Source organism: Coregonus clupeaformis, chromosome 29 (genome assembly GCF_020615455.1).
Source record: "Coregonus clupeaformis isolate EN_2021a chromosome 29, ASM2061545v1, whole genome shotgun sequence".
NCBI lineage: Eukaryota > Metazoa > Chordata > Actinopteri > Salmoniformes > Salmonidae > Coregonus > Coregonus clupeaformis.
In genome coordinates, this window is record NC_059220.1 from 25,260,415 (window position 1) to 25,332,503 (window position 72,089).

Here is a 72,089-nt window from a genome sequence, read left to right on the forward strand (position 1 = left end):
GGCAATGACCCAAAACACACGGCCAAGGCAACAAAGGAGTGGCTCAAGAAGAAGCACATTAAGGTCCTGGAGTGGCCTAGCCAGTCTCCAGACCTTAATCCCATAGAAAATCTGTGGAGGGAGCTGAAGGTCGAACCTCCACGTCAGCCTCGAAACCTTAATGACTTGGAGAAGATCTGCAAAGAGGAGTGGAACAAAATCCCTCCTGAGATGTGTGCAAACCTGGTGGCCAACTACAAGAAACGTCTGATCTCTGTGATTGCCAACAAGGATTTTGCCACCAAGTACTAAGTAATGTTTTGCAGAGGGGTCAAATACTTATTTCCCACATTAAAATGCAAATCAATTTCTAAAATTTTTGACATGCGTTTTTCTGGATTTTGTTGTTATTCTGTCTCTCACTGTTCAAATAAACCTACCATTAAAATTATAGAGTGATCATGTCTTTGTCAGTGGGCAAACGTACAAAATCAGCAGGGGATCAAATACTTTTTTCCCTCACTGTATGTGCCCCCAAAAAATGCCATTACACATCACGTCTTGTTACTGTTGCCGAGCCAATCTAGGCCCTGATTGGTGAACCACTGATCCATTCATATATATTTTTCTGTTGGCAAGGAAAGGTTTTCACAAGGTTTCCAACTTACATATTTTACACACCTTGGGACAAAAATGTTCTATCTGCAAAAATATTTTTCTGAGATGATTGGCTTTAATAAAGTTCCGAACCCTCATTGGTTTTAATGGTGTCAGCAATTTGTATCTTATATTCTTTTGAACTTAACAACATGAATTGGGGTACTTAGAGTACTATATAGGTAGAGAACATTGAACAGAACAAGGCTATGTCAATAACTCAATTTTGACAAAAATACATAACCTTATAGTCCCAAGCTCTTGATATGCTTCTGAAAGTAATGTACGGGTTACTTGAAAAAGTAACTAATAATATTACAATATTTGAAGACAGTAACTCTTTATATTACTCCGTTACTCATACAAGTAATACATGTAATATATCACTGGTCCTGAGTGATTCTGTTGCAATTTGTCTATTTTTCCACATTACAGCTTAGAGATGGAACTCTGTATTGTTCTGGTATAACTGGCATCATCATTGCTTAAATGGCAAATGTGAGAAAGTACAGACATAAATACACACATTTCTGAGAATATGGCCACTGTCCTGGGTATGTTTCTATCAGAAGCAACACTACCACCTGGGCCATGTGTCGGCAATGAATTAGGAATGATACAGATAGAAAGGCAATGACGAGAGCTGATGTGATTCCTTATCAGAGACATGTTTGAGCACGATAGAGACATGTTTTATACACGATAGAGAGATGCTCAGCTACCTTTCAATTAGAAACTAATTTCAATTGTATAAGATAGAAGTGTTGTAACTGTTGCCAAATAATGACATTAACATACACTGAGTGAACAAATCATTAGGAACACCTCCCTAATATTGATTTGCACCCCCTTTTGCCCTAAGAGAACAGCCTCAATTCATCAGGGCATGGACTCTACAATGTGTCGAAAGCGTTCCACAGGGATGCTGGCCCAAGTTGACGCCAATGCTTCCCACAGTTGTGTCAAGTTGGCTGGATGTCCTTTGGATGGTGGACCATTCTTGATACACACGGGAAACTGTTGAGTGTGAACAACCCAGCAGCGTTGCAGTTCTTGGCACGAACCGGTGCGCCTGGCACCTACTACCATACCCCGTTCAAAGGCACTTCAATCTTTTGTCTTGCCCATTCACCCTCTGAATGGCACACATACACAATCCATGTCTCAATTGTCTCAAGGTTTAAAACTCCTTCTTTAACCCATCTCCTCCCCTTCATCTACACTGATTGAAGTGGATTTAACAAGTGACATCAATAAGGGATCATAGCTTTCACCTGGATTTACCTGGAAAGAGCAGGTGTTCCTAATGTTTTGTACCCTCAGTGTATTTGACCCCTGTGCACTTGACCTTTTTTGTGTTTTTACAGTCTGTTTGGTTTACTTGATGTTCTGACAGTCTCCAAGGTCCAAATAGGTTTTATTTTATTAATATCTTTACCTCTTACTGTACATACTCTACATACTGTAAATTCATTTTTGTTAGAGCTCTGTTGTAGTCCTCCACAGGAAAGTTCACTAGAAATCCTACTCTGACTGCATATGAAAGGGAAAGTGCCCTATGTCCACGGCTGTTTAGTTAAATGTGTGTAAAGAGTTTGCTGTCATCAAGCACATATGCCTTATGCATCAGAATTAATATTGACTTAGTTATTCTCAATCAAATGTTATCTGATCTAGGATTGACCTCATAAGAGCTATTTTTTTTTTTTTTTTTTTTAGTCATTTAGCAGACGCTCTTATCCAGAGCAACTTACAGGAGCAATAAGGATTAAGTGCCTTGCTCAAGGGCACATCGACAGATTTTTCACCTAGTTGGCTCGGGGATTATAACCAGCAACCTTTCGGTTACTGGCACAACGCTCTTAACCACTATGTGTACATACACACTTATACAGTGCAGGATACAATAGGCCTCCTGTAGCTCAGTTGGTAGAGCATGGCGCTTGCAACGCCAGGGTTGTGGGTTCGATTCCCACGGGGGGCCAGTCTGAAAAATTTATGCACTCACTAACTGTAAGTCGCTCTGGATAAGAGCGTCTGCTAAATGACTAAAATGTAAATGTAAAATGTCGTGAGCCTTTGTTAAATAATAGTATGCTTCAGCTCGAACCTCATCATGCATTAAGCCTAGCAAATACTATACACTGTTGACGAAATGTAACACGGCAGATTTTCACAGTCAATTAGAGTCCCTGTCCAATGGGCAGGCTTCATGCTGAGTTTGCTATCATTCAGGCTGTATGTTGGTGCTTACTCAGCCGCACATTAAGACAACAGGAGCTGTCTGACTCTCACCTGATAAATGCTCTCTATGGGACATCTCTGTGGGACGTCAGTGGAGAGGCAGAGGTGGGTTAGCTGCGACCCAGGGTGTTTGTGTAATGAGGCCTATATGAAACTGAGCGGTCTCTGATGAGGGGTGGGTGGAGGGAGCTAGGCTTCATGATGATTAATGGCTCCTCACAGGGCCTCTGTGACTGGAGGACTGATGCATTTGCCCCACTTTGGAGACCCTGGCCCAGAGTTCACTCATTGACAGGGTTGAAAGCTACGGTGTGTTATTCTTAGATTTTCCACCTTTCCCTCTAGGGCACTTTACCATGTCTCTACCCACCAAGCTACACCGCTGAGAACCACACATCCAAATAATTAACTGAGGGCAGGGTGCCAACTCTTGTACTTTGCTACACTTCAATCCAAACATGTTCATTGATGATGTTTTCTCACTAAATGCAACTATTTCTTATGTCTGGAGTTGCAATGTAAACCACACAGTGCTAATTCATCTTCATGCAGGCCCAACTTCCTCACACACCCCGGGTGATTTATTATCCCTAGTGATGAATGACATACAAAGATACTGTCATTGCAGAGCTAGCACATTGAACCCCTATCCCCTCCACCAGCCAGCCATGTAGTTCTCTTACCTAGGAGAAGCAGCTCTATGCACTTCCACTTCCTCTTTTCTGACCTCTCTAGCGGAGGTGGACTGTGTTATGTAAGGCTGGCCTGGGAGAGTTTTACCCAGGGAGAAAGCCATCTTTGCACTGATAGACTCTGTCTGCAATGCACTTACTGGGTTTTGCAACTGCAGGGGCTGCAAAGGAGGTGTTCTGGAAGTCTCCTGGGAAGTCATATAATTGCCTGTCCAAATAGTGTAGTACTTTTATCTTACAATAGGTAAGTCAATATTAGTTCCCTAACCAAGGGCCCTTATTACTTTTATTTACTGTTTTTCTTGTCATCTTTTTGCGTCAGGTCACTTTGACACCAGGACTTCGCTCTTCCCTAACATATACCCACCCAATCCCTATCAACATAATGCATCATTAGCATAATGTCACCTTTGTGGTGGAAGAATGCATTTAGCTCTGTCCAAATGTAGAAGTGTAATTTGGGAGTGTTTGTTAGAACAAACAAGCGTGCGCTGCAGGCAGAGCTGTGTGCTGCCGTCCAAACTTTGTATGATATGTTGGTGCTGATAAGGCTCTGAGAGAACAGCAGTGCCTACCCTCTCACGGTAATTACAAACACAGAGCAATGAGCCCATTATGTAATCCCAGCTGTCGCACATGCCCCGCTCCACTCAAACACACTTTCATCTGGTCAGGCTGGCTGGCCAGACCACGGCTAGTTCCACCCTGGTACATGCAGAACTGTACAACTGACATGGCATGGAACTAGTGTTTAGAGTCACCGTACTGCTTCAGTTCCTTCAATCATCACTATGTCGTGGTGAGTTGCTTCTATGAGTTCCCCATATACATTATACAGTAGTGAGAACATGAAGGCCCTACTGGATGAAGGGTTTCAGCTCCCCAACATTAAATTCTAATTTTAAAAAAGAATGAGGAACTATAAAGGCTTTACTAGGCCTTCATAACTTTAATATCTCCTCTAAAATGATCATTTGGAGCAAATGTGTTTCCATAGACACAGCACAGTACTTGTGGTAACAAGTGTTCATTGGTCAGCTCGTGTCACTCTCTCCCCTACCAACCATCACCCCCTCCCCCCACCGCCCCTTCGCCCTCACCCCATCCTCAGCCTTACCCCGAGCCTGGGAGCGGAATTCTGGGAACATTTTTCCATGTGAAATGCCGAAGTCCAGTGGAGGGGTGTGACGCCGCTGCATTGTTCGAGTAGCAAAAAGGGAACCGCTTGTGATGAGGCCAATTCCTGTTGGTCCCAAAAAAACAGGCACTTTCTCACACCGGCTTCCTTCCTCATTGGACAGCACAAAACAATCCCAGACTGGCCAGCCGAGCAGAGAGAGAGAAAGAGAGGTGGAGGGACAGAGAGCGAGGTGGGGAGATAGAGGTTTGCTATCAGTCTGGGCAGACAGTTTATCAGTAGCTGAAAACACACAAAGCGCCTCTGTAATCTCTTGCATCCACCTGATACTGACACCCAAAGGTAGAGGGGAATTAGCCCTTTATCAGTCAGCACAGACACCAACAAACACTGTGTATGCCATTTTAGTGGCGCAAGCAACCCTAGCGACCAGAAAGCAGCGGCAAGCTGTTCTTATCTCTACTGGTGGTAGGAAAACACACCACATGATGTCAATGCTCAGAGGATTGTATAGCTATCACAATTTGCCTTCCAGAAATCTCACCCCTTCACCTCCAACCATCTGGCCAATGCACTTTGCTTTTCATAGTAACCCAATGTTTTCAACATCATCCTGCTGTTTAGAAAGGTTTACATCAATGATAGAAAGATAGAAAAACAATTAGTGGATGCAGGTTATTGTTTGCCTGAGAACACTAGGAATTAGATTGTAATGTGCCCTTACACAGAGGAGGGTAGGCCTTCTCATGGAAATGCTGGTGAGAGAGTGACAGAGAGAGAGAGAGAGAGAGGTTGAACTGATTGATAGTGCAGGACTCAGGAAGCACCTGTCTGTGTGGCGGCCTGTGCGTTTAGCTGACCCTGCACACATCAGGTGGTTTCCTTGTTTACGTTAGCCCCCCCCCCCACCCCACTCTCAGTAGCCCAGTCCTCATTGGCCACCCTGGGCCACTCCTTTTTCCACCACATTCATTGATCTTAAGAGAGTTCTGCACTTCCCTGCTTCTCCTTTCCCACTGTACTGGCTGTAGGGAGAAAGGTTTAGAGAGAGAGTAGGAGAGGTCTTATTTGAACCCCATGCCCCTAGACCTCCTCTCCACATCCCTTGGCTCTCTTTCCACTGGCTAATGGATCTCTGCTCATCTCCCAAAGCCCTGCGCGACCTCTCGCCTCTGTCCTCAGAAGGTAAACACAATGGCCTTAAGTACGGCTTTTCCGCCTATAGTTGGGCTCAGTGAAAACAATTAATCAGACTGAATGATAGTCCTGATCTCTGTGTGCCTCCACTTGTCTGCTGTATTGCTCACCCTTACCCAGTTGCAGTGATTTAAACAGCGATGAGGCTTTGTGTCCCAAAATCTGAATGGTTTTGTGGCAGTAGCAATACCGTTGATGTCTATTTTCTCTCAATGAATATTAGCACCATTTATGGGAAATGTAATTGGATAGTATTTATAGAGCTGTTAGTCAGTGTTGTATTCCCTTTAGTGTACTTGATGATGGCAAATTGCTGATTGTTGTCTCTCATAGATTACAGGTGCCGCTGGTAATTGGAAAAAGGATCAAGGAAATCAGGAGCCAAAAATCATTACCTATGTAAAGCAACATCTGCAGATGTGACAGTGTGTGTATTTGTATAGTGAAGCTGCGTGCATATAAATGTGCATTGGGATTTGCATGTGTCTCTTTTTGTGTGTGCATGCATTTTCTCTGTGTGTGTGTGTTTATGTATGTGTGTGTGAGAGAGAGAGAGTGAGAGAGCGAGAGTGTGCTTGTTTGCGAGGGTCCTGCTCTGCCCTTCATGTCAAAGGAGATCTATTTATCCTGGCAGGGCCAGAGAGCCAGTGATGTCACGGGACCAGAGATGACGCTTGCTCGCAGAGCATGTCCAAAGTGGAAGGCCTGCATCCTCTGTACTGTACCTACTTTACCTTGCCTTATCACAACCCCATTTAGGCTGCACTAGCTTTGTCAAATCTAATGTCAGGCTGATAGACAGATTGTCCTTCTGATTGGTCTACACTACAGCTGCTCATATAGCCCCTGTGTAGCCAGTCCGGAACACAGCTGAGCATACTGTCACAAACAGACCCCTCTCTCGGTCCCCTCAGTGTGCACACTTCCCCTCCCCCGAACCCACCCCTCTCTCCCTCTTCCTCTATGTGGGGTGCTCCATGGCCTTTCAGAGGCCCTGCTTTCCTTACTATCTTGTTATCTCAGCAAGTGTTTCCTGAGAGCACCACTCTCTTCTGTGGGACATGGCGTGGAACTCGCGCTGTGTTACGTCCGAGGGGTGTTGTTCTCCCGCACTCTAAGCATTGTAAATGAGCTGGAAAGGATTTGTCAGACATGAGAATGGGGTTGAGGAGAGAGATAGAAAACAACATAGGTACAGAGCCCTGATGTACCCCTGCCGTTGAACCGTACCGCTCAGATATGGTAATGTTGCTCTCTAATTGCCGCAATTCAGGCCATTACGAAAAACATTATCCAGATCCCCCAAATATAGGCTAATTGGATGGAATTTTCTCATTTTATGCCTCCATGAGAACATTTGAAACCGTTACTTGTAGTGAATGCCATATGGTTGGTATTTTCTATATTGTTCATCCCCTGAGACACTGGCTGAAATTATGCCATGTTTCAACTGCTGTTCAGTCCACTAGCCCAGTCCAGGCAGCTGAAATACTGCATGGTAATCTAATGTTTATAATGGCACTTTGAATTAATGAATGAGAAGCATTTTTGACTGATTATTATTTCCCTCAAACATCTCACAGAACATTCCTTTCATGTATTTTGAATTTACACTTTTGATTGGTGACTGTTTATTTCTCACCTTTTCGACCATTGTCATGGCTTCATCCATTCAGTATGAAAATGTATGCACTCACTAACTGTAAGTCGCTCTGGATAAGAGCGTCTGCTAAATGACTAAAATGTAAATGTAATGTCATATGATGAATGAGTCCCATGTTTATTTAGCTTCAGTGAGGACCACTCCTCTGTTTATTCTGTCACTGATTCCTATTGACCATCAACATGACCTTCTTTAATGAGAGAATTCCTGAAACATCAGAGGATGTCCACGCACATCCTGGCCCTTAATCAGCGCATGCAGGGAGTCTCACCTTCGCTGTTAAGGTCACACAGGGGTCACACCATTTAGAGAGGGGCCGTACATCCTTCTGAGACACTACTCCCTATTCCTCCTAAAGAAACAGCAACACATGGCCTTGCCATATAGGGACCCAGGTTGAGTGTCCACGCCCCACATGTCCTCTCTGGACTGCTGCAGAACATTCTTCATGTTAAAAGTAGCTTGTGCCTTCCTCTGCTTTTCTGTCAGCCTCTTCTCTTCCCTGGGCTGTGTACGTCCACTGGGTTCCCAACGTGATCCCAGCCAGTGTTCCCATGGATGGGGCTGACCCCTGGGAGTCAGGGAGTGACACAGAGCTGAGCGTGACGAGAAAATAAAGGTCTCCAAACATCTATGAGACCTGACAGAGGAGCAAAAAGGAGAACATGCTATAAAGCATGCCAACAACATTAGCATGGCTCTGACATGGGAACCCTGACTCCCTCCCTCTATGACCTGGCCTGTACTCCCTGGACAGAGCTCACAGGTCACACAAGGGGCCCAGCTCAGGCCCATTATAGAGCTGAGCCAGCTGGATCCCTCTCTGCTGCTAGCTACCTCATGCCATGTAAAACAGGGCTGGGAATGGCCTAAGTTGAGCCCTAAACCTTGAGATTGGCTCTGATATATATGGACGTCTGTCAATACTCTGCCTCACTTTTGATTTGAGTTCAAATAAATAACGGTCGGAACAGACATTTTCTGTAATTGCTTTGATAAGGAAATGTTGCAGGGCCAGGGAAAAGGACGTTGGCCATTGTCGGGAGCATGAAATATGGCTCTGATTCAGTAAGAAAACGACTTCCCCCACCATAAAATGTCTGTATCCCCGCAACTGTAGAGGAAATCAAAAGTAAGTTCCTCTCCAATAAGAGATGGGATTGTTTCCTAGCATGGATTGTTTATGCAAAGCCAGGCATGTGTTTGCTTTAAATTATGTCACAATGTCTGTTTGGTTTATCGCAGCAATAGTATATGTCATTGAGAATGAGTGTGTATTTGTTTAGCCAAGCATCTCTTGGTTGATTTCCTGAGGAGCACAGCCAAACACAAGCAGACTCAGGGCAATTATAAACTGAGACACGTTGAAACAATACATCTATACATCTGACTGAATAAATTACAATAGCTCATTTTGACCTCAACCATTGTTGTTTTTCACAAAGATTTTGTCAAGCGGTTTGTTCTTCCTGCCTTTGTACAGCAGTATACATTCCCATTTGCCATAATAAACACCTGCGAGGGGTCAATGAGTCTCTCAGTTCCTGCACCTGTACCTCTTACCTATCTAAAATCCTTAGCTCAGGTCTCTTACTTTGTGGTAAACAGGGACTGTACAGATAGACTCAGTGTTGACCATGATGAAGAGTGGGGCAGTGTCCTACATTGGGATGGCAAGGCAGAGTAGAGCAGAATATGGCCACTACCCAAGAGCAGGCCCGGCTCCTACTGGCCAGTATTGTTCCCAAACGTCTGCTTATTGGAACCATGAGTGCACAGTTACCATGGCACCATATATTCTGGGAGGGGGAATGATGGCAGGAGGAAAATATTAAAGGGTTGTTGTTTTGTGTGTGATGTTGGAAGCTCTAGATGTTTTCTGGCTCCTTGTTCTGCAGGTGTGTCTAGGGGATGACAAACAGATTCAAATGAAAGGGGAGCATGAGCTTGGGTTGGTACATGCTGGACAGCCTGAGCGTGCGATGTGGACGGTTGTCTGTCTGCCTCAGATCTGGCCAACTAACAGAAACACTGCACATGCAAATGTGGATGGACAACAAAAGACAAGGCAATTAAGGGCGAGGAAATACTATTTTGATTGGTTTTTTCTTGGTTCTTTTTCAGAATAACAATTTAAAATCCAGGTTTTGATCATTTAGATTGAGAGCATCAGCCCATCTTAAATTATTTCTATTTGAAGATATTGGCAGTTTTAACTAAGTCTTTAGTTTGACCAGTGTCCAAAATATATGTACCGTGAGATTTTTTTTTTTTTAGAAATTCCACTGGTGGTATTTTTCTTCTTAAATGCAGCCATCTATCACTCTCAGGCAATGATTTCCCTTTGCTCTAAAATGGAGCTTGACTGCAATCTCATCAGCTCTAACTCATTTTTCCTATCACTGCCTATACATCTAAATTATGTGCTGTGGAACTGCATTATGTCTGCTCTCATTTCATTCCCCACCACAGCTCTCTCTCCCTCCATGGGGTGGCTTGTGAGGGGGAGATAAGCATCACCTTCATGTTCTGGTCGGTTCCTCTTTGTCCTGTGAAATAAGAGGAGAGAGGAGAGGAGGCTCTGTGCTGCTGTTAAACCTATTAGGGTACATACTGTGTACTACAGGAGAATGGGACCTTCACTAGACAACATGGCTCCTCAGCAGACAATAAGGCTGTCCTCTGACAGTGCATTGTGCCTGCTCAGACAATGTGGGTCTGCTGCTAGAAGGATCATGTAGGGTGGGAGCATACAGTCTATAGACTGGTGAGTAAAGTTGCTTACTGTAAATGCAAAAGTTCAGTTCACATTGTCAGCTTGGTTGATTTTCTAAAGCTATTTGGTATTTCAAATGTCATCATTAGTTGAATGACGAAGGTTTTCACATCATTATTTTCCCATAGTGCCGGTTATGATGTGTAACACAACTCTGTCAGATGACAAATCCCCTACCTTGACCAACAGGACCACATGACATGAAACACACTGACCAATCTCTGAGCGCCAGTGCTCCTGTGTTCACCATGACACAATCAATTCATCTGGACAGCCATGTCATTTCCCCCTGACCTACACCCCCCACCCTCCAGCCCATTCATAGAATCACAGGACTTTGTCACTGTCATGGAGCACAATGTCCTTTGTTCTCATTGGTGCCCCTGGCTGACAACCAGATACAAATGGACTACAATTTAAGATTTCTATTGAATTTTAATGGGAACAATTCTTTATTTCCATTTTATGGCAATTACAACATTACATCGGCATTGTAAATAGATACACATATCCTTAATTTGAGACAACCTGTGCTTGTGGGTGTGTGCGTGTGTGCATGCATGAGTGCATGTGTCCCTTCGTGTGTGTTCGTGCAGGAAAAGGCAAGGAAGAGCTAATTCTGTGTGATGTTATTATGTCATGGCCCACCCCTGCTGGGTCCCAGTTCCCTCTACCCCTGTGTTTCCACTGTGTTCCCCGTTTTCCCACAGTCCCATGTCACCCCATCTCAGAGGGGCCTGCCTCGCACTGTGCTTCCAACCTGATTTGAAGTAATACCTGGAAACCATTCGCCTTGCTATTTCCCTCTCTCCACCTCATAATAATGGGAAAGTGGTCTGGCCCTGCTGCGACTGGGAATAGAGGCAGAGAGCTTATGGGAAACTATGTGTCACAGACAACAAATGTCTCCTTTCAAGGCTCTATGTACACTACCGGTCAAACGTTTTAGAACACTTACTCATTCAAGGGCTTTTCTTTATTTGTACTATTTTCTACATTGTAGAATAATAGTGAAGACATCAAAACTATGATCCAATTAGTAAGTCGCTCTGGATAAGAGCGTCTGCTAAATGACGAAAATGTAAAAAATGTAAATGTAAATAACACAAAGTTTTAAACAAACCAAAATATATTTTAGATTTGAGATTCTTCAAATAGCCACCCTTTGCCTTGATGACAGCTTTGCACACTCTTGGCATACTCTCAACCAGCTTCACCTGGAATGCTGTTGGCTGCTTTTCCTTCACTCTGCGGTCCGACTCATTCCAAACCATCTCAATTTGGTTGAGGTCGGGGGATTGTGGAGGGCAGGTCATCTGATGCAGCACTCCATCACTCTCCTTCTTGGTAAAATAGCCCTTTCACAACCTGGAGGTGTGTTGGGTCATTGTCCTGTTGAAAAACAAATGATAGTCCCACTAAGCCCAAACCAGATGGGGTGGCATATCACTGCAGAATGCTGTGGTAGCCATGCAGGTTAAGTGTGCCTTGAATTCTAAATAAATCACAGACAGTGTCACCAGCAAAGCACCCCCACACCATAACACCTCCTCCTCCATGCTTTACGGTGGGAACTACACATACGGAGATCATCCGTTCACCCACATCGCGTCTCACAAAGACACAGCGGTTGGAACCAGAAATCTCAAATTTGGACTCCAGACCAAAGGGCAAATTTACACCGGTCTAATGTCCATTGCTCATGTTTCTTGGCCCAAGCAAGTCTCTTCTTCTTACTGGTGTCCTTTAGTAGTGGTTTCTTTGCAGCAATTCAACCATGGCCTGATTCACACAGTCTCCTCTGAACAGTTGATGTTGAGATGTGTCTGTTACTTGAACTCTGTGAAGCATTTATTTGGGCTGCAATTTCTGAGGGTGGTAACTCTAATGAACTCATTGTCTGCAGCAGAGGTAACTCTGGGTCTTCCATTCCTGTGGCGGTCCTCATGAGAGACAGTTTCATCATAGCGCTTGATGGTTTTTGCGACTGCACTTGAAGAAGTTCAAAGTTCTTGAAATGTTCCATATTGACTGACCTTCATGTCTTAAAGTAATGATGAACTGTCGTTTGTCTTTGCTTATTTGAGCTGTTCTTGCCATAATATGGACTTTTACCAAATAGGGCTATCTTCTGTATACTCCCCTACCTTGTCACAACACAACTAAGATGGAAATAAATTCCACAAATTCACTTTTAAGAAGGCACACCTGTTAATTGAAATGCATTCCAGGTTACTACCTCATGAAGCTGGCTGAGAGAATGCCAAGAGTGTGCAAAGCTGTCATCAAGGCAAAGGGTGGCTATTTTGAAGAATATAAAATATATTTTGATTTGTCTAACACTTTTTTGGTTACTACATGATTCCATATGTGTTATTTGTAAATGTAAATTTCATAGTTTGATGTCTTCACTATTATTCTACAATGCAGAAAATAGTAAAAATAAAGAAAAACCCTTGAATGAGTAGGTGTTCTAAAACTTTTGACCGGTAGTGTAGGTGAACACAGCTCACCCACACTCTCCAATGCAAGTTGCAACACAAGTTACAGTAAACTGATGAAATATGATGTGGGTGTTATCTGTATTTAAGTACTTTAATGGATTCCTGTTAATTTAGAGAGCATGAGAATGAGCTTGTTGATACAAGTCCACTCTTACAGATTGTCAGTGTCCTTGTACATCCTCTAGACTTCGCTGAAAAACACACCAGTTTAGAAAAGGGATAAAAACATACACACTGCTCAGCTAACAATTCTAGGGAGAGAGGACATTTTTGTAATGATAACAAAAGGTTCCTGTAATGTTTGGGTGTCCAGTTTCCCATTAGTTAGGGGAACATTCTATCTATGTTAGCAAAAACCTTCTGAGAACCTTTTTAGCATGTTTTGATGTTAAAGTTAGGAGAACCTTTAACCTTTATTTAACTAGGCAAATCAGTTAAGAGCACATTCTTATTTACAATGACGGCCTACCAAAAGGCAAAAGGCCTCCTGCGGGGACGGGGGCTAGGGGTTAAAAATAAAAATATAGGACAAAACACACATCACGACAAGAGAAACACCACACTTAATGTCAAGCAAAACGTATCTAGAATGTGGTTACAATTTTCTCAGAACAACATTAATGTTCTAGACGTGTTTTATGGGACGTTGTGAGAGCATTCATGTGTCCAGTTTTCTGAGGGTTAGGAGAATATTCCAACTTCACATCAAACATACACAGAACATGGTTGCCATGTTCTCAGAATGTAAAATATTTATGTTCTAGAAATGTTTCATGGGAATGTTGCAAGAACACCTCACACCATGTTACTGTTGCCAAGCCCATCAAGTCCCTGATTGGTGAACGACTGATCCGTTCACAGCTCTTTTTGTCTGTTGGCAAGGTTACAGTGCTTTTAACTTACATATTTGACACACTTTGACATACAGTACATGATTGCATGTTCATTTATACAGTCATTATTATTCAACATGTCTTCACCTGGGATTTGAACTCACAACATTTTACAGCATTCAGATCTTCCTGCTACGCTACCATGTCTGTGTCAGTTATCGGTTAATTTGACTATTCTCTCATCATTGATTTGATTGACTTATTTCAACAATTTAAATGTTTTTTTGTATAGTTGCCTAATGTTAGTGGGGCATAATAACCTGTTTTAATTATACTCCTGAATCACTATGATCAAAAAAGGTTTTTCTTGAGTGTCCTTTATGTTGTATTTTCTTATTTTTTTAAACTGCATTGTTGGGAAGGGCTCGTAAACAAGCATTTCACAGTAAAATCTACACCTGTTGTATTTGGCGCATGAGACATGATTGGATTTGATTTAACAGAGTTGAGATTTACTTCAAAGTGCATTCACCGTATTGCTTACACCTATCAAGTTGTTTCAGATCTACACAAGAGCTTAGGGAGGAGGGGTTAAGGTTTCTTCTGGACAGGGCGTAACTATACTGGCCCAATAAGCACATGCCCTAGAGATATCCCTTATTGGGTCAGTGGTTAGGGTATTCGTCATTGGTGTTGTTGGCCTGGGTTTGAGACCTGCTAGGGGAGTCGCCCTACTCTCACATTCTTAGCAATATACACTGAGTGTACAAAACATTAGGAACAGGGTATGGTAGTAGGTGCCATGCACACTGGTTTGAGTGTGTCAAGAACTGCAACACTGCTCGGTTTTTCATGCTCAACAGTTTCCCGTGTGTATCAAGAATGGTCCACCACCCAAAGGACATCCAACCAACTTAACACAACTGTGGGAAGCATTGGAGTTAACATGGCCCAGCATCCCTGCGGAACGCTTTCGACACCTTGTAGCCCCGACGAATTGAGGCTGTTCTGAGGACAAAAGGGGATGCAACTCAATATTAGTGTTCCTAATTTTACATTTTAGTCATTTAGCAGACGCGACTTACAGTTAGTGAGTGCATACATTTTTCATACTTTTTTCATACTGGCCCCCCGTGGGAATTGAACCCACAACCCTGGCATTGCAAGCACCATGCTCGACCAACTGAGCTACAGGAGGCCTAATATTTTGTACACTCAATATATATCTTCACAGCCTTACTGCCAATTAAACTTGGGGACAGAGACCTCTACTGTGCAGCACATGGAGGGAACGCACCTGTTTCGGTGTCACATAAACTGGTAGGTTTGAGTGTAACCTGCAGTCCAGTAAGCCTCAGGGGCCTGTGTTCTGTCAGAGTGTAAATCTGAGAAGCTGCCTGGGCTGATGTGATCTTAAAGTGGCACTCCAGTCTCCTTTTCACCTCATTTAACACCTGATTTATTTAACAAAAGGCACATCTCAATAGGTGATCCAGGTAAGTCATGACATAGTACAAGTAGGGGGGTGGGCCTTTCCTCTTTTGTTCTCTATTGTTCCTCAAGCAAGGAGAAGGCCGATGACATCACAGATTCCCATCAGACCAACCATACACTCTTAGAAAGAAAGGTGCTAAGTAGAAACATACATTTTGTTCTTCGATTTGTCCCTATAGGGGAAACCTTTTTGGTGCTAGGTAGGACTCTTTGCAGAGGGTTCTCCCTAGAACCCTCTAGGAAGGGTTCTACCAATGACCATTTGATTTACTTTTTTATTTTACCTTTATTTAACTAGGCAAGTCAGTTAAGAACAAATTCTTAAAAGTACTGCCATTAAACTAATTGAGGTTAACTGCTGGATTTAAATATTTTATATAAACAATATCAAAATGAAAACTCTACTCTGCAGAGGATTTGTATTTGCAGCATTGAATAGCTACATGTGCAGTTTCAGATGAAACATGGCAGTATATTGCAGTGGTGAGGACAAACAGCACTGGGTTCTCTAGTTGGGACAGCAGGTGACTTCTCTTCGTATAGGGCAACATGGTTAGATGCCTCAGAACCATTGGCAGAGCACATCAAAAGCTCCATTGAGTCGTTGGATTGGAGCATAGAGATCAAATGTGCTGTTAAGAAGTGTTAAACTGATGTGCCTTAAACAAGGGCAGGTTTTTGGACTAGAGGGGCCACCTGTTAACACTGTAGCTAATTTCCCATTGCACATGCCCAGTGTGTTGATACTACATTTACATTTTAGTCATTTAGCAGACGCTCTTATCCAGAGAGACTTACTGTTAGTGAGTGCATACATTATTATTGTTCATACCCCCGTGGTAATCGAACCCACAACCCATGCGCCATGCTCTACCAACTGAGCTACATCCCTGCCGGCCATTCCCTCCCCTACCCTGGACGATGCTGGGTCAATTGTGCGCCGCCACATGGGTCTCCCGGTCGCAGCCGGATACGATACTGTTGGAACAGTGAATAAAATAGGCACACATCAGACATGACACAGTACTGACACTGGCAAGGAGACAATTGAAGAAGGAGTTAAAATCAAGGGCTATATAATTTCTCAAAATATATTTCAGACACACCCCAATAATGTAAACGCCCTGTTTATTAATTAAGTGTATATCGGATTGTCTATCTATGACAGTATCTTGATTTAAACGACAAGCCTACATAAAAAACTGAAATATTGAGCAGCAAGGTATATTTGTTATTTGTCCTTTAACTGTGGCCGCCATTATTCTTTTTTAGCAGCTGCCTGTCATAATCTAACATTTAGAAAGTAATTTGAGTAGCATAGTCATTTGAGCCATGTCCCATGTCATTGTATTTGACATTGACCTGATGCCAAATACAGATTTACAGTTTTAAGAAATGTGGACACACAGCTGAAAGAAATCCAGTTATGAAAATGTGATGATCCCCCTTGACTTGACAGGTGTTGAAGGGTATCTTCATCTTCTAATATGTTTTGTAAATATATTAGCATTGATAGAGGCTTATAAAGACGTGTAACGTCAGTGTTGTGCTGGTACACTCACACATGACCGCTAAAAATCATATAAGAACTGGTGTCTGTGCCCAGTGGGAAGATGTTGATTTAGGTTGGATATTTGTAATGGGATGTCAAGGGAGTTTCATTAATTAATGATGAATTCTACTCATATAGACATGACACACTTCCCATTCTGACCTAAAGGCTATATAAGATAGCCTGGCCAAAGAAAACATTACATCAGGCAATTTAACATTAGTAGAAACTATTAGTAGCAGCAGCGCTTAAAGCTAAATCGAAATGCACTTTCGTATCTTCTGTTTACCAATGAAAATGTTATTTCTAAGGGTTTCAGATCCAAGCTAAAAGGCAGGAGAACAATCAGAGGGAGGGCAGCCTTACAAAACACTGCCACAAAGAAAAATGACGTGCAATAAAGGGCTGCTGCAGATGGAATTATGGACGGCCTATGTCTTGTTTCCAAAGCTGTGTTTACACAAGGCCTGCAATGAGAGAAGAGAATAGAGCCAGTTAGGTTATTGTTTGCATTGGCCGAGTGTAAATAAAACTAGGAGTAGAGGCTGAAATGTCATATTATTTCAGGCTATGTTTTGAATCTTAAAATGCAAAAAGAAATAAGGGCACAAAAAGAGTGATAAAATGGGATTGGGGTAAGAGGTGATGGGTAAATATTGAGAAAGTGTAAATACTGGAGATTCAGCTCCATATCTGATGCTGTCTGTTTTTGTTTGTCATACTTAGAAGATGTAGGTTACAAATCCAGGCAGCTTAACACGTACTGCTATACCTTTACAATGGATCGCGAAGGGATCACCGGTAACTCCAGTGTGACGAAGTGTGAATGAAGGAGTCATGCACAGGAGGTAAAATGCCGAAGTCCAGAGTTTATTCCGTTTACATAAATCAAACGCCCCAAGCATCAAACAAAACTATACAAGGGAAAACATCCACCTTGGCAATAACATAGTGAAATGTAGCTCAACCGAGCTACACGCTCTCACAACAAACAATCACTCACAAAGACAAGGGGAACAGAGGGAACACTTATACACATACTAATTAGGGGAATGAGCACCAAGTGTGTGTGATTGACAAGACATGACAAGTGGAGTGATGAGAATGGGATCGGCAGTAGCTAGTACTCCGGTGACGACGAATGCCGAAGCCTGCCCGAACCAGGAGGGGGGGCAGCCTCGGCGGAAGTCGTGACATCCAGAGGTATTAATTTACCACCTCTTCAATTATTCATGTATATAGATGTTTTGAAGTGTGTATGAGGGGCCTTGGGTAAGACTCGTTAGCACAGTACTGAAGCTCACCAGTTTCCTTCATTCAGTCAGAATCAACAGGCTTTTTACTGATTGCATCCAAATGCTATTAGTTAGAAAACAGGAACATAACGCTACAGTAGTCTGGCTGAGCTCAGGGACTATGACTCTGATCTCATGACATTCTGAGCATCACTACTAATGTACCTGTTGTGTTAACCTGTCCTCCACACCGACCAGTCTGAGGGACTCCAGCGATTCTCCACAGGACCAGTCCAGTGTGCCACGGTGAATGGTGGGAAAAGGGCTCCAGTGCAGTGGAGATGTGAGATGTGCGGGCCTACGCACATGGCTGTTCAGACTCAATAGTCCATTGTCCCTGTGCTCAACAGAATCGGCATCCACTAATAAGTCAAAGGTGGGGGGTTTAGAAGAGGTAATCTCTGCAGGAGTGTTCTGCCGTGAGACGCCATCTGGCAGGAATATCAAAATCCTGCAGGTTTCGGTCCTGCAGGATTCCTGCAGGAATTGTCATGGTCCTACAGGACTTGCCATATCCTGCACGAATACTAAAATCCTGCAGGTTTCGGTCCTGCAGGAATTGTCATGTTTGTGCAGGATTTTCAACATTTCTGCAGGACAAGTCATAGTCCTGCAGGTGTCTTGCAAGAGCATCAGGGACTTTTCCTGCAGGATTGTGTCTGGCAGGTTGAATTCCTGCAGGATTCCTGTAGGACTTTTTTGTAAGGGAAATCCTGCTGGACAAGGAGGTCTGCTCAATAAGTGATAAAGCCAACAATGCTGCTACCCAGCATGAGTCTATGTGTGATAAAACAGTATAGAGGGTTTCAGAGATTTGTTCAAGTCCAACATTTACTTCATTGGGTTCATTTTATTTTCCATCTCTGAACAATCATTTGATCTTAAAAAGGAAAGAGAGAAAGTTATTTAACAGCTTGCATGGATATTATAAGTTCAATAAACATAGCTGTTTAAGCTCCAGACTACCTACACTTCAATTTCCAGAATTGGCTGTCTTCCAGTGAAGATCATATAATGGAGTTATTGGATGGTTGAGCAGGTGGCTGTGGTATTTTACAGGACATTTATTTCATAGAAATAAACAAAACATGAACAGAGTAATTAACACTTAGTTTACATGAAACACACAACCACAATCAAATGCATCAACAAAAAAATGCATAAAGTAAAAAAAAAAATATATATATATATTGATTTAATGCACTAATAAAAGTGCATTTCTTGATAACCTCTGTTTCAAAAAGTATTTGAGAAAATTAGACTGTCAGTTTGCATTTGAGCAGTTCTTCACATCTCCGAAGAGCGGGTGCATTCAAAGATTTCTGATTTCATTATCTTACATCTGTGTGGTCATCTCCCACTTCGCCTTCACTATCTATGTGACATGAAAGGCAGATGTGTGGCCGGTGTTAATGTGAGGCACGCAACCAAAGAGGCACGAGGCATCTTTGGGGAGAAGGGCCCCATGACTCACCACCAATTAAAGGTAACGAGCACAAAATGTATGCACACGCAGGTAGAAAATGTGAAAGGGTAATCCATACAACGATTATCAGGAATGTATAGTGCAAAATAAGCCACACTAACTATATCAATGGTAAATAATAGTCATCCAATGTTAAAGGTGCAATCTGGGAGAGATTAATTAGAGCAGGGTAAAATAGACAGGATTTTGGTACAAATGTTATTATATTCATTTCGTAATTAGGCTACTGATAATAACATCAAATGAAGAGGGCATGAAAAATAATAGCTATTCATTCATAAAATAATAATTTACTTAAAATATAATTGGAATAAAGTGTTTAATCAAATGTGATCATTTCTGTTTGTTAGACAAATTCAAACTTGCTGTTAGGCTACACGTGCTGAAAAAAAAAACTTGAATTGAACCAAAAACATATCAACAGATGCCGAATTGTTGATAGTCAGAAGTCTGTCTCCTGCAAGAGACAATGGCAGGACTATTACAATTCAGCCCATTATCAGCCTCAAAACATCATCCTGTCACATTTCTGCAAAGAGTTAGGCTTCAACCTATTTATGCTTACAGTATGTCAATTGGTCATGCTCCCAGCAGGCTTTACATGCCAATGGGAAAAGATGAGCTTCAACCAATTGAGGTTTATGTCAATACATTGCATTCAATGAGAAAAGATGAGTGCCACAGGTTTGACACTTATGTCAATACATTTCAGTCAATGGGATAAGATGAGTGTCTTCCAATTTACGCTTATTTCAGTACATTGCAGGTAATGGGAAAATATTAGTGTCAAACTATTTATGCTTATGTCAATACATTACATTCAATGGGAAAAGATGAGTGTCACTGGGTTGATGCTTATGTCAATAAATTACAATCAATGGGAAAAGATAAGTGTTATAGTGCAGACACTATATACATAATCACATTGAATATGTATTGTACTTACCTGATTACTATTCGTGTGTGCATGGTTATTATTGGCATTGGCATTGACTGTGACCTTTCCCCTTTGATGATGTCATCACCCAGAGTCGGAACTGTACAATGCGACTCTATCACATGTTGAGTTGGCTGTATCGTTTTGCTGTATTTGTAGCGTTTCTACATGGCTGTACACCTTTTATTTCTTAGGTTGAAAGTAAAGGAAAGTAATATTGAAATGTGTGTGGGCATTCCTTGTCAAGTTACTACAATAAGTGTCACAGGAATGATGCTTATGTCAATACATTTAATTCAATGGGAAAATATGAGTTGTCATCCAATTGACGCTTACAGTTGAAGTCGGAAGTTTACATACACCTTAGCCAAATACATTTAAACTCAGTTTTTCACAATTCCTGACATTTATTCCTAGTAAAAAGTCCCTGTCTTAGAAGTCAGTTAGGATCACCACTTTATTTTAAGAATGTGAAATGTCAGAATAATAGTAGAGAGAATTATTTATTTCAGCTTTTATTTATTTCATCAAATTCCCAGTGGATCAGAAGTTTACACACACTCAATTAGTATTTGGTAGCATTGCCTTTAAATTGTTTAACTTGGGTCAAATGTTTCGGGAAGCCTTCCACAAGCTTCCCACAATAAGTTGGGTGAATTTTGGCCCATTCCTCCTGACAGAGCTGGTGTAACTGAGTGAGGTTTGTAGGTCTCCTTGCTCGCACACGCTTTTTCAGTTCTGCCCACAGATTTTCTATAGGATTGAGGTCAGGGCTTTGTGATGGCCACTCCAATACCTTGACTTTGTTGTCCTTAAGCCATTTTGCCACAACTTTGGAAGTATGCTTGGGGTCATTGTCCATTTGGAAGACCCATTTGCGATGTCTTGAGATTTTGCTTCAATATAACCACATAATTTTCCTTCCTCATGATGCCATCTATTTTGTGAAGTGCACCAGTCCCTCCTGCAGCAAAGCACCCCCACAGCATGATGCTGCCAACCCCATGCTTCACGGTTGGGATGGTGTTCTTCAGCTTGCAAGCATCCCCCTTTTTCCTCCAAACATAACGATGGTCATTATGGCCAAACAGTTATATTTTTGTTTCATCAGACCAGAGGACAATTCTACAAAAAGTACGATCTTTGTCCCCATGTGCAGTTGCAAACTGTAGTCTGGCTTTTTTATGGCGGTTTTGGAGCAGTGGCTTCTCCCTTGCTGAGCTGCCTTTCAGGTTATGTCGATATAGGACTCATTTTACTGTGGATATAGATACTTTTGTACCTGTTTCCTCCAGCATCTTCACAAGGTCCTTTGCTGTTGTTCTGGGATTAATTTGCACTTTTCGCACCAAAGTACGTTCATCTCTAGGAGACAGAACATGTCTCCTTCCTGAGCGGTATGATGGCTGCGTGGTCCCATGGTGTTTATACTTGCGTACTATTGTTTGTACAGATGAACATGGTACCTTCAGGCGTTTGGAAATTGCCCCCAAGGATGAACCAGACTTGTGGAGGTCTACCATTTTTATTCTGAGGTCTTGGCTGATTTCTTTTGATTTTCCCATGATGTCAAGCAAAGAGGCACTGAGTTTGAAGGTAGGCCTTGAAATACATCCACAGGTACACCTCCAATTGACTCAAATTATGTCAATTAGCCTATCAGAAGCTTCTAAAGCCATGACATCATTTTCTGGAATTTTCCAAGCTGTTTAAAGGCACAGTCAACTTAGTGTATGTAAACTTCTGACCCACTGGAATTGTGATACAGTGAATTATAAGTGAAATAATCTGTCTGTAAACAATTGTTGGAAAAAGTACTTGTGTCATGCACAAAGTAGATGTCCTAATCGACTTGCCAAAACTATAGTTTGTTAACAAGAAATTTGTGGAGTGGTTGAAAAACGAGTTTTAATGACTCCAACCTAAGCGTATGTAAACTTCCGACTTCAACTGTACGTCAATACATTGCAGTCAATGGGAATAAATGAGTGTCACATTAATGACACTTATGTCATTACATAGATTTCAATGGAAAAAGATTAGTGTCACAGGGTTGATGCCTATGTAAATACATTGCAGTCAATTGGAAAGGATGAGTCTCACTGGGTTGATGCTTATGTTGATACATTATAATCAATGGGAAAAGATGAGTGCCAACTAATTGACACATGTAAATACATTGCTGTCAGTGGGAAAAGATTAGGTCACAGTGGTTGATGCTTATGTCAATACATTGCAGTCAATGGGGGGGAAAGTTGGTGATACAGCTGCAATAGGTAAATTGGTGAAAGACTCAGACAGACAGACAGGCAGGCAGGCAGACAGTTTCAAGTGCAAAATTGATCTGAACTGCAAGACCATTGTGTCCAATGGAGGTAAAAAATGATTTTGGGTTGGTTGACTTCAAATTTCATATGCCGGGTCATGACGGTCCCCAGGTCACAAATATGTAAAATTTGGGACAATTCAACATTTTTAATCCTTTGGAAAATTCCTATGACCCCCAATTAAGTCACTTCCTGTAATCGCAGGAAGCTGAAATTCAATATACGGCCACTTGGGGACAAGCCTTTACGTTAAGAATTGACCGTTCTACAGAGGATGGAAGACAGTTTTTGTGTAAATGCAGGGAGAGAATGAAGGACCATGTTGAGGAGGAATTAAGCCACAGGGCTTCCCTATAAGCCAGTGTTCTTCAATTCCGGTCCTGGAGGGCCGAAACACCTCTGTTTTTCATCTTCTCCTTCTAATCAGGGGCTAATTCAGACCTGGGACACCAGGTGAGTGCAATTAACTACCAGGTAGAAATAAAAAACAGAAGTGTTTCGGCCCTCCAGGACCGGAATTGAAGAACCCTGCTATAAGCTCACGATGAGTTGTGTGGAAGGACGGTTAGCTAGCTCAGTCGCATGGTTATGTGAGGGCTGTAGGTAATGCTTTTCTGTGGAAGAAAGGCCTTGTTCTCTGTGGGACCAAGTTTTCACTGTGAAGAGTTCATTTCACATGGTTAAGTGTAGGCTTGCATTCATGAATTTTGTTTCTAGCCTCAACCGTTCTGCCGATGTCACTCAAAAGCACATTAACTCTAGGTCAGGCTTCAAGTGAGGCCTCCCTTTCTGCCATGTAGCGGGGGAGGGGCAAATTAATGAATTCATTGGATTTAGGTTAGGGTTATGTCAAGGGTTGAGGCCCTAACCCTAGCTTCATGTCCACTCCCAGCTCAACCCTAACCCTGACACTAACCCTAACTCTAAATTAATGTCCACATCAGGCTTCAAGTGACCCTAAACCTAGCCTCAGGTTGAGACAAGATGTGGAGAATAAGCGAGGGTTAGGGTTGTGCCGGGAGTGGACATGAAGCTCGGGTTAGGAAGAAGTGGCGGTTACATTGATGTAAGCTACAATTACATTGATGTAAGCTACAATCTATCTGCAGTATTAAAGCTGACCTACCCCCTAAATTTTTTTATTAGAAAATAAATGTAAAAAATAAGCAGTGGTAGAGCGAGGGCTGTGGGTGGAGATTTTTAACCCTGTGAGACCCAACGTTGTAAAAATGCAAAGTTTCCTAAATTGCATCCTGTACAGGTCCTAAACTCAAAATGTCAAACACTACATAATGCATCTCTTTAGCTCCAGATGTATCTCTCAGTAGTATTTGTTGTGTGTTGGTATGATTATTGTGGCATCAGTAGCCTCTGAAACCGAAGCCTGTCCACTCATCTGAGACCATACTGGTCACCTACACAAGCCATTAAGGAAGACTTCGTTTTTGATCGCCTGAGTTAGAATACCTCATGATAAGCTGCAGACCACACCATTTACCAAGAGAGTTTTCATCTACATTGCCTATAGAAAGTCTATACCCCCTTGAACTTTTTTTCTGATTTTGTTGCGTTACAAAGTGGGAATGAAATAGATTTAATTGTAATTTTCTTGTCATTGATCTACACAAAATACTCCATAATGTCAAAGTGAAAAGAAAATTCTACACATTTTTACAAATTAATACAAATGTAATAACTAAAATATAGTCATTGCATAAGTATTCACCCCCTTTGTTAAGACAAGCCTAAATTAGTTCAGAAGTAACATTTGGCTTAACAAATCACATAACAAGTTATATGGGCTCACTCTGTGTGAAATAATTTGGATTGACATTGTTTTTTTATGACTACCCCTTCCTCTGTCCCCATACATACAATATCTGTAAGGTCCCTCAGTCAAGTATTGAATTTCAACTACAAAGACCAAGGAGCTTTTCGAAAGCCTCATAAAGAAGGGCAACTAGCCCTCCTGTAGCTCAGTTGGTAGAGCATGGCGCTTGCAACGCCAGGGTTGTGGGTTTGATTCCCAAGGGGGGACTCACTAATTGTAAGTCGCTCTCGATAAGAGTGTCTGCTAAATGACGGGGAAAAAAACTATTGGTAGATGGGTAACAAATCAGACGTTGAATATATCTTTAAGCATGGTCAAGTTAATAATTGTGCTGTGGATGATGTATTAAACCACCCAGACACATCAAAGATGCAGTTGTCCTTCTGAACTGAGCTGCAGGACAGGAAGGAAACTGCTTAGGGATGTCACCATGAGGCCATTGGTGATTTTAAAACAGCTACAGAGTTCAATGTCTGTGATGGGAGAAAACTTAGGATGGATCAACAACATTGTAGTGACTCCACAGTAATGACCTAAATAACAGAGTGAAAATAAGAATAAAAATATACAGAATAAAAATATATTCCAAACATGCATATGTATTCAACAAGGCACTAAAGTAATACTGCATAACACGGCAAAGGAATGTTTGGGGCAAATCCTGAGCAAATAACTGACCCTAACCCAATAACTGACCCTAACCCAACTCTAGATTCACTTCCACATCCCGGCTCAACCCTAAACCTAGCCTCAACCCTAACCCTAAGCCCAACCCTAACCCTAACCCTGACCCCTCACCGTAACTCTAACCTAGCTTTACATCCATTCCCGGCTCATCCCTAACCCTAACCATAGATTCATGTCCACATCCCAGCTCAACTATAAACCTAGCCTCGACCCTACCCTAACCCAACAGCAATTTTAACCCTAACCCTAGCTTCATATCCACTCCTGGCTCAAACCTAATCTAACTAATGGTTAGGGTTAGGGTTGAGGTTGGAGTTAAGGTTGAGACGGGATGTGGACGAGAAGTTAGAGCTAGGGTTATGGCTAGGGTTGAGCCAAGATGTGCAGATGATGCAAAGTTTAAGCTAATTGTAGGGTTGAGCCAGGAGTGGACATGAAGCTAGGGTTAGGGGTAGGAAGAAGCGGAGGTAGCGTGAGGGCTATGGGTGCGACCGCCCTAGGGCCCAAGCACCTACGGGGCCCGTAAGGGGCCCCCTGTTCCTGGAGATTTTTAACCCTGTGAGACCCAACATTGTAATAATAATATACCATTTAGCAGATGCTTTTATCCAAAGCGACTTACAGTCATGCGTGCATACATTTTTAGGTATGGGTGGTCCCGGGAATCGAACCCACTACCCTGGCATTACAAGCGCCATGCTCTACCAATTGAGCTACAGAGGACCACGTTGTAAAAATGCAACGCTTCCTAAATTGCATCCTGTACAGGTCCTAAACTCAAATGTAATGTCATACACTACATAGTGCATCTCCTTAGACCCAGATGTATCTCTCAGTAGTATTTGTAGTGTGTTGGTATGATTATTGTGGCATCAGTAGCCTCTGAAACCGAAACCTGTCCACTCGTCTGAAACCATACTGGTCCCCTACACAAGCATTTGTTGTAGGCCATCCATACAAATACATTACTTGAAATATGTGTTCCTCTTCTTTAAGATGTAGTGATCATGTAGAAAAAATGAAATTGATTAACAAATATTCTGTGTCAGAGCTAGAGGTAGTTTTGTAGGTGTTACAAAAACATAACATTGGGCTTAAAGGGTTGACAAACTGAGACCTTGGGCCACATTCATATATTAATAGACAAGTTAGAGAGACTGTTTTCCTTCCAAATTCTGCAAATATGGACAACCAAATACATTAAGAGTAACTGATGTTCCCTCTACCCATCAAATTTATAGTTTATGAGGTCAGAATACTGCCATTGACGACCATTCATTTGAACATGTGAACTTTTATATGCCTTAATTATAAACTTGTATGGATAAAATATGGATAAAAATTAATAATTATGAGCCTAGTTTAGCCAAGGAGAAAGCACTGAGCTATGTAGGGAGAAAGGCAGGATCCATGATTGACTGTTATAATGAAGGGAGATAATAGACTACTTTCTGGAGGACAACGTCATGCTAACTCATGCTTTTACATGTGAATTCTTAAAGAGATGGGTGGGGCTGAGGCATAAGAGGTTGAGAACAATGCTAAATAGGGGCGTAAACAAAGAAGAGTGCTCTAGAAAGTGTGAAAATCATTCAAGGGCATTTCTCCTACTTACATTTACATTTACATTTTAGTCATTTAGCAGACGCTCTTATCCAGAGCGACTTACAGTTTTAGTGAGTGCATACATTTTTCATACTGGCCCCCCGTGGGAATAACAAGTTTATCAAATTTCAAAGAATTCCAGTGTATGATATACCATTTTGAAGCTCTGAGTCTGTACCTTTATAAATGAAAAAACGGTTGACCCTCATCTTTTCCCATTGACTGCAAATGTATTGACACAAGCATCAACCCTATGACACTTTTATTTTCCCATTGAATGCAACGTATTGACAAAAGCATCAATTGGTTGACACATCTTTTCACATTGACTGCAAATGTATTGACATAAGCTTCAACCCTGCTCATCTAGTTGCCTAGATGAGCATCTACCAATTGACACTTATTTCAATAAATTCCATTCAATGGGATAAGAAAAGTGTCAACCAATTGATGCTTATTTCAATATGTTGCAGTCAATGGGAAAAGATGAGCGTGAACCTATTGATGCTTTTCCCATTGACTGCAATGTATTGACATAAGCATCAACCATGTGTCACTTGTATTTTCGCATTGAATGCAATGTATTGACATAAGCATCAATTTGTTGATCTCATCTTTTCCAATTGACTTGAAATATATTTACATAAGCATCAATTGGTTGACACTCATCTTCTACCATTGACTGCAATGTATTGACATAAGTCAACTCTGTGTCACTCATTTTTCCTATTGACTGAAATGTATTGACCTAAGAATCAATAGGTTGACACTTTTCTTATCCCATTGAATGCAATTTATTGAAATAAGTGTCAATTGGTAGATGCTCATCTTTTCACATTGGCACCGCAAAGCCTGCTGGGAGCATGACCAATTGACATATATTTTGGAAAACGTGTCATCATGACGTTTTCCTATGATATGATTTTGCAAAACTTGACATGAGGGTTGGTTGCAATGGGCACGGATGGAAAGGGGCGGCGTTTATTGATTAACAGTATTCACAGTAAGTACACAAGTATATAATGTAAGCGAGACATCAAACACCCTTCATTAAGAAACAGTCTGCTTTGTGACTGATGTACTGCCACATTTTCACAACAATATTGGCGCCACCAGAAGCGTGTTTCTGTATAAGCAAAGCGCAAGAGTTGCATCAACACGCCAAGAGAAAACACTTTTTCAGCAGGATCATGATGGAAGGTCAAGGTAAAGACAGAAGGATGACTAAACTGTGGATATTGACGTTACTGTTATGCGTTTAACCTGCATCTCACTTTCTGGATAAAAAGGTTTCTCAACTACTGCGCGTTTTGGATTGCGGAGCTGGGTTTCGTCCAAAAGGGTTTTGAAGAAGGATTTATTTCTCTTTTCCTAATTTCATATTTCCTCATCATCCCATCACTGCTTGGAATAGCAGCTCTCTGATGAGAACAGGTTATTTTTCAAAGGATACGAACCGATCTGTGGAAAAGAATGGCAACTTGGTTTACCTTTATCATCGCAATTGTTATAACGATTTTTACGCAGGTAATTTTACAGTTAAACTATTTTTGGAATCGTTCATGCCTGGATGTGACACAGCAATAGTGTTGTAATGCACAATATAATATCATATAATACGCCTATAATAATGCATAAAGTAAATGCTTGCAAAGCAATATTGTTTTATATGCATTAATTGATTATGCTCCTTTAGGTTCTGGGATCTGGTGTATTCGAGCTTGATCTTCATCAGTTTCAGAATAATAGAGGTTTGCTGGCAAACGGCATAGCCTGCAGTCCAGCCTGTAGGACTTTTTTCCGAGTTTGCTTGAAGAACTACCAGACCATAGTGTCACCAGGTGACTGCTACTTCGGCAGTGTCGTTACACCTGTACTAGGCAACAACTCGTTCAGCGTTATGGAGGACGGCACGTTCACTAAACCTATTCGCCTGCCACTCACCCACTTTGCATGGCCGGTAAGACGTTATGCACTGCCTATAATTGAAGTGGTTGAGAATATACAGTATCTGCCTATTGATACATGGAACAACGGTGTTTGCAATGAGATAGATGGTGAAGAGCGTCCATAAGCATAAATCCAAGGACTGCACTAGACTATATGGATGTATGTAATATGAAATATTAGGATTTATGAAGTCATAACATGTTATTAGCCTAGGCTACACATATCATGCAATAATGTTTTTTAATGAAAAAAAGTAACAAAATGATGTGCAACTGTAACAATGAAATAGTTTAAATGGTAGACCCTTATTTTTTCCACATGTCCTTCTAGGGTTCGTTTTCTCTAATAATTGAAGCATGGTATTCTCCTTCAGCGGATCTACCTGAAGGTGAGTAGTACGCAGCATACATGACCACCGCTAGGTGGCACTGCTATATATGCATGACAAATACTCCCTATGCCAGGGGTCGGCAACACGCGACCTGCGTGCCAAAACCAGCCCCCTAATCATATTGTCTCAATGTAATCAAGTCATGAAATGATTGTTATTTTAAAATACAATCTATTTTTTGGTTTAGCTGTGGTCAATTTGCAGTGTACAAATTATTATAATTAATTTACGGCCCCCCAACCATTCACTCGGACAAAAATCACCCCACGGCTGAATCTATTTGCCTAAACCTGCCCTATGCACTAGAATGATATCATTAAGCAGTATAAATACATGCAAATTTATACAGACATTTTGCAGTTACATAAATGTGAACGTGTTGATGTCCATGTGTAAGGATGAGTTACGTGCAACAGAGCACTTCTTTTATGCTCTGTCTTCAACACAATCGCACTTCCTTTGGTTTATTTTAAGCGTGGGAAAGTGTGCAAGTCTTTAGTGAGGATATCTAAACCTTGCCAAAAGCCTCTGACGGCCTTTCCTGTATTTTACACCTTTTGCTGTTCCGCCCTTTGGAAGGGGAATAATGGATTGAAAATGTTTTGCTGACATAAAGGAAGAGGACATTTCAATCACAGCACACTTAAACCATTTGAAAGAATAGCGCACAGGCCTTGATACACTATATATACAAAAGTATGTGGACACCTCTTCAAATTAGTGGATTTGGCTATTTCAGCCACACCCGTTGCTGACAGGTGTATAAAATTGAGCACACAGCCATGCAATCACCATAGAGAAACATTGGAAGAAGAATGGCCTTACTGAAGAGCTCACTGACTTGCACCTTCATGGGATGCCACCTTTCCAACAAGTCAGTTCATAAAATGTCTGCCCTGCTAGAGTTGCCCCAGTCAACTGCAAGTGCTGTTATTGTGAAGTGGAAATGTCTAGAAGCAACAATGGCTCAGCCGCGAAGTGGTAGGCCACACAAGCACACAGAACGGGACCACCGAGTGCTGAAGCTCGTAAAAATCTGTCCTCGTTTGCAACACTCACTACTGAGTTCCAAACTGCCTCTGGAAGCAACATCAGCACAATAACTGTTTGTCGGGAGCTTCATGAAATGGGTTTCCATGGCCGAGCAGCCGCACACAAGCCTAAGATCACCATGTGCAATGCCAAGTGTCGGCTGGAGTGGTGTAAAGCTCGCCGCCATTGGACTCTGGAGCAGTGGAAACGTGTTCTCTGGAGTGATGAATCACACTTCACCATCTGGCAGTCCGACAGACGAATCTGGGTTTGGCACATGCCAGGAGAACGCTACCTGCCTCAATGCATAGTTCCAACTGTAAAGTTTGGTGGAGGAGGAATAATGGTCTGGGGCTGTTTTTCATAGTTCGGGCTAGGCCCCTTAGTTCCAGTGAAGGGAAATCTTAACACTATAGCATAAAATTACATTCTAGACGATTCTGCGCTTCCAACTTTGTGGCAACAGTTTGGGGAAGGCCCTTTCCTGTTTCAGCATGACAATGCCCCCATGCACAAAGCGAGGTCCATAAAGAAATGGTTTGTCGAGATCGGTGTGGAAGAACTTGACTGGCCTGCACAGAGCCCTGACCTCAACCCATTCCAACACCTTTGGGATGAATTGGAATGCCGTCTGCGAGCCAGGCCTAATCGCCCAACATCAGTGCCCGACCTCACGAATGCTCTTGTGGCTTAATGGAAGCAAGTTCCCGCAGCAATGTTCCAACATCTAGTGGAAAGCCTTCCCAGAAGAGTGGAGGCTGTTATAGCAGCAAAGAGGGGACCAACTCCATATCAAGGCCCATGATTTTGGAATGAGATGTTCGACTAGCAGGTGTCCACATACTTTTGGTCATGTAGTGTATACCATAAACTGAAAACTTGCATTAAATTTACTTTCTATATATCCTTTAGAGATAAATAATTCAAGACAACAATGTGCATTGTTTGTTTTGACCTTTTTAACAAGCATAGACTGCATGCATGCAATGATACCTATTTGATAAGGCAATGAAAAAAAGGACGTTAGGCCACACTATCTTGATGGATTTGTTTTGTTCTCTATTCCCGCAGATACAAACAACCCTGCCTTATTGATTAGTTCTTTTTGCATCCAAAGAAAGTTGGAAGTAGGGGATGAGTGGTCCCAGGATGTGCAGAGTGGGGGGCAGACAGAGTTAAGGTACTCATACCGGTTCATCTGCATTGAAAATTACTACGGGGACAGTTGTTCCAAAATATGTGCTCCAAGAGACGACCGTTTTGGCCACTACACCTGCAACCCTGAAGGGCAAATATCATGTCTACCGGGCTGGAAGGGAGAATACTGCGAAGAACGTAAGCAATCAGAGTGAAATGTTCTGGGTTTTTGAAGATTTTTCACATTATGTAGTAGGATGTTATTTATCAAATTAGGCCTATTTGCAAAATGGGGTCTATAGTGTCAAGATGCTGCTGCTCTAGAAAGGCTTGGATCATATTTGTATTTTGGAGTGACAAGGATGAGAGAAAAAACTGTAGCTCCCTCCCAACCCAACCCCTTCATCCCTAGATGTTTTACCACTTTGGCCACGTGGGTAGAATAATCCCGGGTATCGTTCTGGAAAAGCAGCACGCGCCGAGTTAATCGCGGCATTATTATCCGCCACGCGCCGCTAAATTGCGGGCTATTTTGTTGAGCGGGAGGGCAGCAGCTGCAAACAGGGTTCTAACAGCCTACGAACAACAATGGGGCAGCTGTCCTCTTTTGAGAGCAAGCATCTGCTCAGACTTAACCAGCCGTTAAACACTAGTCTTGTAACCATGCAAAATCAATGTCACATATAACACAACACAGAAGCAGCAAATTAAGGTTTCTTTATAAAAAGACAGGTAACAGGTTTGATGCTACAACAGTGGAAATGTGATTCCTAATCCAAACCAGAAGCTTATGATGTATTGTTGCATGAGTTGACAAAAAATGTAGTTAATGTTTTGTCTCAATTTTATATGCAGCAATTTGCCTTGAAGGGTGCAGCAAAAATAATGGAAATTGCTCAAGGCCAGGAGAGTGTGTGTAAGTATACAATAGTAATTATAGTGTGTGTGTGTGTGTGTGTGTGTGTGTGCCTGCATGTGTATATGCCTGCATGTGTGTATGCACACAGTGCTAAAAGTGTGGTGTTTTTTCTGTGACAGATGCAGAGAGGGTTGGCAGGGCAACTTCTGTGATGAGTGTAAGAGGCATCCGTCCTGCAAACACGGCACCTGTCATCAGCCCTGGCAGTGCACCTGCAATGAGGGCTGGGGAGGCCTCCTCTGTGACCAAGGTTAGTGTTTCAGGCTCCTCTGGGTCATGCTGTGAAACAATACAGAAGTACAGCAGTTCAAAAGCCCTTAGGAGGAAAACACAGGACATCCTATATGAGTAGAAATATGACATGTTCCTATGATATTGCAAGAACAAGAGTCATCAGGCGTTCTGATTATGAAAGGAGAAGAGAGGCGGGGAATAACTGTTTTTCATATAAACATTTGTCCACAGATCTGAACTATTGCACCCATCACAAGCCGTGTCGTAACGAGGCCACCTGTATGAACACGGGCCAGGGGAGCTACACCTGTACCTGCCAGCCAGGCTTCACAGGGGACAAGTGTGACAGCGAGGTCAGGGAGTGCGACAGCCAGCCCTGTCGGAATGGAGGCCTGTGCTTGGTAAGCCTATCCGTTTCCCACAACACACAGCACACACAGGCTTTCCTGTTTTTGTTTTTCCTGTATCCACATCTCTGGGCCAGTATAGAAAAATGCAACAGACAGACCTTTAGCCAGATCACTGACCCAGTTCACAGACTCTCTCCTGTAAATTAATGTTATTCAAACTGGGGCAAAGGGGGCATGATGAGATAATAATGTAGAGTCAAAAAGGCATCGAAATGAGAGGCACAGCAACAAACCTACAGTGGTCTTTGCTGGAATTGTTTCCTATGACAGTGGGCTGTGATAACCTCTGACTCTCTGTGACCCACAGGACCTTGAGAACGGTTATAGGTGTGCATGCCCACAGGGGTACGAGGGGTCGCACTGCGAGCACAGAATGCTGACTTGCGCTGATTCACCCTGCTTCCACGGGAAATGCAGAGAAAGAGACAACGGGCGGAGCTACTTGTGCGAGTGCCCAGGGGGCTTCACTGGACTCAACTGTGAGAAGAAAGTGGACAAATGCACCTCCCTGCCCTGTACAAATGGTATGTGATAGTTTCCACTCTCTCTACATCTCAACAACAAGGATTGTCTTCGAGTTATTTTCTACACTGTCAGTACAGCGCCTTTACTCAAACAGATCCATTTGGAATGTTCTCTCTAGAGACATCTGCATTAGAGCTAACTTAAAGTGAATGTGATGTGCACTTTTTGATAACGCTGGTCTGCTCTATTCAGGTGGACGTTGTGTTATCCACGGCACCACACGCTGGTGCAGCTGCCGCTCAGGATTCACCGGCCCACGCTGTGAGATTAACATCAACGAGTGTTCCATGAACCCCTGCGCCAACGGAGCCACCTGCATGGACCGCATCAACGACTACACCTGTATCTGCCCCCTGGGCTACAATGGCCGCAACTGTGACAAGCCTACTGACCGCTGTGCCCCCAAACCCTGCCGAAACGGTGGGACATGCACCGATGGGGCCAAAGGCCAGCCCGCTGCCTGCACCTGCCCAGCACACTTCAGTGGCCCCCAGTGCCAGTACTACAACGTGCCTTTACTCATCTCCCCCAGCCCCAGCCCCAGCCCCGTCAGAGAGCCCCTGGACAGGCTCCACTGGGCAGCCATCTGTCTGGGTGTGGGCCTGGTGGTGCTCCTGGTGCTGATCTGCATGGTGTCCATGGTCCTGCGCCACATCCAGCAGCAGAGGAAGAGGGAGCAGGCCTCAGAAACCATGAACAACCTATCAGATGTCCAGAAGGAGAACCTCATATCTGACCTGCAGCTGAAGAACACCAACCAGAAGGTGGACCTGGACCTGGAGGTGGATTGTCTCAGGGAGAAGTCACAAAACCATAAACACATCAACTACCACTTGGACTACAAAACCTCCAAGGACTACAAGGATGAACCATCACAAGAGGATAAAGATGACAACTGTAAAAAGACCATAGAGGAGAAAATGCCATTGACTAGAAAATACAGGTAAGTTCCCAATGGGGACAGACGACAATTCAACGTCTATTCCATGTTGGTACTGAAATGACGTGGAAACAACGTTGATTCAAACCAGTGTGTGCCCAGTGTGTAGAAATGCTGCTTGCAGATGACAACCTGGATAGATTTAGAACCTGGATAGATACTATTCTCCAGTGTTTGATAAATGACAGTGGTTTGGATTTGTGCTTGAGTGTTGACATGTTTTCCTTTTCATTTACAGCGAAAGGCCAGAGTGTAGGATATCAACGATATGTTCTCCAAGAGATTCAATGTACCAGTCTGTGTTTGTGATAGCAGAGGAGAAAAATGAATGCGTCATAGCAACTGAGGTAAGCTTTTATTTTCACATTTCCTCTGAACATGTTCCTGCAACTCTTGACACCATGTCATTAACAGTTATCAATCAGCAATGCCAAAGTTGATCAAGGTTTCCATTACATTGCTCCGATGATTAAATGTATTTCCTTTTTTTCTTCTCCTAGGTATAATACATGGATGGTATCAGACATTCTGAAGAATGGATATCTTCTGGACTGTTTACAGCTGTAGAATTAGACTGGGATTTATTTAACTGCAAATTGCTGCTCTTGAAAACTTGATAACTGGTCCGAGCCTGTGTGCTCTATGAATGCAATAGGACTCAAACTACAGACCTTTGTTAATATGTAAGGACTGAACAGACTGTAATTGAGAAATAATGTAGACTTTTGGACGTTTCACCCTCAGTGTGTACTGACAGATTCAGCCCCTTGACAGAACATCCCACCATATCCATGGGGAAAAACGCCTATGTTAATGCCAGCATGCCCATTAGCAGGAGGAGAGGGCTCTGTCTGGAGATACTCCACCTTATTGTGATAATCAGCAACCAACCAATCAACTTACTGCCAACAAGCCTGTGGAAGGAGCCAACTACTTCAATTTCTCTACCCTGGTGAAGTGATATGTAATAAGGCAGACTTTGTTTAATAAACTTTCAAGGAGAGGAAAAAACAAAATTCTGGAAACGGTTCATTTTATGAGAATATTTGAGACCCAGGCCTATGTCAATTTTGTAAATTAAATTTTAAACTTTTATAAACAATGTATGCATCCCGAATCACAGAGCCTTAAGTATGGGTTAAAGAGCTAAATTGGTGCCCAGCTTCTTCTTGGATCCAGTGCACAACAAAAAATGAAGGGAAAATACTTTGAAGAGAAAACAACTGATGCAATACATGATGCAGTGCCAGGGGGTTTCAAGAATAAGCAATATTTACTTCTTATTATGCAACATTGCCCAGAAATGAAGACAAAGGAAAACAAAAGTGACTATCATACCAAGGACGCCTTTAATTAGAGTTGACTTCACTGAACCAATAATGTTATTTTTAAGATGAGTATTTCACTAGTTATTTAAATATTTTTAAGCACTGGCCTTTCTATGTTTTATAAGATTATTTTGTATATAATGTATATTTATAAATGTAGAAGTCTGTGTACAACTGTTTTTTATTTTATGGCCAAAAAGTTGAATTTAAGTTTTAATGTTGTTGTGATTGTTTTTTAAACAATGAACAAATATCTGGTACACTGTCGTTTGTTGGCTTCATGTTGAGTAGATGTGGTCAACTATAGAGCTATAAATATGCCTAGATATTGGAATGATCAAGAACCTTCAGTTGAAGTCCATCACCTGTTGTGGAAATGGCTTCATTGTCTAGATAATGTATGACGTAGCAGTTCTAATAATCACATGTATACGGTGGTGAGAGGCATGTGTGTCAATGTGATGTTAAATCAATGTGCTCGCAATCATTCAGTGGACAGTTTTGTATGTGACAGCAATGTGAGAAATCTGGACAAAGTTATATATTAAAACATGTAATGTTAAAGTACAGTACACAGATTGGTCAGTATTTGAATGGAAGTGTTTCTTTCAAAAATAACACCAATCTCATCGCTATGCCCCTTGTTGTTAAGCATTCAAGTCGCTTTCAACTGACTTCAAATTTCAAGCTGTTTTCTTGGATGTCCGCCCCATAAGCTAAAATACTGAGATGAGGAGAGGGCACAATCTAGAAAAGAGGCTACTTAACAAACCAGGCAGATGCTTTAGGGTGTGACCCTACACCACTGTGAAAATCAGTTCATGCCTCCTCTCTAACTAAGCATGAATGCAGCAAATTGGGCCCCAGGAGTCCAGTGGCAAGTTACCAGCAGCCTTGAAGGGTTGCAAAAGCCAACACAACACCCTGGCCAGTCCTGATCTCCCAACAAAGACATGTAGGCTATCACATGCTTGCCGTGACACACACATGCCCAAATGGAATGACTTTAACATATCTAGACTGAAAAAACACCTGATTATCCATCTCTAGTATTATATTGATTAGTTTGATTAATTATTTTGTCCCAACAACCCTAACACCCACACATTTTTCTTTTCCACATATTCTGTCCCATTTTACAACCTCATCAGACATCTACCACAAAGCCATGTATTTTCATTGTGTTATAATAAAAGCATCCCGTTCGTGGCCATCATTTCCTGCTTCCCGTCAGATTAAAATGCACAGGACAATGGCAAACAACTTTTCTCACACATCTGTTATGAAAAGTCTTTATGTTGATAAAATGAACATTCTCCCATTCCTACAGTTAAAAACATCATGATCAATTGCTCTATGTATTTCACAAGTATCAGATGCTTGATTATAAAGGCATTTATTCATCAAAAAAATCTTAGAAGAACTATATAGAACAAACATACATTGTGAATGACTGCTTTACAACACTCAAACAATGAGAATGAAATCTAAATTAAACCTTTAAAAAGTTATAAAAGTAGAATGTGTAAAAAAAAATACATGCCAGTTTCCTTTCTTTTTGTAATGTTCTTAATTAACACTTGGCGGCAGTAAACCATACACGGAAGGAAATTGTAATTGAGACAGACTGAACTTTCAATTTTTACACACTTGAAACACAAAGTTACTTCCAACATTTCTTTAAATACTTAAAATGAGAATTGGCTAACTAGAGGCTTTGAGAATCACAATGAGGTCATAACAAACAATTTAGTAAAATAATAATGGCTTCTGCAAAGCAAAATGTTATGATTTTGTGATGATATCAAATATAGTACATGGAATACCATTATCAGACTGTGTTGTCCATGGCATGGTAGGACCAAAACATAATTGTCCTAGTCAGAGGCCAATGAGGGCTGAAGGTAAATCGCCTGCTTAAGAGTCATTCATTGACCATGTATGATACAAGCTTATAGGGTGCTAGAGAGGCAACGACGAAGAGAACAGACATTTAATGGGCTTTACAAAGCTTGGATCTTTATGGGAACGTTATAAAGTCCGGAGGTTGTGGGTGGAGCTAGAAGTTGGCTGTATTACAATGTAAACGTACTTTTAATCCGTCTGTCTGCATATTTCAAGACATGGCATATGGGGGTGTAGTGAGATACCCAATGGGCTGGACGATTCTCTTCTCATCACTCATCTTGAAAAAACGTGTACTAAAAACTTGGAAATCAATCAATCCGCCATCATTAACACAATGGAAAAATCTATTGATTTATTACTGAAATATTGAAATAGCATGGGCGACCGAGAAAAACAAATTGATACAATTTAAGGCCAAGTGGCAAACAATAATGCCGGCACTAGGGATGAGGGTGTGAGCATGCAGGTCTGGGCAGATGAGACATAGTCATTGTTTGTGTGCGTTTGTAAGTTGTTGTTCGTATGTATAAGTTTGAATATGGAGTAAAAACATAATAATAATACATTAATTAATTAAAATTAATTAAAAAATACAATGCTTGGATCTTATTTTCCAAACTAATGCTTCTATTTATAGCTAATTTTGTTATCTGCTGCTGCAGTATCAGACTATTTGACTCTAAAGGATATAAAGGGAGATCCATTTTCACATAGGATTAAAAATAGACAGGATTGCTGCTTTCCTTACTTTCCTGACTGTGCAGAGCAACAAGGCAAAAAATGATATACCAACAGTACTTCAAAGTGAGTAAACACTGATTTTTCACACACACTACTATCGCCAACAACGTCCATGGTGGAATTGCAAGATCTCAAGCAAAGCATTTTTACAGGATATACTAAATTCAACTTAATTCAACAAGTTTGGACATTGGACAGCCAGTGTCACTGTCAATCTATGTCTAACCAGGGAGCATAATGCTCAAACATAAGCTTTCAAAATCCTGTGAATGGGGCAAAAATAACTTACAGTTTCTGATAATGTGTTACATAAACTATCTTCTGACATACAACGAATGGATGGAAGAATGAATGAATGAATGAATTAATCGATATTTGTGTTTCTTTTATGTGACTCAAGATTATTAGACACCATTTTCAGTCAATCAAATGACTACAAGATTGCATTTACAGTACATTGTACATTACTTCAAGTGGCACCTCAAGTGAAGACTAAATTACACACTTAATAAATCCCCTTTCTTATCAAAACAGTTGTGATGTTCAAAATCAAAGTAGGCCTATGTTCAGACAGTACATATCTCTCATATTGTCGCTTGTTATGGTTGTCAGTCTGTTCAATCTTGAGATACAATGTTGCAACATTGTAACATTAATTCGAAAGTTGGATTCCTGAGAATGTTTTGCTCCCGAAAAGGATACGAATTGGTCGGCTTGTACTTATCGTACGACCTATTCTCTGATATCATTGGTCAGAAACGTCTTGGTCTGACGTCTTAACACAACAAATACACGTGTCAGTACACCAAGATAATGTTGCTAGTACTGTACATTGTCTGACACACGAAAACGTATAGTAGGCCTACTTATAGAAGTTGCACAGTGAGAGATACTAGACCTATGCATCAGTTCTTTCACATTTTATCGACACCTTGGGATAGGCTATAATAGGCTTATTACGCATCAGCAAGACTAGTCGAAATGCCTAGGAAAAAACGTTGATGGCGATGATAGGCTTTTACAGCGAATAGGTCTGAAAAGTCTCATGCTTCGGAATGCATCTACAAAAAAGAGTGAGCTGCATCGGTAACATCTTAGAACAGTTATTTATTGACAGAAGAACATAGGCAACACTTTACGTCTACTCTTACATCTTACCTCAACCCTAACTAACCATAATGAAGCTTCTGGCCATTACTACATCAGAAAAACCCAGCCTGTGGATATTCGGGTATGGCTCCTTAGTCTGGAAACCAGACTTCAAATACAAGAGGAGTGAAGTCGGTTATATTGAAGGATATAGTCGACGCTTCTGGCATGGGGACAATTTTCATCGAGGAGACAAAGACATGGTAAGTCTTTACCTTAAGAAATGAAATTCATGTATTTACTGCTGCTGTAGACAGACACAATATTATCTCAGATCAAACTGCAGAGCTTCAGAAAGTGGGAAGTCTAAGGAAGTCAAATAAAAAAAGTTTGATTTGTGATGCAAACATTTTGGATATGGAAATGTCGATGTAGCCTACTGTAGCCCATCTGGAAATGAAATGGTTAAAAATGCTGAGTGTGCATTTATCCTCATGCACTCTCTCTCTGTCCACAGCCAGGTAGAGTGGTAACTTTGGTGGAAGATCATGATGTAAGTGGCCTTGTTTCAAAACAACCCAGAACACACCTACAGCTCACATTTGATTTGATCCTGTCTACCATGAATAAGTTCTGTACTGTATGTTGTAAAATACATTGACATTGGTAAAGTCCATCTTGTTGATAAACTGAACTTTGTTGACTATTGACTTGCTCCTTGAAGTTGAACTCCTGTCCCAGTCTAACATCCACCTCTTCTTCTCACTGCAGGCTTCCACCTGGGGGGTAGCCTACGAGGTCACTGACTCCCAGATGGAGGAGTCTCTGCAGTACCTGAATGTGAGAGAGGCTGTGCTGGGGGGCTACATCACCAAGATGGTGGAGTTCACTCCCAGAGAGAAGTGCCAAGGGTCTCTGCTCGCCCTGGTCTACATCGCCACCTCTGACAACCCCATATACCTCGGGCCTGCCACTCCCACAGAGATAGCTGCTCAGATTGCCATCTGCAGAGGCAACACGGGCCACAACATAGAGTACCTCCTCCGCCTGGCTGAGTTCATGAGGCTGTACTGTCCCGAGGTAGAGGACGACCATCTCTTCTCCATAGAGGCAGCTGCCCTGGCTCTGATTATCTGAACTACCAGGGCCAAGGATACTCACATCAGACCAACGATACGACACTCAATGCTATGACACTCGCTAATGTGAACAATGTGAAGACAGTGTGAGTCACTCCACCTCATAAAAAGGGTCAACATGTCACGATCACTGTTTTTGTTGTCCATTGTCAGTGAACGCCCATGACATTGACATTTTTTAAGCTAAAAGGGCAATGAGATTAGAATTAAGGTGCAGTATGTTTCTCTACAAGGTGTGTAAACATTCTAACAGTCTAATAAATACATTTCATATATGGTATCGGAAAGATAAATAATATTTTGGTTGTGTTTATGAAGGTCTTGGGTAACATTAGAATATGAAAAAGTCATTATTTAAAAGAACAAAATAGCATTTTCATTAGTTTGTGTTACTGTAGGCTATATATTGCCTCATGCTCAAGTGTGGAGCTCATGGAACAGTGGTTATTTTGAAATAGAGCTCATCTCTTACATTTTAAGAGTTATTTGGCAATGGAAGCCTCAGAATGTGCTCTTACCTGCATGTGACGCTGTAGGACGATTTGAAAAAGTAACTTTGTGGCTCTCCAAGAAAAAAAAAAGACGTCCTCTTAAAACTGCATATAACACAAATTCTGTTTGTGATATCAAAATTCAAACAAACACCTCTGTGTATTAAATGTACTTATTTAGGAAAAGTCAAGAACAGAAGGGGGACATTTTAAATTCATATTGAGTCAAAATGACTCACTAGGCTTTTTGGTGTTAACATGGCTGTTGACCTTGTGCAATAATGGTGACAGATTTCACCTTTCCGGGAATTTGTTTGATAAGGACTACGTTTGTACACAACTCTGCTTTCTAGTATAGCCATGAACAGCATTTAAAGGTGTAATATGCAGAAATCTCTCTGCCATTTCCTGGTTTCTAAAATTCTAATAGTTCGCCTAATTTCAGTTTAGGTGACAAAGCAAGCAATGTACAGTATAGTGTAGAGAATCATTTTACTATCGAAGCCACTGTGAAATATCTTTTCAATAACCAGAAATATTGTACTTTCAGCTGTTTGAAGCTGGTGTACAAAACCGAAAGTAAAAGACGCAAAAACTAAACTTAAGATCGGGAAGCATAGAAATAGCGCACATAGAACATATCTACCACTTCTTAGGCTTGCTTTCAATGAGAATGACATATCTAAAACTCACATTTCTATGTAAATTTGGTCGGGTCGCCCATACGCTACATATTGCAGCTTTAATGTATACTTCTAAGGCACTGCATCACAGTGCTAGCTGTGCCACTAGAGATCCTGGTTCGAATCCAGGCTCTGTCGTAGCTGGCCGCGACCGGGAGACTCATGGTGCGGCGCACAAGTCGTCCAGGGTAGGGGAGGTAATGGCCGGCAGGAATGTAGCTCAGTTGGTAGAGCATGGCGTTTGCAACGCCAGGGTTGTGGGTTCAATTCCCATGGGGGCAAAAAATGAAAAAAATAATGTATGCACTCACTAACTGTAAGTTGCTCTGGATAAGAGTGTCTGTTAAATGACTAAAATGTAAATGTACTTTGATTACAAAGCAGAAGTTAATCATAAAGTAGCCTTGCGTTGCCATACTGTTACTCCTAGGGCTTCTTACTATGAAGACACAGAGGCTGGCTGATGGAAGAAAATATTAATAAAAAACAGGATATTTAACCTTTACCTGTTTCTGGTCTGACTTTAAAAACTGGTTTTGATATAGATGGGTCATGCATGTCTCAGGATTGAGTCATGCAAATACTTATCCTGTGTGGAAATAAGATTATTATTATTATTATTATTATTATTTTGTATTACATATATATTTTTTTAGGGGGTAGATCAGCTTTAATATTGCAGATATATTGTAACTTCCATCAATGTAATTGTCAGCATCACTTCCAATCCCCCATATGTTTTAATTTTCTTATTTTCTCGCATATATATATATATACAGTGGGGAAAAAAAGTATTTAGTCAGCCACCAATTGTGCAAGTTCTCCCACTTAAAAAGATGAGAGAGGCCTGTAATTTTCATCATAGGTACACGTCAACTATGACAGACAAATTGAGATTTTTTTTCCAGAAAATCACATTGTAGGATTTTTTTGATTTTATTTGCAAATTATGGTGGAAAATAAGTATTTGGTCACCTACAAACAAGAAAGATTTCTGGCTCTCACAGACCTGTAACTTCTTTAAGAGGCTCCTCTGTCCTCCACTCGTTACCTGTATTAATGGCACCTGTTTGAACTTGTTATCAGTATAAAAGACACCTGTCCACAACCTCAAACAGTCACACTCCAAACTCCACTATGGCCAAGACCAAAGAGCTGTCAAAGGACACCAGCAACAAAATTGTAGACCTGCACCAGACTGGGAAGACTGAATCTGCAATAGGTAAGCAGCTTGGTTTGAAGAAATCAACTGTGGGAGCAATTATTAGGAAATGGAAGACATACAAGACCACTGATAATCTCCCTCGATCTGGGGCTCCACGCAAGATCTCACCCCGTGGGGTCAAAATGATCACAAGAACGGTGAGCAAAAATCCCAGAACCACATGGGGGGACCTAGTGAATGACCTGCAGAGAGCTGGGACCAAAGTAACAAAGCCTACCATCAGTAACACACTACGCCGCCAGGGACTCAAATCCTGCAGTGCCAGACGTGTCCCCCTGCTTAAGCCAGTACATGTCCAGGCCCGTCTGAAGTTTGCTAGAGTGCATTTGGATGATCCAGAAGAGAATGTCATATGGTCAGATGAAACCAAAATATAACTTTTTGGTAAAAACTCAACTCGTCGTGTTTGGAGGACAAAGAATGCTGAGTTGCATCCAAAGAACACCATACCTACTGTGAAGCATGGGGGGTGGAAACATCATGCTTTGGGGCTGTTTTTTCTGCAAAGGGACCAGGACGACTGATCCGTGTAAAGGAAAGAATGAATGGGGCCATGTATCGTGATATTTTGAGTGAAAACCTCCTTCCATCAGCAAGGGCATTGAAGATGAAACGTGGCTGGGTCTTTCAGCATGACAATGATCCCAAACACACCGCCCGGGCAACGAAGGAGTGGCTTCGTAAGAAGCATTTCAAGGTCCTGGAGTGGCCTAGCCAGTCTCCAGATCTCAACCCCATAGAAAATCTTTGGAGGGAGTTGAAAGTCTGTGTTGCCCAGCGACAGCCCCAAAACATCACTGCTCTAGAGGAGATCTGCATGGAGGAATGGGCCAAAATACCAGCAACAGTGTGTGAAAATCTTGTGAAGACTTACAGAAAACGTATATAACAAAGTATTGAGAAACTTTTGTTATTGACCAAATACTTATTTTCCACCATAATTTGCAAATAAATTCATTAAAAATCCTACAATGTGATTTTCTGATTTTTTTTCTTCTCATTTTGTCTGTCATAGTTGACGTGTACCTATGATGAAAATTACAGGTCTCTCTCATCTTTTTAAGTGGGAGAACATGCACAATTGGTGGCTGACTAAATACTTTATTTCCCCTGCTGATTTGGTACGTTTGCCCACTGACAAAGAAATGGTCAGTCTATAATTTTAATGGTAGGTTTATTTGAACAGTGAGAGACAGAATAACAACAAAAAAATCCAGAAAAACTCATGTCAAAAATGTTATAAATTGATTTGCATTTTAATAAGGGAAATAAGTATTTGACCCCTCTGCAAAACATGACTTAGTACTTGGTGGCAAAACCCTTGTTGGCAATCACAGAGGTCAGAGATTTCTTGTAGTTGGCCACCAGGTTTGCACACATCTCAGGAGGGATTTTGTCCCACTCTTTGCAGATCTTCTCAAAGTCATTAAGGTTTCGAGGCTGACGTTTGGCAACTCAAACCTTCAACTCCCTCCACATATTTTCTATGGGATTAAGGTCTGGAGACTGGCTAGGCCAGTGCTTCTTCTTGAGCCACTCCTTTGTTGCCTTGGCCATTTGTTTTGGGTAATTGTCATGCTGGAATACCCATCCACGACCCATTTTCAATGCCCTGGCTGAGGGAAGGAGGTTCTCACCCAAGATTTGACGGTACGTGGCCCTGTCCATCGTCCCTTTGAAGCAGTGAAGTTGTAATAATAATAATAATAATAATAATATGCCATTTAGCAGACGCTTTTATCCAAAGCGACTTACAGTCATGCGTGCATACATTTTTTGTGTATGGGTGGTCCCGGGGATCGAACCCACTACCTTGGCGTTACAAGCGCCGTGCTCTACCAGTTGAGCTACAGAGGACCAAGTTGTCCTGTCCCCTTAGCAGAAAAACACCCCCAAAGCATAATGTTTCCACCTCCATGTTTGACGGTGGGGATGGTGTTCTTGGGGTCATAGGCAGCATTCCTCCTCCTCCAAACACGGCGAGTTGAGTTGATGCCAAAGAGCTCGATTTTGGTCTCATCTGACCACAACACTTTCACCCAGTTCTCCTCTGAATCATTCAGATGTTCATTGGCAAACTTCAGACGGCCCTGTGTATGTGCTTTCTTGAGCATGGGGACCTTGCGGGCGCTGCAGGATTTCAGTCCTTCACGGCGTAGTGTGTTACCAAATGTTTTCTTGGTGACTATTGTCCCAGCTGCCTTGAGATCATTGACAAGATCCTCCCGTGTAGTTCTGGGCTGATTCCTCACCGTTCTCATGATCATTGCAACTCCATGAGGCGAGATCTTGCATGGAGCCCCAGGCCGAGGGAGATTGACAGTTCTTTTGTGTTTCTTCCATTTGCGAATAATCGCACCAACTGTTGTCACCTTCTCACCAAGCTGCTTGGCGATGGTCTTGTAGCCCATTCCAGCCTTGTGTAGGTCTACAATCTTGTCCCTGACATCCTTGGAGAGCTCTTTGATCTTGGCCATGGTGGAGAGTTTGGAATCTGATTGATTGATTGCTTCTGTGGACAGGTGTCTTTTATACAGGTAACAAACTGAGATTAGGAGCACTCCCTTTAAGAGTGTGCTCCTAATCTCAGCTCGTTACCTGTATAAAAGATGCCTGGGAGCCAGAAATCTTTCTGATTGAGAGGGGGTCAAATACTTATTTCCCTCATTAAAATACAAATCAATTTATAACATTTTTGACATGCGTTTTTCTGGATTTTTTTGTTGTTATTCTGTCTCTCACTGTTCAAATAAACCTACCATTAAAATTATAGACTGATAATTTCTTTGTCAGTGGGCAAACATACAAAATCAGCAGGGGATCAAATACTTTTTTCCCTCACTGTATATATACATATATGCATATACAGTGGGGAGAACAAGTATTTGATACACTGCCGATTTTGCAGGTTTTCCTACTTACAAAGCATGTAGAGGTCTGTAATTTTTTATCATAGGTACACTTCAACTGTGCGAAACAAAAATCCATAAAATCACATTGTATGATTTTTAAGTAATTAATTTGCATTTTATTGCATGACAAAAGTATTTGATCACCTACCAACCAGTAAGAATTCTGTCTCTCACAGTCCTGTTAGTTTTTCTTTAAGAAGCCCTCCTGTTCTCCACTCATTACCTGTATTAACTGCACCTGTTTGAACTCGTTACCTGTATAAAAGACACCTGTCCACACACTCAATCAAACAGACTCCAACCTCTCCACAATGGCCAAGACCAGAGAGCTGTGTAAGGACATCAGGGATACAATTGTAGACCTGCACAAGGCTGGGATGGGCTACAGGACAATAGGCAAGCAGCTTGGTGAGAAGGCAACAACTGTTTGCGCAATTATTAGAAAATGGAGGAAGTTCAAGATGACGGTCAATCACCCTCGGTCTGGGGCTCCATGCAAGATCTCACCTCGTGGGGCATCAATGATCATGAGGAAGGTGAGGGATCAGCCCAGAACTACACGGCAGGACCTGGTCAATGACCTGAAGAGAGCTGGGACCACAGTCTCAAAGAAAACCAATTAGTAACACACTACACCGTCATGGATTAAAATCCTGCAGCGCACGCAAGGTCCCCCTGCTCAAGCCAGCGCATGTCCAGGCCCGTCTGAAGTTTGCCAATGACCATCTGGATGATCCAGAGGAGGAATGGGAGAAGGTCATGTGGTCTGATGAGACAAAAATACAGCTTTTTGGTCTAAACTCCACTCGCCGTGTTTGGAGGAAGAAGAAGGATGAGTACAACCCCAAGAACACCATCCCAACCGTGAAGCATGGAGGTGGAAACATCATTCTTTGGGGATGCTTTTCTGCAAAGGGGACAGGACGACTGCACCGTATTGAGGGGAGGATGGATGGGGCCATGTATCGCGAGATCTTGGCCAACAACCTCCTTCCCTCAGTAAGAGCATTGAAGATGGGTCATGGCTGGGTCTTCCAGCATGACAACGACCTGAAACACACAGCCAGGGCAACTAAGGAGTGGCTCCGTAAGAAGCATCTCAAGGTCCTGGAGTGGCCTAGCCAGTCTCCAGACCTGAACCCAATAGAACATCTTTGGAGGGAGCTGAAAGTCCGTATTGCCCAGCGACAGCCCTGAAACCTGAAGGATCTGGAGAAGGTCTGTATGGAGGAGTGGGCCAAAATCCCTGCTGCAGTGTGTGCCAACCTGGTCAAGACCTACAGGAAACGAATGATCTCTGTAATTGCAAACAAAGGTTTCTGTACCAAATATTAAGTTATGCTTTTCTGATGTATCAAATACTTATGTCATGCAATACATATACAGTGGGGAGAACAAGTATTTGATACACTGCCGATTTTGCAGGTTTTCCTACTTACAAAGCATGTAGAGGTCTGTAATTTTTATCATAGGTACACTTCAACTGTGAGAGACGGAATCTAAAACAAAAATCAAGAAAATCACATTGTATGATTTTTAAGTAATTCATTTGCATTTTATTGCATGACATAAGTATTTGATATACATTTTTTACTCCTGAACTTCCTCCAATCATTTTCATGATGTCCATCTGGTATGCTTCTATATGCCACATCTTTCTAACTGTGCTCTTTCACAAAAGCTCACAATATATAACCTATATACTTATTATGGATAAAGCATGTCTTACACTAGTTATCTTGTTTTTATTAGTTGTTGTTATTAGTCCCATCCTTCAGCTCCATTCAACTCCTCCCATCTATCTCTTAACACCATCCATATTGGATTTCTATTTGCCATATATTTTTCAACTGTACTGTGATGTTTTACAAAAGTTCTGAACCTTTCTATTCTCATTGTTTCTACAGTTTGTGAATTGAAAATAAACATTTTTCTAAAAGTATTATAATATTATTGATCGATTGACTATGACTTTTCAGATCACCCAGTAGTGCTATCTGCAGGATCAGCTCCATGCAAATATTGCAATCCTTCAGCCATTCCTGGACCTATGTCCAGAAACAAGCTACAAATGGACAGTACCAAAACAAATGATCTAATGATTCTGTCTCTTCACAGCCAAATCTGCAGAGCTGGGAAGATTGTATCCCCCATACAAATAACATTCTATTGGTAGCAATAATTTTATATAATAATTTAAATTGAAAAATACTAAGTTTTGAATCCGGCGTCGTTTTGCGTATCAGCTCATAAACACTATGCCATGGAATAGGTACGTCAAAAATCTCTTCCCAACTATTTTGCAATCTATATAGGATGGCTGTCAATCTTTTGGTCCTTAAATGAAACTGATAAACTTTTTTATTTATCACAATTTTCTTTAACCAATTATGTTCTTTAATGCAAGGCTGACAGACAAGTTCCTTACTTTTTCCTCCTTCCACTTTCCTCTTCCATTTTTGTGGTAATGCTGCACTTATTTGGTTGTAATTTTGGGTAGAGCAGACATTTCCATATGTTTTTGTTAGCTGCATGTGCAACATAACTCCACCATTCCTACCGATAATATCATTTACGAAGATTATACCTTTTTCTTTTTTTAAATTCTCAAAAAATAACGTTTTTTTAATCAATTAGTATATTTGAGTTTAACCACAATATTTGTTGCAATATTTGTTCTGTAATTTCTGGAGGATTAAATTGAAATTGCAACCAACTTTCTACGGCTTGTTTTAGAAATAGTGATATTTGGGAGATTATTTCCTTTTCAAATACCTGAAAGTGAGAGGTTGTAATCTGAATAAAGGGAAAAAGTCCCTACTTGAACATTGGGTGAGACAATCTTACTAGTTTGCTAGAGAACCAGTTCGGATTTAAGTATAATTTTTGTATGACTGAAGCTTTTAGTGATAGGTTTAATGCTCTAATATTTAATAATTTCTGTCGTACTTTATCAAATGCCTTTTCGAAGTCTGGTTTCCCAGATTTTTCATAGGGTTCTATTGTTTCCAGTACTTGCCTTATATTATCTCCAATGTATCGCCCATGTAAAACCCTGTCTGATTAGAATGAATAATGTCCGACAATACCTTTTTAATTCTATGCGCTATACATTTTGCTAGAATTTTCGCATCACAACACTGAAGTGTAAGGGGCCGCCAATTTTTTTAATGGACTGGATCGTTATATTTTCCACTTGTATCCTGTTTCAGTAATAATGAAATCAGACCTTCTTCTTGAGTGTCTGATAATCTACCATTTACATAGGAGTGGTTAAAACAATCTAATAACGGTCCTCTGAGTATATCAAAAAAGGTTTGGTATACCTCGACTGGTATGCCATCCAACCCTGGAGTTTTCCCAGACTTAAAGTCTTTAATTGCATCCAGAAGTTCCTCCTCTGTAATTTCATCTTCACATGAGTCTTTCTGTATGGCTGTTAATTTTACATTATCAATAGAAAAAGAAATCGCTACAATTTGCTTCAGTTAGAGGAGATGGAGGCGACTGAAACGAAAACATATGCTTAAAGTACTTTGATTCCTCCTTCAAAATATCATTTGGTGAATCATGGGTGACTCCGTCATTTGTAACCAGTTTCAAGAAAATATTTTTGGTAGCATTCCTATGTTGAATATTAAAAAAGAATTTGGTGCTTTTTTCCCCATATTCCATCCAGTTTGCTTTATTTTTATAATATATTACACTTGGTCATTCTTGAATAAGTTTCTCCATTTCTTTTTGTTTTTCCTCTAATTTATTCTGAGCCTCTATGTTACAGTTTTTATTGCTATCTATCTGTTCTGTTAGACCTTCTATTTCCTTTGTTAGTGTGGACTCTTTTGACCTAACTTGCTTTTGTTTTCGAGATGAGTACTGAATTGCATGGCCTCTAAAGGCACATTTAAAGGTGTCCCATACAATAAGGGGATTTGCTGTACCTATGTTATGTCTGAAAAAAATCTGTTATAAATTCCTCTGTCCTAGTTAAAAACAAGTTATCATCCAATAGGCTTTGATTAAATTTCCAATATCCTGCCCCCGTGGAAATTCAGTAAGAGTAATATATATGCCAATTATATGATGGTCCGACCGCATTCTGTCCCCTATCCACACTTTTTAAACTTTTGGTGCCAATGAGAATGACATAAGAAAGAAGTCTGTCACGATCGTTGGTTAGAGAGGACCAAGGCGCAGCGTGTTGAGCGAACATACTTTAATAGTAAAGTGCACACACGAATACAAAACAATAAACGATACGTAACGTCCTCAGACAATGACTGACAAGGAACAAAAACCCACAACACTAAGGTGAACACTGACAGTTTAAATATGGCTCCCAATCAGAGATAACGAGCCGACAGCTGACACTCGTTACCACTGATTGGGAGTCACACGACCAAACAAGGCAACACAACCAAATACAACACAACCAATACCAAACACAACCAAATGAACACACCCTGGCTCAAAATACACAGTCCCGGAGCCAGAGCGTGACAGTACCCCCCCCTAAAGGCGCGGACTCCGACCGCGCCTACCCCAAATAGGGGAGGGCTGGGTGGGTGTTGCTCCTCGGAGGCGGCTCCGGCTCGGGCTTGACCACCACCCTTCTTCAATCCCCCCAGAGCGCCCCCGGTCCGATCTGACCCAGCTGGTAGGATCTGGACTGACGACGCGCACCCCCTGGCTTGGCCGCGTGAGGCAGGAACGGACCGGACCTGGCTGACGATACGCACCCTAGGCTTGATGCGTGGAGCCGGAACGGGCCTCACCAGGCTGACGACTCGCATCCCTGGCTTGGTGCGAGTAGCAGGAATGGGCTGGATCAGGCTGACGGCTCGCACCCCTTGGCTTGGTGCGGTAGCAGGGACGAGCTGAACCAGGCTGACGACTCGCACCCTTGGCTTGGTGCGAGTAGCAGGAACGGGCTGGACCAGGCCGACGACTCGTACCCCTGGCTTGGTGTGAGTAGCAGGAACGGGCTGGACCAGGCTGACGACTCGCACCCTTGGCTTGGTGCGAGTAGCAGGAACGGGCTGGACCAGGCTGACGACTCGCACCCTTGGCTTGGTGCGAGTAGCAGGAACGGGCTGGACCAGGCCGACGACGCACACCGTAGGCTTTGTGCGTAGAGCAGGGACAGGCCGGGCTGGGCTGGCGACGCACACTGTAGGCTTTGTGCGTGGAGCAGGAACAGGCCGGGTCGGGCTGGCGACGCACACCGTAGGCTTTGTGCGTGGAGCAGGGACAGGCCGGGCTGGGCTGGCGACGCACACCGTAGGCTTTGTGCGTGGAGCAGGAACAGGCCGGGCTGGGCTGGCGACGCACACCGTAGGCTTTGTGCGTGGAGCAGGAACAGGCCGGGCTGGGCTGGCGACGCGCACCACTGACTTGGTGGGAATGGCAGGAACAGGCCGGGCCGGGCTGTCGACGCACACCACAGACTTGGTGGGAATGGCAGGAACAGGCCGGGCTGGGCTGACGACGTGCACCACTGCCTTGGTGGGAATGGCAGGAACAGGCCGGACCGTACTGGGGACACACACCACTGGCCCCACGCAGGGATCAGGAACGGGCCGGACCGGACTGGTAACACACCCCAGTACCTCTCGCCGTGCCTCCACACTTTCCCTCTCCTCTGTGCCCAGTGGCCCCCCTAACCTGGCGGCCTTCTCTGCCAACGCTTTGCACCGCTCTAACCCGCACACCTGCTGCCCCGACGTCGTGAGCCCCCCCCTAAAAATTTCCTGGGGGTCTCTCCTCCCCGTGGCCCAGGCCTCTCTCCCTCTTGCCAGACTCGCAATCATCTCCTCCCACGTCCATCCTCTCTCCTCGTCACGCTGCTTGATCTGGTTAAGATGGTTTTCTGTCACGATCGTTGGTTAGAGAGGACCAAGGCGCAGCGTGTTGAGCGAACATACTTTAATAGTAAAGTGCACACACGAATACAAAACAATAAACGATACGTAACGTCCTCAGACAATGACTGACAAGGAACAAAAACCCACAACACTAAGGTGAACACTGACAGTTTAAATATGGCTCCCAATCAGAGATAACGAGCCGACAGCTGACACTCGTTACCACTGATTGGGAGTCACACGACCAAACAAGGCAACACAACCAAATACAACACAACCAATACCAAACACAACCAAATGAACACACCCTGGCTCAAAATACACAGTCCCGGAGCCAGAGCGTGACAAAGTCAAGACGACTAGCTTGATTGAGTCTCCGCCAAGTATATCTCACTAGATCAGGATAGTTAAGCCTCCATATATCTACTAGTTCTAATGTATCCATGACATTCACGATTTCCTTAAGAGCATGAGGGTGATTGTTTGTAGTGTGATTTCCTTTACAGTCCATTGAGCTATTTGAAACTGTATTATAATCTCCATATAATAATAATAGAGTCTTGAATTGCTTGCAAGGTCGATCATTTATTATATATATTTTCAAAGAAGTGTGGATCATCATTATTTGGTCCGTAAAGGTTAATGAGCCATATTTTTTTATGGTCCAATAACATATTTAAAATAAAATTACTGTTAATTAATATCACCCCTTTTGAGAAGTATATTTGGCCCCCAACCCCCCCCATTCCTTTTCCACGCAACTTCATCTAGAAATAAGATTATTGCATTGCTCAATGTATTGTATATACTGTAGCTATTTCTATTTCTATATGAAGTCTATTTACCTTTGTTGTTAAAGGAACAGGGATTTTTTATGATTTTGTTTTCTAATCAACTGAAATAAATAACATTGATCTTGAGTTCTTTCCAAGACCCCCTGGTTCTTTCCAATTCAGTATGAGTATGTGATTGTGTCTCACGTGTTTCATTCTAATGGTAAAGGCTGCTTATTCAAAATCTGTTCCAACTATGTACAGTTGAAGTCGGAAGTTTACATACACCTTAGCCAAATACATTTAAACTCAGTTTTTCACAATTCCTGACATTTAATCCTAGTAAAAATTCCCTGTTTTAGGTCAGTTAGGATCACCACTTTATTTTAAGAATATGAAATGCCATAATAATAGTAGAGAGAATGATTTATTTCAGCTTTTATTTCTTTCATCACATTCCTAGTGGGTCAGAAGTTTACATACACTCATTTTCCTGACTAATGTCTTGAGATGTTGATTCAATATATCCACATCATTTCCAAACATAACGATGGCCATTATGGCCAAACAGTTCTAATTTTGTTTCATCAGACCAAAGGACATTTCTCCAAAAAGTACAATCTTTGTCCCCATGTACAGTTGCAAACCGTAGTCTGGCTTTTTTATGGCGGTTTTGGAGCAGTGGCTTCTTACATTTCCTTGCCGAGTGGCCTTTCAGGTTATGTCGATATAGTACTCGTTTTACTGTAGATACTTTTGTACCTGTTTCCTCCAGCATCTTCACAAGGTCCTTTGCTGTTGTTCTGGGATTGATTTGCACTTTTCGCACCAAAGTATGTTCATCTCTAGGAGACAGAACGTGTCTCCTTCCTGAGCGGTATGACGGCTGCGTGGTCTCAAGGTGTTTATACTTGCGTACTATTGTTTGTACAGATGAACGTGGTACCTTCAGGGGTTTGGAAATTGCTCCCAAGGATGAAACAGACTTGTGGAGGTCTACACATTTTTTTCTGAGGTCTTGGCTTTTGATTTTCCCATGATGTCAAGCAAAGAGGCACTGAGTTTGAAGGTAGGCCTTGAAATACATCCACAGGTACACCTTCAATTGACTCAAATTATGTCATTTAGCCTATCAGAAGCTTCTAAAGCTATGACATCATTTTCTGGAATTTTCCAAGCTGTTTAAAGGCACAGTCAACTTAGTGTATGTAAACTTCTGACCGACTCGAATTGTGAAGTGAAATAACCTGTCTGTAAACAATTGTTGGAAAAATTACTTGTGTCATCCACAAAGTAGATGTCCTAACCGACTTGCCAAAACTATAGTATGTTAACAAGAAATTTGTGGAGTGGTTGAAAAACAAGTTTTAATGACTCCAACCTAAGTGTATGTAAACTTCCGACTTCAACTGTAGATCATGTGCAGTTAAAGGATAGAGGGTTGTGTTAGAGGAAATAATCCCTTTTTCTCTAAACTCTCCTGATTTCAATACATAAAGGCATCCCAATGCCTAAAGGTTTCTGAATTCCTCAAGAGTATGTTTCCTGGTTATGTGCCAAACCTCATAAACTATTTTACCCCTGCACGCTTTTATATCACTTGGCCATATGCAGATATTTTATTTATTTTTATTTATTTCACCTTTATTTAACCAGGTAAGCCAGTTGAGAACAAGTTCTCATTTACAACTGCGACCTGGCCAAGATAAAGCAGGGCTCTCCAACCCTGTTCTTGGAGAGCTACTACCCTGTAAGTTTTCGCTCCAACCATAATCTAGTGCAGGTGATTCTAATAATTAGCAAATTGATATGCTGAAACAGGTTAGTTACAATTGGGGTTGGATTGAAAACCTACAGGAGGGTGGATTGAAAACCTACAGCAGGGTGGCACTCCAGGAACAGGGTTGGAGAGCCCTGGTCTAGACTATTCTGTAGCAAAGGAGAGAAACGTGAGGTATTCTTTATTTCTATCATTCCAGGAAATAGTAAGCTCACAGGACCATTAGAGTGCCTTTGGACTTTATTCAATCAACCCACAATGCACAACAAAGTCAAACTGCATGGAGGAAAGGAACGTTTACACTAAAAATCTATATTTGTTTCCCCCACTGAACATATTGTTGTAATTTTTGGAACAGAAACCAGTGTTTTTTTTAAATGCAAATGCACATCCTGACAATCATGCAGTGCCAGTTTAATGGAGTTCCAACTTAGATCACTATGTCCTGTGACCTGAACCGCTAACTTTACCAGCATACTCACATTTAGGTGTTGTACTGTAGGTACATTAATCATCTGTTAAGTAAATGCCCACAGTACCAGGGTTGGCAGGAATACTAAAATCTAAATGGCACACTAGCCAGTCTTGTCCATATACAGCATGTAAACACTGTCTTAAAGCGACAGTCTGCGATTCGAAAAACAACGACAAGGTATCCCTGCCACTTGTTTTGGTAAACAACTGAGAGATGGGGCTAGGTAAATGTAACCCTTCTCAAATTCAGACAGCACTCCAGATGCAAGGACTGAAACTGATGTCCACATGCCACATGAAGATATTGTTTGTTAAAATGCTTGTTGAACAACAGAGTAATATAATAGGGTAAGCCATGAGGGATTTATAAGTTACAGTATATTCTTCGAGAATCAATGTGTATATCAATAATTGAAAAGACCACTGAACAGATTCCCAGATCACAGACTGTAACTTTAACATTTGGAGCACAGCGTCACTGTCACCAAAACAGACCTGCCCTTTTTCGTATGCTCTAGCATTGTGAGGTGTCAGTGGCTACCAGGGTGCTATACAAATACACACCATGCCGGCAGTGTCAGTCAGTACATTCTTTTCCTGGGAGAGCCACTACACTCACTCACATGAGAAGTGCTATCTGTGTGTTGAGAGTGAGACACAGGGGGCAGATGGGGTTCCCTTTCCCTGCATGTGGAGTTTGATCATGTTGTGAGAACACGTGCACACCCAACAGAAAGAGGTCTCGGCAGTACATAAACATTTTGGGCTGAGCGCCTTCAGTGGCACACTGGTCCAGATTCCAAGAAAGCCCTCTCTAACTGGGTGAAAGGTTAGAGCCATAGAAAATGTGCTCTCTGCTAGGAAAGGCAAAGGCAGTTAAGACAGTATAAATGGAAGTATAGGCCAGTATGAAGAATTGGACGAATGGAAACTCAGTCAGCAACAGTGACTGGACCCCTCTGCGTGCCAATAGGCCTTCACACTTACATTTACATTTTAGTCAGTTAGCAGACACTTCAATCAGAGGCCAACAGCATATTCATATCAGAGTATGAAATCCTCTGCACTATTTTCAATCATAATGCATAACTATCAGATGACTCAGGAAACAACAAAGCATGACCTGAAAACCATTTGGGCTCTATTTCAACTAAGTGCAAAATGCAGTTGAGTTGACTCATAAATCCACACCATAGTTATAAAGTGTTTAGAAAATATCCTCTGTAGTCAAAACACTTAACTTGGCTTTGGAAATAAAATAACCAGTTTGAAGACCTGGATGTATGTGATACTTCCAGGTTGTTATTGTAAAATATAATGTGTACTCAATAACCTACTCATGTTCTACTAATATGTACCTACTAAAGGCAATATAAACGCACTACACTAAAATATGAGCGGTTTCTTCTAGCATTTAATACCTTTATGCATCTGTTATAAAGTCGAAACAGGACAGTAATATGGCTAGTACAGGAATACGGTACAACATGAATGTGTACATTCTCATGGACAGTAAACAGAGAGCAATCGCTCTGTTAGATCACTGATTAATCTTTACATGATGGCCAGTTGGTTTTCCAGAATTTATTGAGCTGTCAAGCTAACAGCTCTTAGAAGACCTGATAATAAGGGATTACCAATCGATAGAGCTCTCACAAAACCTCCATGAGGGTTACTTGGAGGGGTAAAGGAGTGAAAACATGACCCAGGGGTCACTCAATTAGAGCATGGGGATCAGGCACAGGCCATGTCATCATCTCTGACCATCTCCATTACATAACCACATGGCCACAGCTCACTGTAAGTGGTCATTTAAGACAAAGTGAAAACCTAATCAAATCAAATAAAAATTAAATTGGTAATGAGGGGCGGACATTTCTAGTTCTGAAACCCATTATTTTGTCTAGTTTGATTTTCAATTGTTTCCCCTCTCACACCCAATGACTCCTGTTTTCCATATGATGGTCATCTGACGTAGAAAAAGATGTCACACCTGCTCTGACCTGCATGTGCATTGATTACAAGGAGTGTGCATTAACAATGCTGAGGAGGAGCAAAGAGCGAGGTGACACATCCTGACGATAATAACAGTCTGTTGGGTTCATTGTCTCTCAATGAGCAGAACAGGAGGCACGCTCTAGAAACAATGTTCCTTGCCAATCATCCCCTCAGCCTCCACCTGCATGCGAATGTGTACTCTGGCTGAACCCCGACCCTTGACCTTCTGTGGTCAGCAGGATGTTGAAGGTCACCCTGAGAGTGCTTTAAAGAGAAAGTGATTAGGGCACTAATGGAGTCTGGGCACTTAAGAGCTACTGGTCCCCAATACTGGGGTAACCCCAAACCCCAAGGTCCGGACTAGTGTCCACTGAGGATCAACTGACCCCACCACAGACTGGTTCCACTGGACATGAGAGAGAAAAAAGGTTTCACACTAATCTAACACTTACAATGATGGCTAATGGGCTGGCAGAAAATCTGCAACCACATATCAAAGCTAATTTGTTCATTCTAACTGAAAAGCTATATCAACCTTTTAGCTCACAGTACACAACATGCCCGAGCACACCAGAAAAGGGTCCAGCTCTCCTTTGCAACAGTCAGAACTTACAGTAGGCATACGTGTTGTTGTTGATGATTTAGCTACCTGATTCTGCAAACAGAGACAAAAACCTAATAACAATCATCCATCATCACAATGATAAAACCCAAACTTCAATCGATCCCATCTATCACACCTTCATACAGAGCACAGCACAACCTCTGGCTGTTATAATCCAATCTGTGGGGACCTAGGGCTCTGGGGGCTGGGGCCTGTACCAGGAATGACCTGATTAGCCTACCAGCCAGAGAGCTGCCCCCTGCTTCATTAACCCAACCCACTACTGTGGAATGGCACTTTCACTGCTCTTAATTTCATTTCCCTAATCAAATTTTCACTCCGGCGCACCATGATCACCGCATCTGGTTGAGGGGTGTTTTTGAGGCCTTCTGGTAAATAGCATTGTGAGATCATCTCTGGGAGGCCTTCTAGCTTTCACTGATGGATGGGTGGGGGGACGAGGGAATCAAATCAATGTGTAGTAATCAAACAGTCTGGAGAGAGGGCTGATTGTGTGTTGGTAAACATTACAAAGACTTCTGGACCATATGGTACTCTCACTGAGTGACGCTATCTCACACTATCATCAATATTGCACAATGTTGGTTGTCAACACAAAGCAACATGGAGTGCTGACATGGAAAAAGTTTGTGTCTGATTTTCCATACCAGAGCTGGTTTGAGAGTTGTAATGGTAGACATCAGACCATGTAGCACACACACACACACAAACATCACAAATGCTGCTACCAGATTCTTATTTACCATTGCTAATACTGCACAATTTAAACCCTTGCCCCCCAAAACGTGTAAATATTGGACTATAACTTGTGCCTTCCTGTATTATACTTATGCTACAATGTTTATTCTATTCTACTGAGACATTTACTTTATGTTCGTATTCTTATCTTTTATTATTTATTTTTGTTGTTGCATTGTCGAGAAGGAAGCTGCAAGTAAGTATTTCATTGGACGGTGTATACCATGTATATCCTGTACATACTGTATGACTAATAAAACATGAAACTTGAAACTGGGGGAGGATGAGCTAACAGCTCCCCCTGTTGGCTGTGTGATATAGGAGAGAGGCATGAACAAGAGAAAAGAGGATGGGAAAATAAGAGAGGTTGACATAGTAAATTGTCAGAGTACATTGCAGAGAGGGCAGATTATGGGTGACCTATCCTGAAAGTCAAGAACATTCCATCTCCATTCTGGCATGCCTGGGTACCAACCCTTTGAGGACCACTGCCTCTTCAGAACTGAACGCTGGGAGAGGAAATAGTATTACCTTCAGAGGCCTGTCTGGCCCCACATACAAGGTCTGGAACATTTCCCCTTCCAAGGGCCATCCCAAACTCTGAGAAATGCAACATAAATCGTACTCCTACGTATTATTTACAAGCAATAAATAATGTGTAATAACTCATATCTATGTGTGTTTGACTTTCCTTGAATTATTTTCACCAAAGGGCAAAGATCCTTGGTATAGATAGAGATGTCCCTGACATATGCACACTGTAAACACTTATGTACCAAACTCACTTAGCAAATATCAAAAGGCCCTGGATGTTTCCTGCCATTTTTCTGCAGAGTGTTTTCTCTCAAAGAACAGGATGCAGAGCCTAGTTTTCCCACAGACCAGCAAAGGTTGGATCTCAATGCCGTTCCACAGCGGTTCTATGTTGTATTTACAGAGGACAATAAAGGAGAAGCTAACCTATTGTGAGAGGGCCTCTGTGCCGGGGCTACTTGACCTCCAAATTACAGGTAAGGAACATAAAAGCCCTTTAACTGTAACTATGTCTGCAGATTGTTTCAGCCATACCATCGTTTCAGTTCATCAACAGCACATTTTCTATTTATCTAGCATAAAGCTTCACATCAATGGAAGCATAGAAAGTCAAACCACTTTGCAATTTGCAAGTGGTGTGGTTAGACAGTGGAACTGATATTGGCCAGAATTCCTCTAATGCAAAAAAAAAGGATAGGCTGGGAAGTTTAGCTTATTGTCAGCTAGGCATAGGCAAGGCACATCAGACTATTAACAGAGCTTCTCAACATTTAGATTTAAACCAGGCTCATCTTTGCAGAGAGTTCATGTCGGAAAGTTTCTGCACTTCATGACAGTTTGTTCCCCCATAGCTGCCAGCCTTTCCATAGTAATTTTGAATTTTTTAAGCTGATTTCCTGCAATTCAATTTTTTTTGCAGTTTTCTAGCTAATCCTCATACAACTCTACACATTTTGCAATAAGGCTGAGAGAGTTTTGCATTTTTAGAAGTTAATTTCCTGCTATTCTACACATTTTGCCATGAGGAGGGGGCTATGTCATAAATATGACCATATGACCATAGAGATCATATTCAATTACTAGAGGGGCTATGTCCTATACCTTCGAAGTTCCAGAATGGGGTGAAAATGGCAGCCATATTGGTCAGGGAGAAATCCAAACCAGTCTAATTGGAATGGCAGTGGAGGCATAATCCTAATTTTACTTATGCAGGAAAATAAAACAAAGGCATGCGAAATATCAGAAATAGTGAAACTGAATTATTGTCAACCTAAAATATTTTTCTGGTCTCTCCAGAGATGTTCGATCAGGTTCAAGTCCGGGCTCTGGCTGGGCCACTCAAGGACATTCAGAGACTTGTCCCGAAGCCACTCCTGCATTGTCTTGGCTGTGTGCTTAGGGTCGTTGTCCTGTTGGAAGGTGAACCTTCGCCCCAGTCTGAGGTCCTGAGCGCTCTGGAGCAGGTTTTCATCAAGGATCTCTCTGTACTTTGCTCCGTTCATCTTTCCCTCAATCCTGACTAGTCTCCCAGTCCCTGCCTGTGAAAAACATCACCACAGCATGATGCTGCCACCACCATGCCTCACCATAGGGGTGATGCCAGATTTCCTCCAGACGTGACGCTTGGAATTCAGGCCAAAGAGTTCAATCTTGGTTTCATCAGAACAGAGAATCTTGAGAGTCCTTTAGGTGCCTTTTGGCAAACTCCAAGCGGGCTGTCATGTGCCTTTTACTGAGGAGTGGCTTCCGTCTGGCCACTCTACCATAAAGGCCTGATTGGTGGAGTGCTGCAGAGATGGTTGTCCCTCTAGAAGGTTCTCCAATCTCCACAGAGGAACTGGAGCTCTGTCAGAGTGATCATCGGGTTCTTGGACACCTCCCTGAACAAGGCCCTTCTCCCCCGATTGATCAGTTTAGCCAGGCAGCCAGCTCTAGGAAGAGTCTTGGTGGTTCCAAACTTTTTCCATTTTAGAATGATGGAGGCCACTTTGTTCCTGGGGACCTTCAATGCTGCAGAATCTGTGCCTCGACACAATCCTGTCTCGGAGCTCTATGGACAATTCCTTCAACCTCATGGCTTGGTTTTTGCTCTGACATGCACTGTCAACTGTGGGACCTTATATAGACAGTTGTGTGCCTTTCCAAAATATGTCCAATCAATTGAATTTACCACAGGTGGACTCCAATCAAGTTGTAGAAACATCTCAAAGATGATCAATGGAAACAGGATGCACCTGAGCTCAATTTTGAGTCTCATAGCAAAGGGTCTGAATACTTATGCAAATAAGGCATTTCTGTTTGTCTAAAAACCTGTTTTCGCTCTGTCATTATGGGGTATTGTGTGTGGATTGATGAGGGAAAAATTTTATTTAATCAATTTTAGAATAAGGCTGTAACGTAACAAAATGTGAAAAAAATAGAAGGGGTCTGAATACTTTCCGAAAGCACTGTAATCATAAATGCAGTTTATACCGGTTTTATACCAATTTTCTGCATAAATAGCCTCTAAAATATATGTTAAAAAAAATCATGAAAAGCTGAGAGTGCTATCATATGATACAATATCAGTACTTGTTGCGTTTACAACTTGTCTAACTCCTATCATCTACTGATTTCAGCCAGTGTATGGCTGTGGATTGAGTACATTGTTTGAATGGGATGTTTGCATATTGGCAGTTAATTTGAAAATGTTTATAGAATCACTCCTCTAAAACTGTCTGGCTAGTTGACTAAGAAACATATAGTGCATATAAATTCTTCAAATTAATTATTCGACACAATATCTGATCACAGCACTGGCAAACCATGGTTGACCAACTCCCTGACCAAAATGGCTGACCTTTATCCCATCATAAGAAGGTTCATTTCAATTCTAGTATTGTAATTCTATTAAAAAAAGGTGTGTGTGGTACACCAGTGCCTGGTTCATCTGTCACGTGTCATTGGCTAGTGATCCATCATGCTGTTTTAGAAGTTAATGGGGTTCCTTTTTAACCCAACAGTTGTAGGAACCGGGCCAGCCATTGTGTTGTTTTTCAATGTTTTGCTAATAATATTCAGCCAACCTGACAACTACAGCTTGTTAAAACATGTACAAGTAACCTGTTAAAGATTTGGCTTCCATTTTGAGGGTAATGGTTTGGCTGATGAGCCATGAGTGAAGCATCGTTTTTCAGCATTAGATAGCGTGAATTTGATAGAGGATCAACAATCTGTCTCCCTGACGATAAGAGCGTTCAAAGTGGGCTGCTTTGGTCCAACACTATCTTTTCCTCACATGTCAAACAGTGATGCTAGATAATGCTGCTAGGACAAATCCAGCTTTGAAACGTGCCAAAGGGTGCTGTGTGGACTCAGGAAACCTCACTTCACTTATGCTTTGAAATAACTGCCTCCAAAAACTTGATACAATCTTGTATTAACTGAAATCATCCGTTTTTTATATGGATTTCCCATTGATGTTCTGATCGTGTTTTAGCTTGGGTTCCTTAATCTACAGCCCATTCTCATCCTCTGGAACCTTTTGATTCAGGTTCCTTGCCACGACTTTCATTCTTCACTTTTACCTAGCCGAAAAAACAGAGACATGTCTGTGTCCAACATTATCATTGCTGTGATCTAACATGTGCTTGTTACATATGGACAAGGCTGGTCTAACGTATATAATATCTCTCTATCACTACCCCAGAGACCAAGGTCTCACCCTTCCCACTGTAGGGCCTTGGCCAAATATTCCTGACTCATTCTTGTTGAATTACAGGGAGCTATTTCCTGACGTGGTTAATGAAATCAGTCATCACTGCATTGCAGAAATCAATTATGCATCTTATGTGTTTGTTTGGACTTCTTTAATCCTTTGAAAAGTAAAGTGCATGTTTTATAGTTTGAAGTCTTGCCAGATTTTTCCTGTTGTTTTTATTGATGCTAATCATGCTTCAAAATACCACATGTTGGAGCTTGAACTGATCTGACAGGGACAAACACAGATGTTTCAAAGGCCAAAATAATATTTATTAAGTTTCCCAAAATGCATCAGTTCAACAAATGTCCAATCTGATGTTGAGGCACTAATGACATAAGAAACTCTGGTCCAATATGGATATGTCATTGTATTGAGGCTAATGTCACAACATTACTTTAATAAACCCCTTTTTGAGACCAAGGTCACTCTCCCTCCAGATATTGATATATAAAAATGGCAATCTGACATGATGGGGTATGATGGAGGGAAATATTAACCGCATAAGGGAAGGGGAACACTGAAGACAGCCCTCTGCACCAGGGGCCCTCTACAGAGCTGACAGGCAGACAGACAGGGGTGGGATAGGGGATTCCTGGGGGATCCCAGAGAGAGCTGGACATCTGACACACTGGGAGACAGGGATAAAACCAAACAGTCTGAATTTCCCAACATAGGAAAAATCAAATGGAATTACATGGTCAGGTATGCATGTTAGGGAACATGCATTATGGGGACAAATGCTGTGGTGATGACAGGCAAGGACTATAGGTGCTTTCATGTATGAAACTGGTTCCATCCTTGGTGTTGTTTCAAGAACTACATTACATTTCATAATGGGATTTACCACACAAAATCAGCTGACTAGCACAATACAACATTTAACGTGACTTGTGCAGCAGACAGAGCTCACAACGTTCTAGTTAGACTTGTGGTAGTAGAGGTGCTCACAGACAGAGGGAAGAGATTCAACTTCCCTCAGCGAAGAGAGGAGCGCTCCAGCAGATCCAGCTGACTCGTGGGCCCAGGGTCCGACAGGAGAGACGCTCTGGAGGTGTCATGTTCCAGGACATGCTAGGCTTGAGCTGGGAGACGCACCCACAGGGGGAACCAGCCACCAGGACCCACTGAACAAGAGAATAGAGTTTCACCTTCAGCCAAAAGCCCCCCTCACACCCCTCCACTCGCAATGTGCTGACAGAGGACTGACAATGTTGCGGTGCAGAGATACTTTATGCCTACGGTGGTTTTGTTTGATTTGTTCAGATACAGTTTATTCTGTACCGTACAATATGATGGTGGATGAGTTGTTTTTCCATGATCCCTCACTGGAAGCATATTAAGCAAGTGATCCAATATATTCCCATCTTAAACCTAACTCCACCAGCCTTAATACATTAATGATAAGGCTACCTATGATATGGACCAGGCATGTAGGCAAATGAGGGATTCATTTACCCGCCTGGACTAAATCTCCTATGGCCATCCAACAAGCAGAGTGATGAACATTAACCTTACTTTTAGTTTTTTTGGAACAGGGGTTTTTGTAATCGGGGACAGACCCCTGTGGCTTTCTCTTGAGGGCAAAGTGGGATTAGGGAACACCCCCCCTTGTTTTCTACCCGATTTGACCCTACCCGATTTGACCCTATCTATGCCAGTGGCACCTTCATCTCCATTTTATGATATGTAATCCTTTAACACCTTTCTGACAGATTTTTTATTGTGCTCCAATTCGCTCTAAGAAATGAACTTGGGTCAGTTACTGTGTTTATTCTTTAACAGATTGTAAAGAATTGGTTCAAATGTATTTAGGTTGGCTGACTGTTGTATATCTTTTCTAAAGCTGCTTCACAGACCAAAGCTTGGATAGCCCTGTAAATGGAGCCCTGCATGCTAGTGCACTGTAGGCTCTGTTATGGTGACCTGCAGATATCCATTCAGAGACCATTACTAAGCAGATTACTCCTTCAAATCTGTGTCAGGACATAGTTCTCATGTCTGGTGATGCTGATACAGAGCTGTGGAATACTAATGATTTACCCTTTTTATTTAACCTTTATTTTGACAGGGAAGACATATTGAGACCTAGGTCTCTTTTCCAAATGTGCCCTGTATAATAAAATATAAAATACACATTAAACACAAAATATATACACTACCGTTCAAAAGTTTGGGGTCACTTAGAAATGTCCTTGTTTTCGAAAGAAAAGCAATTTTTTTGTCCATTAAAATAACATCAAATTGATCAGAAATACAGTGTAGACATCGTTAATGTTGTATTGGGCTCCCGAGTGGCGCAGCGGTCTAAGGCACTGCATCTCAGTGCTTGAGGCGTCACTACAGACCCCCTGGTTTTATTCCAGGCTGTATCACAACCGGCCGTGATTGGGAGTCCCATAGGGCGGCGCACAATTGGCCCAGTGTCGTCTGGGTTTGGACGGTGTAGGCCGTCATTGTAAATAAGAATTTGTTCTTAACTGACTTGCCTAGTTAAATAAAGGTACAAAAATAAAAAATAAAAATCTTATAGGCAGAGTTGCAAAGAAAAAGCCATATCTCAGACTGGCCAATAAAAATAAAAGATTAAGATGGGCAAAAGAACACAGACACTGGACTTTTTCTTTGCAACTCTGCCTAGTTCAGCATCCCGGAGTCGCCTCTTTACTGTTGACATTGAGACTGGTGTTTTGCGGGTACTATTTAATGAAGCTGCCAGTTGAGGACCTGTGAGGCGTCTGTTTCTCAAACTAGACACTAATGTATTTGTCCTCTTGCTCAGTTGTGCACCAGGGCCTCCCACTCCTCTTTCTATTCTGGTTAGAGCCAGTTTGCACTGTTCTGTGAAGGGAGTAGTACACAGCGTTGTAAGAGATCTTCAGTTTCTTGGCAATTTCTCACATGGAATAGCCTTCATTTCTCAGAACAAGAATAGACTGATGAGTTTCAGAAGAAAGTTACTTGTTTCTGGCCATTTTGATCCTGTAATCGAACCCACAATTGCTGATGCTCCAGATACTCAACTAGTCTCAAGAAGGCTTCTTTAATCAGCACAACAGTTTTCAGCTGTGCTAGCATAATTGCAAAAGGGTTTTCTAATGATCAATTAGCCTTTTGAAAATGATAAACTTGGATTAGCAAACACTACGTGCCATTGGAACACAGGACTGATGGTTGCTGATAATGGGCCTTTGTATGCTTATGTAGATATTCCATTAAAAATCAGCCGTTTCCAGCTACAATAGCCATTTACAACATTAACAATGTCTACACTGTATTTCTGATCAATTTGATGTTATTTTAATGGACAAATAAATTGCTTATCTTTCAAAAACAAGGACATTTCTAAGTGACCCCAAACTTTTGAACGGTAGTGTATATACATAAGAATACAAAAACACAGTCATGGTAAGCACAAATAAAACATCACAAATCACCCAGAAAAACAGTTACATTCATCCACAAATAAATCCCCAGTCAATACTTTAAATTGCCCAAACGGCACCAGAACAGCAAGATGAAATGTATTTTGAATTTAGTTCCAGCAATATGGTGCATTAAAACTAAAAGCAGATTTACCTAGCTCGGTGGAGACCCTAGGAACCTCAAGAGAACCAATCCTGTGAACGGGTTAGGCAACTCAGGTGTCTATACTTCCACAGTAAAGTTAGATAAGACAGAAGTTTATGAAGTAGGGACTTGTAAACACAAAGGGAGTAATGTACAGATCTACGGGTCTTTAGCGAAGTCCAGCCAACCTTTTGATACAGGATGCAGTGATGAGTATCAAAGCTGTCGCCGGTAACAAAACGAAGGGCACTATGGTAGATGGCATCCAAAGGTTTAAGAGTAGTTGCAGCTACACTTTGATAAATAATTTCACCATAATCAAGAACAGATAAAAGGTTGACTGAATCATCTGCTTCCTGCTGCTTAGAGAAAGGCACGATCTGTTTCTGTAGAAAAAGCCAACTTTAAATCTTAGCTTTTTAACCAGCTCATCTGTATGTTTTTTTAACGTCAAATCCATATAAATCCAAATGCCTAAGTATTTATATGCGGGAACACGTTCGATTGGAGAACCATCTAATAAGTGAACATTTAGTTCATCTGAAACATTCTTATGAGAGTTTAAAAACAACATGTATTTTGTTTTGCCTGTATAAAGCCCAAGTTTTAAATCAGCAAAGGATTCCTGCATAGCTATAAAATCTGACTGTAGTTTTGAAACAGCCAGATCAACAGTTGCGGCAATAGCATACAGTCGCAGCAGTATCATCCGCATATAGATGAAGTTTTCAATTTAAACCAAACAGGAGGAATACAGTAAAGGTACAGTACAGCGTATCAAAAACATGTTTACATTAACTGAGGCATGGGAACTATAAACACTAAGCAGCTCTACACTGTGCAGTACAATGAAGCCTAACTGTCAAATCATCCTGAAAACAGAGGGCTGCTGACCCCTACAGCACAGGTCAGTACATGCTGCAAATAGCAATAAATAAGGGACTCCATTTATACAAAAACTATTCTTTGTCACTAACTTCATGCAAGCTATATAATCACGCAAAGCTTGCAGGCAGGTTAAAAAATGTTAAGAGCAGCTATTTCGGAAAAAGGAAATTGGAAATCCAATGATAACGGTCTGTGTCCTGTGTATGGCAGTGTTACCTTGGATGTGGGAATGAGCCCTGTGAATCACTGGTGGCAAAGTGCAGTATGGGGACTGGGTAACTGAGACTAGGGGACTGGTGATACCATGAAAATATGTTGTCCTGCTACGGGGGGGAATACAATCCCTAACACACACTGCAGGTGGGAGAAAGAGAGGGGGAGAGAATGAGGAACAATGGCAAACAGGAAATAGAGAACTTACAACACAATGCTCCCAGAATTCCCTGCAGGCTTCAACAGATAAGGAAGTCCATCTAATTCTATATTTCCCCCCTAAATATATTCCTACTGTCCCAAGTCACATCTTGTACTTTCTGCACAGTAGGCATATCCTAGGACATTGTGGTGAAATAACTTCATAAATACATAATTATGTCTCTCACAGACTGAAAAGCCATTGTAGATATTCAATAGAATGTGCATTCAAAATATGTTTTATTCATTAACCAACTCTTCCTTATTAATATATATCATCCAATTATCTGAATCAGGTAAATCAAAATGCTAAGAAATTGTAATTGTAGTCTTTCATCGAGAGAATGATTGCATACACAACCTTGAGGGCTCTAACACATTTATATTACCTGGCAAAAGTGCAAGACCATGTAAACACCTGCAAGGGCTTGGTTTATGCATGTATCGGGTGCATGTATTTACATTGTGTGCGTGTGCTTCAATCAAATGATGAACAAACAAACCGTAAGAGACCAGTGTTTTGAAGTCAGTTTAATAATACTTTCCTGTGGATATTTTGTCTCAAATTTCCAATGGCATAAGGACGAACTCAGTGGACCACCGGCAGAGTACGTTCAAATGGCATTCGTGGAGCCTAACACAGGTGATCCTCTATTTATTTGTCAGACTAGCTAATCACACCAAAGAAGATTCCACCACTGCAGTGGAACGTGGCACATGCTGCTGTAGCAGAGGATCCTGCACCTGCATCTGACAGCTGTGCTGAGCAAAAAGCAACTGTCCAGCTGTTGACAGCGCCACAATGTCCACTCAACTGGGCTATTTATTTCAGAGGACAATCAGACCTGGCAGAGGAGAGGAAGCCACAAGCAGGTCTGGAACCACAGAGGGAGCTGGCCACACAAACAGGGTTGGAGATGCAGACTATAGCTGACAGTGGTACAACACCGCCTCCTACAGAGACGGGTGACAGTCACACGTTATAGGTCTACATGACACTGTCGATAAGTAAATCAGTAGGCATTATTAGCTTGTAACAGGACAGTATGCACATTGAGTGATGTGAGGACCTTTTCCGTAAACTTTTAAACTGCATTCACAGGTCACCTAAAAGGTTAAATATGTAGGCCTGGTTTAATAACTGTGGGTTATCTGTTTAAAGATGCACTATGCGGAAATCGCTCCGCCATTTCCTGGTTGCTAAAATTATAATAGTTCGCCTAATTTAAGTTTATGTGACAAAACAAGCAAGTATAGTGTAGAGAATAATTATACAATATAAAGCGCTGTTAAATATATTTTGCATAACCAAAAATATTGTATTTTCAGCTATTTTCAGCTGTTTGAAGCTCGTATCTATAACTCACATTTCTATGTGAATCTGGTCAGGTCACCCAAAAAGTTACATATTGCAGCTTTAAAAGTTATTGTTTTTATAGTTTGTTCTATTAGAAATTCAGCAACTAGAGGACATTGGATGTTGACCGTAGAAACGTAAACAAACCATCTGTCCCAACAAACCATCAGTATCATAGGTTGTAGCTAGATGGAGTAGGCCTACAGCTCCATCTAGTTATCACGTCGAGGACAACAGTTGTTGACAACTGTAGCATTTTAGCTAAGCCTAACCCTTACGCTTTTCCTAACCTTAACCTCATTCTCCTAACATGCTACATTAATTATAATATCCTAACCTGCTACGTTAATTCTAACCTTGTATGTAAACAAACCATAAATCCTGACAAACCATCAGTTCCTAACCTCACTCTCCTAACCTGCTGTGTTAGTTCTCTTAACCTGCTACATCAGAGAGCAAGAGTTGAAGCGGGATTGTGGGATTGTTTGTATGGAGGTCTATGAGAATGTCGATTTTTGGGCAAATTTTCTACGTGAGGTTTATTTGATCGAACAGAAGTTTCATAATGTTTAAGTTCAAATAAAATTGTATTTGTCACTTGCTTCGTAAACAACAGGTGTAAACTAACAGTGAAATGCTTACTATGCTACAAATGTAGGCCTACTGATATAAGTTGACACACATGGCTTTCTGGCAACTTTGATTAAAAACGATTTTATATTAGTGATGGGCATTCCGAGTCTTTTTGGTGAGCCGGCTCATTTGGCTCCGTTCACGTAAAAGAGCCGACTCATTTGGCTCCCAAACAGCTCTTCGTTCAAAATGTTTTTTTTATTTTTAAATCGACCTAGAACCATGAAAAAAATTGCACATCTCCAATGTAAAGCCCAAAAGGTAGCCTGCCATTATGTCAGATCGTGAAATGCGGCAAATTATTAGATGGCCTGCAAAAAAAAGACGCACTGAAAAATCTGCATGGACCAGATTGACGCGCTCTCCCCACTATTGATTGTTTCTGCTGTGAGGATTCACCCTCTTTAGAGAATTTGTAGTGTCTGAGGGTCTATGATTTTGCTATGTAGAGGCCAGGGATTGGTTTATTAAAATCACGCCATATTATGTTACATAGGATATAAATACTTGGTTGAGACAAAGGAGGGAGAGACAACAGATTGGGCCGTTGTTCTCCAGATGCTGGCAGATATCTGTAAATTGATACTGTGATCTTTGATACAATAAAATCTTTATAATCAAAGTACAGTGTAAGCGGACTTCTTATCATCACAGCATAATTAGCAACGTTGTCTTGGACACCACATTAAATGGCGACGAGGTATTTGGGACGAATTAAGTCTTTTCTCAGCATTCCATTCATGGGCTGCGAAGTGACTCCCGCTCAAGACGCCGGCAGATAAGGTGAGATTTCTCACAGTTTTGGGGCGCTGGTCAGTTCGTGTGCTTGTGCATGTGTGTGCGTTCAGACGTACCGTTAAAGGACTTGTGTGTGCGCTTTGCTGTTATTTGCTGTGTGATGGGAATCCGTTCTAAATTCTAAATTTGTTTGCGTTGGGAACAACGCAAACAGGGGGGAATGTATATAGGAATTATTAACACTCGGCACACATATTTTGGCTTGGAAAAAAAGTGTGAGAGAGTGTCCAGGAAAAGCATGAAGGAATAAGGCCAGGAAATAAGGAAAAAGTATACTTTTAGGACGTCGCTGATTAAGGAAGCCCTCAAAGAGGCGATCATTAAGATGGGCCATAAATCCTGGGAGTCATTAGATTGACTGTCGGGTCAGTTCTGGGAACTGTCAGTTGTAGAATATACATTCAATTGCACGTTACCTCTCAGAATATATTTGACGAAGTATATATCCGAAGTAACCTCTCATTGAATTTTCTGCAACTCGAGGTAGCAGAAATTTAGTAAGGTACAAAGGAAATAAGGAGCGACGGTAGCATGCTTAATGTATTGTATGAACGGATGCATTCCTCTTGAATTGTGTGTGTGAAGAGGAGAGCCTATGTCTCTCTGTGTGTGTGTGGGAGAGAGAAAAATAATAAAATAAAGACGTCTCTGTTGTGTTTAAACTGTGTGTCGACTCATGTTAGGATAAGATTTATGTTACAGATATATACATATATATGTTTTGGTTGAGAACAGGGATTCTTGTTTAAGTTAAGGTTAAAAATCGTATGAGTCTCCGTTGGTGAAAACGTTAATAATTGTTAACTAAATATGAGCCCCCTGGAAGGACGGTAAGGTTAAAAATCTTATGAGTCTCTGCAAAAAGAGAACGTTCACTAACTATTAGAATATCATGAGCCTACAGGGAGGACTTTTTAAGAGTGTATAGAGATGTTTTGTAATTGATAACAACATAACTATAAATCTGCAGATTAGAATAATTGAAGATAAGAGGCTTCTAAGTGGGATTTGTGTTCTGTGTTGGTTTGTGAGTTTTGTTGGGTGTTGCTGTTTGTCAAGGGGGGGAGCAAGTGGAGCGACAGCGGGTCTGTTTGCTCTGTTGTTTGGACTTGGAGGGAGCTGCTTGGGAGCTCTCTCCACTCTGAAATCACACTGGTGAATGAACTACGCACGCGTGGGATTTTATGTGTTTAGAGTTACGTAGAGCAAATATGCCACTCCCCTGCTTGCACTGAGCTGCTGTGACATGCAGACAGAGTAGAAAGGGAGAGAGAGACTTACATACGATTAAGGTATTCTGTTTGATAAGTGGCTGTTGTTTAACTATGAAACTATTTGATTGAATAGATAAATGAGAGATATGTTGACGGATTAAAAATAATTAAATAAATAAATTAAATTAAATGTTATTGAGCTATTTATAATATTCCTGAGTTAAGCTGTTTGCTTATTTCTTAGCGCGAATGTGAACATAGGTATGCATAAAATACTAAATTCTTGTCTGTTTCTTTGTTCTTCTGTGATATGAGAGACGATAAGAAGGAGGAGAGAGAGAGAGCGAGGAGGTGCTGACAACGGATCAACTCCAACTAAGGCCAGTACTGATTTATCCACAAAACCCACTTTCCCTTACAGGATATAATAGATACATTGTGTATGCATAGAATATTTCATGTTGTGACCATTTCACAGGAACTTGGCAACAGACTGATGAATTGATGTAATTGATAATTCCACATTAGGTTTTTTTTGTGAATGAGTTGTTTTGATTAGAGTTGTGTTGGAAATCCAGCACTGACATTATTCTGTAAAATTAAGGTAATTGGGTGATTATTAAGCAATTGGGTTGTGAGTGCTGTAGTGTTGCTGGATTAGAGGTCTTTATTTTTTTGGATTGCTCTGAAGGTGACTACTTTCATTTACTTTCCTGACCGGATGTGGTAAGATTGCCAC

At 41.7% G+C, this 72,089-nt stretch overlaps 2 protein-coding genes across 2 annotated transcripts; both read left to right on the top strand.

Annotated features, from left to right (window-relative positions):
* Positions 1-27,894: 27,894 nt before the first annotated feature.
* LOC121544924 (delta-like protein 4) lies at positions 27,895-36,979 on the top strand. The gene is made up of 11 exons (XM_041855175.2): positions 27,895-28,424; positions 28,594-28,857; positions 29,178-29,235; positions 31,342-31,605; positions 32,263-32,323; positions 32,446-32,576; positions 32,792-32,961; positions 33,278-33,494; positions 33,688-34,438; positions 34,674-34,782; positions 34,936-36,979. Exons 1-11 carry the CDS (start codon positions 28,371-28,373, stop codon positions 34,939-34,941), a joined length of 2,085 nt encoding a protein of 694 aa, XP_041711109.1. The 5' UTR covers positions 27,895-28,370; the 3' UTR covers positions 34,942-36,979.
* Positions 36,980-39,343: 2,364 nt separating this feature from the next.
* LOC121544373 (glutathione-specific gamma-glutamylcyclotransferase 1-like) lies at positions 39,344-40,883 on the top strand. The gene is made up of 3 exons (XM_041854306.2): positions 39,344-39,764; positions 40,019-40,054; positions 40,273-40,883. Exons 1-3 carry the CDS (start codon positions 39,591-39,593, stop codon positions 40,636-40,638), a joined length of 576 nt encoding a protein of 191 aa, XP_041710240.1. The 5' UTR covers positions 39,344-39,590; the 3' UTR covers positions 40,639-40,883.
* Positions 40,884-72,089: the final 31,206 nt, after the last annotated feature.

What these genes read in the sequence shown, in the direction of transcription:
- LOC121544924 (XM_041855175.2), top strand. Translation starts at nt 28,371, where the DNA reads ATGGCAACTTGGTTTACCTTTATCATCGCAATTGTTATAACGATTTTT. An exon ending in CTCCCTGCCCTGTACAAATG is followed by an intron (nt 33,495 to 33,687) that starts GTATGTGATAGT and finishes TGCTCTATTCAG; the next exon opens with GTGGACGTTGTGTTATCCAC. An exon ending in CCATTGACTAGAAAATACAG is followed by an intron (nt 34,439 to 34,673) that starts GTAAGTTCCCAA and finishes TTTCATTTACAG; the next exon opens with CGAAAGGCCAGAGTGTAGGA.
- LOC121544373 (XM_041854306.2), top strand. Translation starts at nt 39,591, where the DNA reads ATGAAGCTTCTGGCCATTACTACATCAGAAAAACCCAGCCTGTGGATA. An exon ending in ATCGAGGAGACAAAGACATG is followed by an intron (nt 39,765 to 40,018) that starts GTAAGTCTTTAC and finishes CTCTGTCCACAG; the next exon opens with CCAGGTAGAGTGGTAACTTT. An exon ending in CTTTGGTGGAAGATCATGAT is followed by an intron (nt 40,055 to 40,272) that starts GTAAGTGGCCTT and finishes TTCTCACTGCAG; the next exon opens with GCTTCCACCTGGGGGGTAGC.